We start from the raw sequence: 53,602 nt of genomic DNA on the forward strand, positions 1-53,602 counted from the left end.
TGGGAAGTTCTCTGAAATGACCAGAGGTCCTTGCTTTGGCTGGACCCCAGACCCAGGACCCCCCAGATCCAGAAATCCCTCCCCGACCCCCTGATCCAGAACCCGCCCCCCTGGATCCAGGCCCCAAGGTCCAGAGCCTCCAGCCCCCTGGATCCAGCCTTCTCCCCTGCACACAACCCGCCCCAGCCGCAAGAGTCATTCATGAGCGGATCCCAGCTGCCTTGCCACAGCCCCGTCACGCTGAGGGGCGGAGCTATGACAGACACTTTTCCAGCCAGCCGCCAATTGAAACACCGCCCGGCCGTTCTATGCAAATAGCCTGCCGGAGCTTCTCCAATGAGCGCGGCGGGAGGGGGCGTGGCTATGCAAAGGACGGTCTGTGCCGCCCGGGAGCCAGAGCCTGCTGCGAGCCGGGCAGCCGGAGCCGCCGTGACTTTTCAAGCGACTTTTGCAGTTCGGCTGCCCCCAGCCAGGGACAGCGCCGGGCCGGGCCGAGCCGAGCCGAGCCGAGCCGGGGCGTGGCTGCGCTTAGCCTCCTCGCCACCCAGCCGGGGCGGCCGCCGCCCTACGGGAGCGGAGCAGCTGGGAAGTTTCGGGGCAAAGCCACTGACCAGGTGTGTGGGTGAATGGGAGGCTCCTTGGTCTGGGGGCACCCTGCGCCCCTGCAAGGTGCCCAGGGAGGGACGCATGGAGGCGGGGAGGTGATAGCTGATACCCGGGACAGCGGCGCTTCCTCGCCTACTACATCCAGTCCCCGCGGACGTTAGGCCGGGCGTACCTGTCTCTGCGGGGGTCAGCTGCAGACCACCTGCCCCTCCGGGAGCCTTTAACCGCCTCCCCCCCTCTGCAGGACGCAGCATCTTCCCGGGTCTCTTCTGCCCGTCCCCGAGGTGCGCGGCTATCTCTGGGTGATGGCTGGGGAGGGTCCGATCCGGGCATCCCAGGAGGCGCACACACGAGTTAGGACCTTTGGCGATACCTAGCCAGGCGCTGAGCCAGGAGGGCATTCACACCCGTTTCCTTTTGCCACGCAGATGCGGGTGGGGGTGGGGTTGATGCTGATTCTCCTTTGCAGAGCTCGCTTCCCCGTGCCCAAGGTATATGATGTGATTTATGCCTCAGGGTTCAGAGTGATCGGAGGGCAGAGGGACTAGTGGGGGTGGGGAGGTTGCTAAAGCCCAATCTATGTTCCCTGTGGGTAAACTACAGAAATGCCATGGCACAGAAAGTTTGAGCGCTTGGTGGCCAGGCGCTGTCACTGAAACTATCTGAGGGACAGGTTTCAGAGTAGTAGCCGTGTTAGTCCGCATTCGCAAAAAGAAAAGGAGTACTTGTGGCACCTTAGAGACTAACAAATTTATTAGAGCATAAGCTTTCGTGAGCTACAGCTCACTTCATCGGATGCATTTGGTGGAAAAAAACAGAGTCTGTTTTTTCCACCAAATGCATCCGATGAAGTGAGCTGTAGCTCACGAAAGCTTATGCTCTAATAAATTTGTTAGTCTCTAAGGCGCCACAAGTACTCCTTTTCTTTTATCTGAGGGACAGTGATGGCACAGGGCAGCCTGCCCACGCCAGCATCACCGAGTTACCCCAGGGGGCTGGGGTGATCCTTTTAAAATGCTATGCTTGGTCCCATTTCCTGAGCCTCCCTGCAGGAGAAGGTTTTAACCGTTAATCGCACATTTCCTCGCTGTCATCCCTACAGCTGTGGCTGGGCTTTGGAGACCTACAGCCAACATTTCCACTATTTTCCAATCCTCCCTTTTTGGGGAGCCCTGTAATGAGACACCCAGGCCAAGATTTTCACTAAGTGGGTCCCATGGTTAGCCTCCTACATTGTATGCAGGCACCTAAGGGAGCAGCCAGATTGTCAGAAGTGCGGAACACCAAGTATCACCAGTGGGACTGCCTGGGAGCTGCTGGTTGCCTCTGGAAATCAGGCTATTTAGATAGGCGGCTCTCATCGACTTTGGCTGGTGTTTGGATGCTCAGCTGTTCTGGAAATCCAGAACAAGAGTCTCTAGTTGGGCATCCAAAGCCAGTGCTATGAAAGAGGCTCCAGTATTTAAACTATGTGAAGGCTGGACTGAGCAGGAAGTGGTCCAATAGAAAGGGGCCTGACTGGACACTCCTGAGACCCGGGTTCTGCCACTCTCCTGCTGTGTGACCTTAGTCAAGTCACTCCCCCTCTCTATTCCTCCTCCTGGCCTCTACCCATCATGTCTATTTAGACTGTAAACTCTTTGGGGCAGGGGCTATCTCTTACTTAGGATGAAATCCTGGCTATTAAAATTAGTGGGAGTTTTGTCATTGATTGTAATAGGGCTGGGGTTTCACCTGTTTACACAGTGCCTAGTGCAATGGGGCTCCAGTCTCAATCGGGACCTCTAGGTGCTACTGTTTCAGAAAGCTGGAGGCATTTCTGAGGCTACCAGATTTGCTGCTAAGTGCTGGGAGTCAAAGGGACAGAGAGCTATTGTAGCCACGCCAAGGCCTTGTAGCTGTGTGTTTGGGCACTACTTAAAGTTTTGCTGAAATGGCCTGTTGTTTTATGGATTGTGTTCTAAAAAAAGTCTGTGGTTAGTTTTGCGCTTGACAGTTATTTTTACTTTTGTGTCTGCTCAGAGAGGAACGTCTGAGTTTAACCCAAAAGTGCAGCTCGTCGTAAAAACACAGTGCCCCTCTGTTAGTGCCATTTGCTGTGGGTCTCAAAGTACCTTAGAGAACATAACTAATCAGCTAGGCCTCTCGACCCCCCCGGTCAGCTCTGCCACACCCATTGTACAGCAGGGTAAACTGAGGTACAAAAGGTTGACGGTATTTGCTCAAAATCACAGATATGCTAAGGCAGCAGCAGATCTGGCTCCCAGACTCCTGCTCCGACCACTAAACAAGACTGCCTGTCTCCCACTGTACACTACGCATCACTGCTACTGTGGAACTCAGATCACAGAGCACTTGCTTTCCAAAAAATAACCTTCTTGTCCCTTGACTTCCTCGGCGTTATCTAAAAGCACAGCATGTAGCGTGTTGTAGCAGTAGGGGCTGAGTTGCCCTTGCTTCCTCCAGGTGTAGGTCTGGCCCCAGATGACTTACAGGTATCACAGGAAAACATTGAGGTCAAAGGTTCTTTATACTGATTCACTGATTTCTTTTTTTTTTTACTTTTCAAATGCCATCTGCTGCACTGGGCACTTCCAGTGGTAATTAAAATGCACGCTAGAAAACCATGCTCCACACCTCACCTCCATAGCAATACTGATTCCCTAATCCAAGCGTCCTGCCACGCAGCCCTGATTGAACTCCAAGGAAAAAGGGTGGCTTTGCAGGCAGTCTGGCCTCTGGCAGGCTAAAGGGAGGGAAGTGTGGATAAGGTCGGATACTAAGGCCCTGATCCTGTCTCACGCTCACCTAGAGCTACCCCTGGAGCCTGTGCCGAGTCCCATTGACTTCAGAGGGACGCAGGATCAAGGTTTCATTCTGCTTTAATTTATCATCGTGGGTTGTGCTGCCCAAAGAATATTGCACTTGCCCAAGAATCCACTTACAGGATGTATTAAGTTGCTGGTGGGACCAGCTTTGCTCCCCTGAGCAAGTGTTTACCCAGGGTCTGTGTTAGGTGGGCCCAGAATCTGGTCCACGGTCCTCTGTTTATTATAAGTATATGAAGTTTCCAGCAGAAGCCCCCGCTTGTCTGGTACAAGTGCATCTTATTACCTTAAACTTTCTCCCTGGGGACAGGTCCAGCAAATCTTCTGCTGTATTCTGCTGCCCACCTGCAATTGATTTCCGGCAAGACCCTGTCCCTGAGAGCTTTACTCTTATAGTGATGGAAAGTTTCCTAGGGCTGCTAACTTCAGAGAGGGGTTTTCACGGGTAAGAAATTAATTTTGCAGCTTGCTGATGAGATCTGTGCAGTGTTTGGAAGGCAAGAACCTCCTGCTTCAGAGCTTAAACCAAACCCTAGCTGTTAGACACCAGGATGACACCTCGTAGGTCCCATTATCCCTCATCTGCTACTGCAGGGTTCCTATACCTATCCCTAAAGCATCCGATGCTGGCCACTGTCAGAAACAGGATTGACAACTAGATGGGCCAGTGGGCTGACCCAGTCCAGCAATCCCTGTGTTCCTGCCAGTGAATCAAACCGGTTACAAATCGCATGCAGTTCAGCTGCACTCTGTGTATCGGGGAGACTTGCATTTAATCTTGTGCCTGCAGGATCAGAGCAGCTGACTTGGGGACTGAATTGGTGTGGGAGAGAGTGGATGACTCTGGGACTGTCCTGGGAAATTCTAGGCACCCTGGGGCAAAGGGAGGCAGTCAAGGCTGGCAGGCCTCAAATTTGACTTAAACTTAAAATAGTGTTTGGGGAAAATAATCTTTCCTCCCCCTCCCACACCTTGAAAAATCTCTTGGTTCCTCAGCTGAGTGCCCCCCTTTTCGCCTCTCCCAGGACACCGGCCCAGCCAGTATCTGTGACAGCTCACCCTGTGACACACAGCACCTGGCTATTTCAGTGCTGGAGCCTTGCCCAGCATGACGCCCTGGAGTTAGCAGGGAGCAGCTTCTGCTGGAGACCAGGCTGGAACAAGGAGCTGTCCCTATATCCCTATAGGGACCATGAGACTCAGGTTCTGTGTCTTGAGGAGGCCCGCGAAGTGAAGTGGAGAAACATGCAGCCTTCAACAGGGGTCTGCATGTAAAGACATGGGGTGAAATCCTGGCCCCATTAAAGTCCAGGGCCAAACTTCCATTGGTGTCAAAGTGGCCCAGGATTTCACCTGTGGAGCTGAGCAGAGGAGCCCCAAGCTCAAGGCGAGTTTGCAGTGATCAGGACAACCCAGGAGGATTCACGCTGGGGGGCTCCTGAGGAAGGCGGGAAGTCTAATCAGCCAGTGCTGGTCGGGGGGGGAGGCAGAGAATGAGGCTGGGCACCAAGGTGATGGGTGCATTAGAAACAGGCAGCTAGGGGGTGCTGGGAGCAGGGAGCTAGGCAGAGATCTCTGCTGTAAGCTGGCTGGCAGATGGTCTGTATGGCTGAAGCCACAGGAGAGAGAGGGAAGTGAAGGAGGTGTCAGGGCTGTGCAGAGGAAGGGAGAGTGAGGATGGGAGGTGGGAAAGGCGGGAGGAGAGGTCCAGAGTTTGGGGGCTGGATAAGCTTCATCACCAAACTTCTAAGGGTTCCCCCCCCGCACACCCCGTGACTGGTGACCTAGCTAGTAACAAACTAGCGCATGGCCCAGTGCCCGTAACCCTACAATAACAAACTGCCATGCACGGCCCAGCACCTGTAACCCTACAACAAAAAACCCACATGCGTGGCCCAGCGCCCATAACCCTACAATAGCAAACCGGTGCACATGGCCCAGCGCCCATAACCCTACAATAACAAACTGGCGTGCACGGTCCAGTACCCATAACCCTATAATAACAAACCCACATGTATGGCCCCGCACCCATAACTCTACGATAACAAACCAGCGCATGGCCCAGCACCCGTAACCCTACAATAACAAACCAGCATGCACAGCCCAGCGCCCGTAACCCTACCATAACAAACCAGTATGATGACCCATACACCTATAACACATTGATGTGCTCAGCCCCTGGCCAGAACTCTACAACAACAAATCCGTAGACTTTCCAATTTAACAAACAAAACAAAACTCCCAGCTGAAACATAGAAGCTCCCTGGTGCGCTATGTGCTGTACAAACACAGAACAAAAAGACAGTCCCTGTCCCAAAGATCTAATATTCTGAGGTTGTGTCTACACTACGCTCTAGGGGTGTGATTCTTCTGCTCATGTACATATGCTCACGCTAGTGTGAGTATGAATAGCGGTGTAGCTGTGCTCGCAGGGGAGCAGTAGAGGAGGTGTGGCTGAGCTGTGCCGAGTACACACCCGCCTGAAATCAGTGGGTATGTACTTGGCATGGCTCAGCCATGCCTCTGCTGCCACTACTCATGCGACCACGGCTATTCTTATTCACGCTAGCTCAAGTATGCGTTCTCAAGCAGGGAAATCACACCCCTAGCTCATTGTATGAAGGCAGCCGAAGTGTGTGTATGTGTTTATTTGGGTGCGTGTGTTTCATCCATTTCTAAAAAGACCAAGCCTTCTCCTTCTGGTACAATAGAATCCTCTTCTCCTTCCTGCTTTGAGCAGGGAGTTGGACTAGATGACCTCCTCAGGTCTCTTCCAACCCTAATCTTCTATGATTCCATTGCAGTTATTTTTGTCACAGAAAATACTCCACCCTCTGCAGAAGTTTCACTGTAAGTGGATTTGCAATGAGGCAACCGTGATGCATCGAAACAATGTGGGACTTTCATTCTGCATCACTGTCAGCATAGCTGGGCTCCTCTGTGCAGGCACCCCGGTGTGGCCAGTGCAACACTTCACTGCACTTCTAAATGTGTGTAGCCATCGAGCAGCGCCTGCTGAGGAGGAAGTGGTGGTGGTGGGAGACGGGATTCCGTTTTGCTGGCTGTTGATCCATAAGATGGATCAGGATTTTAAGAAAGAGACTGTGGTGAGGGAAGAGCCAAGATTGCTCAGTCTATAGAGGTCTCCTGTGTCAGGGATGATGGATTTTGAAAAGGCTTTTTGGACCTGATTTTTAAAGGATTCTGCAAAAAAAAGTAATTGTGAATGCAAATCGCATGTGCCCTATTAGCCAGTCTGGCTCACAAACTGGGCTGTGGGTAGAAGCAGGTGTCTCATGCAATACCCTGTCCTCCTCTGATATTTTACTCTTTTATTATTAAGTGTTCCCACTTTGTATCGTCAGACTGAAATATTTGGGGGTTCTGTCAAGCGCAAAATAGGCTCCAGTTTCTTTAAAAGAAAGGGAATAAAAGGATTGATGTGTATCTAGGGCCTATCACCCAAAGATCCTACAAACTATAGAAGGTGATTGCTTTGCCCATTGCTGAAATGCAGCCACTTCAGGGTTGTTACCCAGCTTCTCTGTAACAGTGCACAACAGCGCTACACAGCAGCCTCAGGGAGGCAGTGAAGGGTGTGCCCTGTATCCAGACTGAAGTGGGTGGGATTCTTAGGGAGGCAGAATGTAATTAGCCTGTTGGAATTTGGCCAGGACCCCATGATTAATGCCCTGGCTCTTGTGAAAATTTCTGGTGCTGCTTTGAAGCTGTGTGTATGAGAGCGAGAGAGAGTCCTTGCTGGAAGACAGAATATGTGCGGTCAGTGCATTTAACACTAGTCAAACTCCCAAGATCTGATCTGTGCAGTTTAAGCCCCATCTTTGCAGTAAATCTATTTGATTCAAATGTTTTAGCATCTGCAGAAGTCGGTTTAATTTTTTTTTCGTAGGCTGGAATCTCAGCAGCGCTGGTTTCCCCCCTCTCTCTATCTGCACAGTTCTGAGCTACATTTCAGACTCTCTGGTTGATTCTGGTTTGTTGTTTAAACAAGCTATAAAAAGCAGGAAACCCTGTCAAACTCTAGCAAAAATGCTGGTAAACTTTGACTTTTCCTGAGCTGGACTTGGGATGCTGTTTGCATTATGAGGCCTCAGAAACTGAGAGCAACCGTCCCTTTGGGACTGTCAAGAGAAAGGAGCTCTGCTGGGTTGCAACATCTCTGGGATATGAAGGGACAGTTCAGCAGAGTCATTGTGCGGGGGATAGGAACTAGGCAGGGATAAAGTGCTGCTTTAAGCCGAATTCGGTGTGAAACTCACATTAAGAGATGAAGCCCCAGGTGCAAAGAAGCCAATCAAGAGCAGAACTTTCCCGGGTGTACAAGGGGTTCAGATCTGGGTTTGATGCAGGCCCAACTCAACTAGTCAGCACCCAAATGAAGCCAAAGATCCGTTTGACATGATCGCCAGGATTTACCGGTTTTGGCTGGGAGTCGTCTCCCTCTATCCGGGCTGGTGAAGGACACTAGAGCTGCTTGGGAAATCACTTGTTTTTCCCAGCAAAATATTTTGATGAAAATGATTTTTTTTCTCATTTTTGTCAACATTTTTCTTTGCCATTTTGAGGGGTTCTTTTGTAAAAACAAAACAAAACAAAAACAACAACCAAAACTCCAGGCCCTCCTCCATCCAGAATTAGTTTAAAACCAAAAAATCTTCAGGTTTGGGGTTTTTGACAAAAACCTGAACATTTGTGGCAAAAAATTAAATTTTTACTGAAAATTTCTTGTTTTTTCATAAATGCTGTTTTCCATTGAAGTAATATTTTGATGGAAGAATGTTGACCCAGCTGTAAAAGAGACACTGGTTTGACTTTGCCAAAAAAGTTGCTTTTTGCAGATGTCACAGAAATGCCCGTTTTGGGCATTTCAGCATCGGGTGTGTTAGGGAATATCCTGAGTGTGTGTCTCTTCTTGTTGTACCTTTCCCCCTGCCCAGCCCTCAGTGTCAGAGCTGTAATCCTGGAATCTTAACAACAGGGAGAAACATGCAATTTCATCTCTTTCCACTCATAAGGGAGAGAAATGAGCTAAGAGAAAACTCCCCTGTCTGAATCCCACTTGGTGCTCTCCCTGGCTTTGCTGGAGAAATGCAGGCACAATGCAGGGTTTATTGGGCAAGTGGTTTGAAAACCAGAACTGCTGATCGTGACAGTTGGTCACCAGGTGACACACTTGCAAAAGTAAAGCCACTCTTGGCTAGACACCAGACTCATGTCTGTCACGTCCTGGTCTCTTCAGTAGGTGGGGAGCATTTCAATGGACAACCAAATAGCTTTCAGAGTAGCAGCCTAGTCTCTAAGGTGCCACAAGTACTTCTTTTCTTTTTGCAAATAGCTTTGTTAGTCTCTAAGGTGCCACAAGTACTCCTTTTCTTTTTGCGAATACAGACTAACACGGCTGCTACTCTGAAACCAAATAGCTGAGAGTTTTCTGCCGAGGAGGGTGCGTGTTATTTTGATAGGAGCTGTGGGATTCCGCAGGCCTTGAATTACCCTCTTGGCTGTTTTTGCTGCAGTTAGTTGGTTACCGCAGTGGATGGAGAGGGGCTTGGTGTCTCGCATCCATTCCTAGAGACAGGACTCCCTTCCTTTCTATTCTTGTGGTTTGCTCATTTTTTCTCTAGTGGTTTCCTGCAGAGGAGCTGCTGATTTTCTCTTTGTTGTTTTGTTTGTTTTCATGCCAGAGGTGGCTTTTGTTTCAATATCCTGCTTTTCCTGGGTGATCTGCTAAAGCTCCATGATCAGCAGAGGAAAAAACCTGCAACCCACTAAAGGAATTGGGATTAAAGATAAATAAAAACCTCCCCTGGCTCTCCCAGACAGGGACCCCAGCTCCTGTGGGGATGTACAGTCCAATTCATTGTTGCCTTCACCTTGCACAATCATTCACATCAGTGCAAAATGCTTCCGGTCTGATCTGGAAGCCAGTTACCCCCCACTTTGCGCTGGTGTAAATCATGGGTAAATCAAGAATGAATTGGGGCCCCCAAATCCCCTGAAAATATAGGATCTGACTTTTGATTTTAAAGGTGACTGGGGATTTTGGCTGCCTATGTTTTTGGACACCCCGGATGGGACAGCTGAAAGGGATCCGGTGTTCAGTGCTGAGCACCTGCCCCTCAAAACTCAGGTGCTTCGAGCTTGGCGTCCAAACATGGAGGTGCCCCAAAATTGATAAGTCATTTGTAAATGTTTTAGCTATGTTTTCTGTCACCAAACTATGCAGCAGTATGCGGGAGCTGCCCATGGCCTGATCTCTTTGCTAAACTCTTCACAGGACCCTACCTGCGTTGGGGAGGCTGAGATCTGGGGGAGATTGGATAGGAGTTCTGGATCTGAGTGAAAGCTGTTGAACTGGGCAGCTTGGATTACCTTGCTGGGTCCACTCAAACTCGATACAGAGGGTGGCAATGCCCCAAGGACCAGAGCTGGCACCACAGTGCCCACAAATTCCGGTGGATCAAACCTGTGGAGCTTTTCCCATTATGGTCACCAAAATGTGAGCAGGGTTTACATCCACAGGGAGTCCCTGGCTTCACTCCTTGCTACCTGTGCATTTGGACTTTGCTGCAACCCATGGAAAAACATTACTCTCCTCAGGGGGCTCAGGTGCATCTCACAGCGCTAATTAGGGCTTCAGATAGGAAGTTTACACACTCTGCTGCAATGCAAATGACCCATCAATGTGCACTAGATCTTCAGAGTTAATATTAATCCTTGTGGCAGCAGCAAGGCCATGGAATGATGGGTTGCGAGTTTCGGGACTCCTATGATGTTTCCCCTGCCCTGTAGAGCAAAGTTCAGAGCGAGGGGAAGAAGGCCTTGGAGCTGGGGCATGACTGTGTGTGAAGAGCTGCAAAAAATACAGCGCACATGAGAGTCAGCTTTGGTCAATGGACCTGTCAGCACATGGGGGGTTGTGGGGGGCATGTTGATCAGAATCACGCCAGCATTTGACATCAGCCGGTTCGAACTGAGGTTGGAGATGGGTTCCAGTGGGGGCTCAGGTGGAGTAGCAGAGGGACAATGGGGGCTGGGCTGGCATTCAGTCCCAGATCCCCATAACCCAAGAGGTTATAGAGAGAGCCATGCCCAGCCTTTTCAAGCTTCATGGACTTGCACCGAGCTGTGTGAGGCAGCGGGGTGGAGCGAATGGTCCCTGGGGCTCCTGCTGGATGGGACACTGAGGAAAATTCAATCAGCTCTTTGCAGTTTGCTGAGTCAACATCCTGCCTTCAGGTTGTGTTCCACCAGTTAGAGGAAGTTCTCATGAGGTAATGCTTCCATCTTCCGCTCTGTTGGCTGAGTGTGATGTCATTCAATGAGAACTGGGTGGGAGGAGCTCCTCTGGAGCCAATCTGGAAAGGGTTTAGCTCTAGCACAGACCAGGCACCAGTTTGTGTAGTTGAATGGAGCTGTTAGGATCCGCCTCCCCCTGCCCCCAACTTTTTACCCCAACTCGCTCAGAATTTCTGCTCCTCCAAATGCACCACGGATGAGCCTTTCTGGAGGGAATTAAATGATGGGAGAGGCCACAGGATAGCACGAAAGCCGCCCTCACCCATGCCCTCTGTGAGACGCCCCCTGTGAGACACCCCCAGCCCTCCGCACACACGTCTCCTGGCGCTGAATTGCACATTGAATGGAGACGTGCATTGTCTGCCAGACCCAGCCCACCCATCTGCTCACACCCCGCTTTGTCCTTTTACCCCTGGCTGTGTTTCAAGGCCACGGCCACCATCATCGACAGACTTCACGCTCAGAGCCGGGGAGGCTGGGGTGAGCGAGCATGTGTGATTGCCGAGTGCTATGGTTATTCTTGGATGGAGCTGGTCCCAGGCTCCTCGGAGGAGTAGCCCTGCAGCCAACATCCTGGGGGACTGTATGTGGCTGTGAAATGGCACGGCCGCAGAGCCCAGACAATGCCTTTTGAAAATAGGGTTCCGAAGGGCTGCTCCAATCAGATCCTGCGGGACGGCTCTGTCCGGGGAAGGGGGAAGTGGACAGAGCAGCTAAAAGGAGACGCTCTAGCATACTCTGAGTCTCCAGAGCAGAAGCGATTCAGCTTGCGTCCGGGCTCCATTTTGGCCAAACCCACCAAGGGATTTATGGCCTCTGAGTTCGACCGGAATCGTAGCTGGACAAAATCAAGTCAGCAGCAGGCCTTGCAGCTGTTTGTCTGATAAAGTGGAAAACCGCGTTCTGCTCCGGACACAGGAGCTGGGGTTAGCTGCCCCCGTGTAAGCCCCTAGTGTTGACACGATTTATATGGGTGAAATTCGATAAGCTGCACAGGTGCAAGTGGCACTGCCTTGGTGGGAATCATGTCTGCACGAGGGGCTTGCATTAGAGTTTTGTATCAGCAGCTTAAGTTCCAGGGCCCAATGCTCAACTGGTGTAAATCAGTTTACACCAGTTGGTGCCTGCTGCCCTCGGTGCAGACCAGGTCTATGTCTGCTGCACAGGGCTGGGCTGGGAGCTCTGGAGTGTGGTGTCTCCTGGGACTGGCTCAAGAGGTTGGCCTGAGCCATGGTAGCTGGGAGCTCTCTTCCCAACTCCTGCACAAACTCCTCGGTGCACAAGGGCAAGGTGCTTCTCCCTCTGTGGGCCTCGGGGACCCCAAGTGCACAAGGGGGAAGGTATTTGTCTAATGCACAAGGGTGCCGTGAAGGGTCTATGACCTTTGTAAAGTGCTGCTAACAAGGAGAGCTGAGGCCAGCTTTGGCGTAACCCCATCACACCCCTAAGAGTCACAGGAGGGAGGGGAAGGATTAGGGCTCAGGAGTAATATTGGCCCCAGAACAGCTACATAAGGGGGAACAGGCTTCCCCACTCCATGTACCTCTGAGCCACAGCCACCTCCTCTCAGTGCGGAGAGGTGAGCTGGTCCTCAGGACCCTGTTCCAATTAACACTCGCCCGGAAGGTGGCTGCTGTGATGGGCATGGGCTGAGACCCCCCGAGCTTATTCCAGGTAGGGGCCTCCCTTCAGCAGGGAATGATGCTGGGTCTCTAAGACTCAGAGTCTGGAGGTAATAAAAGTGACTAATTCTCATTGAAAGTCAGTGGGACTTAGGGCCGGCCTGTGTTGCAGCAGGAGGTGTGGCGGCAACTCGGGCGGGCAGGCCCAGGCCAGCTTTAAGCTAGCTAGCTTGGCTACCAAGAGCAGGAAAGACATGGCCGGTGTGGGCCAGACACTGAGGATGTACCCACGGTTCCAGCCTGCGCACATCTATGCTCTTAGGGAGTTGCTGCCGATTTTCACAGAATCATAGAATCTCAGGGTTGGAAGGGACCTCAGGAGGTATCTAGTCCAACCCCCTGCTCAAAGGAGGGCCAATCCCCAACTAAATCATCCCAGCCAGGGCTTTGTCAAGCCTGACCTTTAGCCCTGCTTGTGCAGGTGTGCTAACCCGAGCCATGCCCACACCTCTGATTGCAGAGTGGAGATACCGGCAGGCGTCTCAGTTGCTTTGGGCATTCGCCATCGCCTTCACTTATGCCTTGCCACCCTGAGCAGAGCAGTTCTCAGTGCCTTTAGCCTGTCTGGGCCCACCTGAGCTGGGCTGGCTGGATTAGAACCAGTGACCAGCCCCGTCCCTTCTGTCCCCGCTCCTTGATACGGTACATTTCATGGGGAGTCTACCTCCCTGCTCCTCCCCCTCATTCACACTCAGCCTGTCCCTTTCGCACCATCTCTCTGGCTCCCCGCTGCCTGCCCTGGCCCGGTTTGAATGGCAGTGGCTCAGGGGGCATAACTTCCAAAGCCGGGGTGCACTGGGGTGATGCTCTTCTGCACCTCAGAGCAGGGAGCTCCCCTCCAACGTGAGTCGCTCTTTGATTGGCAGCCGGGTGGCCCCCTCCCCCCAAGTCCTCAGTGGCAGCCTCTCTAATGAGGAAGCTGTTTGCCTGGCAGCAGGGGAGAAGAATGCAATTAGAAGCAGTAGGGTTTCCCCTGCTATCCCCCACCCGCTCCCCTCAGTCCATGTGGCTGCCAAGGGGTTTTACGGAGCTGGGGTCCCCGAGGCTGGGGGACATTCCAGGCACACCTGGGGCTTGGGGCAGAACATTGCACCCTGCTGCTTTTTCCACACCCCTCTGCGTTCGTCTTCAATCCCCGCCCTGCCCCATCCCGGCCACTGCACCCCTTCTTTGCCCCGGCTCCCAAACAATTCATGCCCTGTGTAGTTGGACCTCCTTCAACTGGGCATCAGTGAGCAAGTGTTGGGAGTGGGGGGCTGCTGAGAGGCTCCCAGCATGTACTGGGATAAGCAAAAGTCTAGGGGGAGAGGCAGTGGGGCTCCCAGGATGCACTGGGGCGAACTCATTCAGGGAGGTTCTTAGCATTCACTTGGGAGGACTTGTGGTCCATTCAATCCATGACCTCTCTGCTGAAACTGCTCGGTTCATACCAATTGCAGTCTAGGTGATGCAGTGAGGGTCCTAGCTAGCCCCTTGTCCAGTGGGATCCACCAGCCCACAGAACAGCAATGGAACGGCACGAGTTATTCCTGAGCTGGGGCTGGACTGGAAGTGGCAGCCTGGAGGTGAAATGCTCTAAGCCCAGCCATGCATTGAACGCCTGCTGCAAGTATCTGCCAGCTCTCAGAGCTATGGGCTGCCCAGCAGGAGCAAGCTGGAATCCTTGGCACATCTACACATCGGTTGACGCTCGGAGGACCCTGCAGCCTGAAAGCCACAGAGCTGCAAGGTGAGGCTCAGAGAGCATCTACTCCCAATAATCCGCCGCACCCCGCTGCCTGGAGATGGGAAAGGCAGCCTGGGCCTCTGCCCTTCGCGCGCACAATGGGATAATTGCCTGAGCACTAATGCTGCTTATCTGCTTATCAGCCAGGCAGGCGGGTGAAGCAATTAAAATCTGGAGTGAAAACATCTCCCTCTTTAATACCTGATGGAGTGAAGCCAACAGGAATCCAACCTCCTCCCTGGGGCCCATTGGGAAACTGAACCAGAAACATCACTGCAACTGAGCTCGCCGCAACATTAAAACAAGAGTAAAACCTCAGGCCTGCTCCAGACCACAAGAGGAAGTGGACAATGGAACAAGGAATGATCTTCAGGGGATACCCACTCTCTCCCACACTTATAAATGGCCACTCTGGTCTGGTACCCTTCCGCCCAGTTCCAGGGTACCAGCGCAGACCCGCCAACAGCTTGGTATGGCAGGAAGGTAGGAAATGGGTGGAAAGGCCAGAGGTTTGATTCCAGGGAGGTGGGACCTGAGGGATGAGCCACAGATTGTGTGCAGGGTCCTGGCTCTTCTGTCACTGATTTGCCTAAGCTGCGCCAGTGAACCAGCGGGTCCCAGCGCAGTTACAAGGCTGCTGCATGGCCCGACTGTGTGAGTGGCTAGGGCTTTGCACTGGGGGCTACGGTGAATGGAAGAAGGAGGAGGTACGCTCACTGCACCAGGCAGACTCAAGAAGGAAGGGAAAGCAGAGGGGGATGCTGCTCACCAGGAGAGGACGAGAAGCTCCCTCTGCTTTTAGCACAGTGTAGGAGCTTCAGTCTGCCCCCTTCCTCCCCCAGCCGCCTCTTGCACCCTGCCGGGGGAAGGGATGTAAAGGGCAGGGCAAGCTGCCGGGTGTTGTCATGGCACAAGAAGATACATGCAGCTCTGCTGACTGGTGCTTCCCGAGCGTCCAGAGCAACCCCCTACCTCTCCCACCAGCTAACACAGGGGTTTGCAGCAAATATCCTGCACTAGCTCCGCAGCTGGTCCTTGGCGCCAGGGTGCTGGGGCTGCTCATGCTCATGAATAGATTTTTCTCTTCCCGACCCCAGGGAAGGGCAACCAGGGTGCTGGCCTGGAGCTGAGAGAGCCACATTCAGTCCCCAGCTCTGCCCCAGGCTCCTTCTGGGACTCCTCCCTGTGTGGTGGGGGTGAGAGCAGGCTGCGGGCCTGGCAGAGGCCCTACGTTCTGCACTGGGAGGTGCTCAAATCCTGTGACAGGAGTGGCCAGGTCTGCACAGCATTTTGGAGCGAGCCTCCCAGCCTGGGCTGACAGCCACGGGGAGCTGCCAGCACCTGGAAGTTGCAGCTGGTGCTGGACTGCGAGCTGTGAAGCTGAGGGATGTTGTAGCTCTGGAGCCCACCCCCTTCCAAGCGCTTTCTCCACGGCTATTTTCAGAGCGCTAGCACGAGCCCTGCTAGCCCGAGTCTGTTGGCCCCGCGGCTCATTCCACTTGCTCCCGAATGCCATGTGGACAAACCCTGGAACACAAACTCCTGCTCTGAGACTAGGGTGCTCATGGTCACACAGAACATTTCTGTGAGAGGCAGGCATTGAAACTAGCTCTCCTGTCTCCCAGTCCAGTGCCCTCTCTGTCAGGCCACCCTTCCCTGCCCCACTCCCTTGCTTCCGGACCGACTAGCGCCCCTCATCCTCCTCTGCTTCACCCCCCTTCTGGGAGCCAAGTGGTGACTTTGCTTCTGGTGGGAATTGGTCTTTTCCTAGGCTGCCGTGTGTTTTCCTGGTGCACATGAAGGACCCAGCTGATTTCACAAACCTCGGCCCCATCTGGCCTGTTGGTCTAGATCAGAGACACCCCACAGGCGGCCAGGCCCCACCCCTGCTGCCCCTTGCTGCCCAAGCACCAGCGAAGCTGCAGCAAAGCGGCTCCCTCTGCCCTGTAATGAGCTGCTCGGGGAGGCGGCTGATGAAACCAGCCTGCTTGTTGCATGAGCTTTCCCCATCTGCATTATTCAGTGAATACCCTGTAGGTGATGGGAGCTGTGGGGTGGGGAGAGAGATGCAATGCCCAGGGATTGAGGCAGGACTGGGATTAAGATCCACCCTCTCCGCTCTTTTTCCTCATGCCACCTCTAGCTGCCCTGGGTTGGTGCTCAGTTGCTCTTGGCTTTAATTTGCCTTGTTGCTAAATACCCTAGGCCAGGTCCGTGTGGCTCTGCTGAAGTCCAGGGCACACTGCACTGGAGATCCTGGCCTGGCTGGCATCGCCCCAGGGCTGCACCACTCCCGCTCTCCAGCGACATCCCATCCGTGCATGGTGGCTGCTGTAACTTCCCCTTTTCTCACTTTAGACTCCACGTCTCCTCCCCCCTCTTCTATTCTCAGCCTCGTGCGAGTGACCGCAGCACTCTTGTTGTGATGCCAGCAGGCCCTGCAGTTGCTGGTGGTTGGGGGGCCAGGAGACATGACCTGTCACTCGCAGGCCATGGGGTCATTCAAATCCCTTCCTTCACTGGGTTCTCCTGCTCTGCGGGAGAGGAAAGCCTGGCCCCAGAACAGGGTGGGCACAGGAAAACCTCTGGGATTTCCATGCCTTCGTGACCTTTAACTCGCTCCTTCCTAAACCTATTGACAAACAGCCACTATTTGTGTGATTGAATAGTAATATGATACATTTATCCAGGGCCTTTATCTCAAAGGATGCCAAGGTGCTTTGCAAGAGTAGCAGAGAGATGCAGCCACCTCTGAAGAACAGCCGAGAGGCGAAGGGAAATGTTTGGCCAAGGACAGAGAGGCAAAGGCCTAATTTGCAGGCCCAGCACCTGGGGGGTTGGGATGTCTGGGCAGGGCAGTGCTGTGCCAGGGAGGTCAGTTACCTGCACTGGAGTCCATGGGCCTTCCTCTGAGCTGGCCCTACTAGGAATAGAACACTGGGTCCAGGGAGGCTGGGCAGCTCAAGCCTGGGACCTGATTTCTGGTGGTCGTCTTGTCCCTTTATACCAGCTAGGCTCGGGGCTTGAGGCAAGCAGCCCAGGGCGCAGTGGGCACGCTGGGGTGGAGAGTTTGCATGTAGAGGAGAAGCTGGAGGAGGCAGGAGTGGGGTGGACCTTCATTCTGGGGCTGGGGCTGTCTTGCAAAGCTTCTCAGGGAGCCATTGCAGCAGGGGGGCAACTTAGGGCAGCCTCAGGGCTGCTTTAGTCTGCGCTGCCAGCTGCTGACTCTGGCATCACAAACTGCATCCCCTCTACCCTGTACTGGCTCAGCAATGGCTCTGCCCCCTGATGCTTAGATAGCCCACTCCTCCCAAGCCGTCCCCTGTGTCCTTATAGCTTCTGGCCTGTGTGAGCCTGTGTTAAAGTGACCCACTGGCTTGGAGGGGCAGATGCAATCTGATAGGGGAGGAGGGAGGGACCAGCACACACAGGGTTAAGTGAGGGGAGAGAGGAGGCCCTTGGGAGGGGAGTGGGGGGAATTAATTAGCTGCTGTTACTTTAGATCTCCAGGCCAGATGCTCTCTGATGTCAGAGGGGCCCTTTGCCACCTCTCCGCAGATGCCACCAGAGTGATCCCTCCTGAGTGTGTGTAGGTGCTGGCGAGAACGAGGCTTGGAACTGGACCCACTCACTGTGGAGGGTTTTACACCCTGTGTCTTTGGCCCAAAAGCATATTTAGACCCTGATGGTGATAGGAACGGAGAGCCAGGAGCATGCCGAGCGTATAAACTCATCCAGGTGTCCGGGGGTGACCAGCTCTGCAGGAGAGGAGGGTTGTTTGGCTGGGGATGGGGCTTACAGATTTTACAAGCACCTGGCTTGTGGAGCTTATAACCTGGTGGCTTTGCCTCCTCTTTTGTCCTTCCCCTACTGGTTCTCCGGCTGAGGGGTGGGCTCTTCTGTGGGCTCTTCTGTTTATAACTCGGCAGGTTCCCTTTGAAAATGAATGTGATGAGGTGACCCCAAGCAATGGCACGAGAATAAACATGCCAGACTCAGTAGCTTTGTGCAGGACCTGAGTTCCTCGTTTATCGTGGGATTGATTGCCATGGTGCGGCTATGCCAACGCCATTCTCCTGGTGCAAATGCACTGCAGTAGTGCAAGCAAGGACACCATGAGTCATGCTGGTGCAAGCCCCACTGGGAACAAATATAATGTGTCTATGTAATGGCCACCAGTTTGGCCAATCAGCCTTAAGCTTAGCCACAGGAGGCTGCAACAGACCTGCACCTCAATGACTTGGCTCAGAAAGGGACACGTAGCATTGGAGTGAGCTGCATCTGCACTAAGTGTTTGCACCGCAGTGCAATGTCACTAGCCTAGACCCGCTCTGAGGGCCTGACTCCCCACGGCCTTGCATCCTGTGCAGCCTGGGTGCAAAAGGCCACCACTCCCGGCCCTGCACCCTTGCTTTGCACCAATGCAAGCAATTGCACCCAGGCAGGGCTACTGAGAGCCAGGCCCCTTCGCCCTTTGCAAGCAGGAGAAGTAAGTTGGGAAACCTCCTGAAGTTTTCACCAGGGAATATCTGACTTTTTCCAGTAAGTCCCTTCCCACCGGAGCTGGAGGTCCCTAGCGCTGGGGTATTCTCGTCACCCTGGGCATACCTTCATGTCATGCGTGGGCTGAGGACATAGAATGGCAGTCGGGTCGTGGGAACTCCAGCATAATTTCCTTCCATAAATTAAAATTAGTTTTGATCAGCTAAATATAGCAGCCGAGGAAGAGGGTAAATGGCCAGGGATTGTGAGAAGGAAGCAGGATGAGAAATGGCATTCGAGTGAATGAAGGGCAGTGTGGGATGAGCCAGCCCCAGCATTTCCACCCCACCCAGAGCTTTGGGAAAAGTCCCAGTCACTGCATTCAGGGGAAGGGGGCACGGGTGGATTTTCTGCACAGTGCCTCTGGGGGCTGGGAGCAGAGCTAGGGATGCTTCAACAAAGGACCATTCCCCTGAGAGTTCTGGCCTGGGAGGAACCTGCAGAGGTCCCCAGATCAAGGGTCAGACTGAGGAGGTTTGGGGAGCTTCTGTACATGGCTCTCAAGACCAAATTGACCCAGGTCTAAATCCAAAATAGGAAGGAAGGTTTGGAGATGCTTGGAAGAACTGAATACAAGAATCCCTGCCTCCAAGTATCTTCCTGCCAGCTGCACCCTGGTCCTTTCTCTGTCGGTTTCCCTCCACCCTATCCCCTGGGGTTAGCAGCAGGTCAGCATGCACAAACTCCTTCCCCCACTTGGGGAGAGCTGGTCCACTCTGGCTGGTTTGCTTGCCCCATGGTGGTATAGCAGGTCCCAGCACTGAGGGATTTTTTGGGTCTGTCCCCGGACTGTGGTATAGCCGTATAGTATTCTGGGACTCCTGCAGCTCCTCTCCCGTAGTGCCCAGGGACTCGTGGGAGGTACAATATTGTGGGATGGAAGAAACAGCTGAACTAGGGCAGTTGGAAAGCTCGTGGCTTCCTGGCCATGCTGAAAACCCCCACAAGTAGCATCGATTCAGCTGGACCTAGAATCATAGAAATATCTGGCTGGAGGGGACCTCGAGAAGTCACTGAACCCAGCCCCCTGCGCTGAGGCAGGACCAAGTAACACTAGACCAGCCCTGACAGGGATTTGTCCAACCTGTTCTAAAAAACCTCCAGTGACGGGATTCCACCACCTCCCTGGGGAGCCTGGTCCAGAGTTTAATGACTCAGAGGGTTAGAACATTTCCCTAATGTCTAACCTAAATCTCCCCTGCTGCAGATTAGCCCATTGCTCCTTGTCCTGCCTTCAGTGGGCGTAGATCGCTGTCCCCTGTATAGCAGCCCTTCACAGATTTGATGACTGTTCTCTGCTCCCCCAATCAGGTTTCTTTTCTCGAGACTAAACATGCCCAGGGTTTTTAGCCTTTCCTCAGAGGGCAGGTTTCTTACCCTGTTATCAGTTTTGTTGCTCTCCTCTAAACTCTCTCCAGTTTATCCCCATCTTTCCTAAAGCGCAGAGCCCAGAACTGGACACAGGACTCCAGCAGTGCCGAGCAGACCTCCCGTGTCTTACATCTGACACATCTGTTAATACACCCCAGAATATCAGCCGTTCTCCTAGCTGCATTGCATTGCTGACTCATATTCAATCTGTGATCCACTGTAACCCCCAGCTCCCTTTCAGCAGTGTGACAACCCAGCCATTCTGTAGTTGTGCGTTTGATTTTTCCTTCCTAAGTGAAGTGAATTTCATCTTGTTGATTTCAGACATTTCTCTAATTTGCCAAGATCATTTTGAATTCTAATCCTGTTCTCCAAACTGCTTGCACCCCTCCCAGTTTGGTGTCAGCCACAGATTTCATAAGTATAATCTCCACTTTGTTATGCAAGTAATTAATGGAAGTATTGAGTAATACCAGAACCAGGCCCGACCCCTGCATCACCCCACCAGATACACCTCTCCGTTTGACAGTGAACCATGGATAACTACTCTTTGAGTACTTGTGGCACCTTAGAGACTAACAAATTTATTTGAGCATAAGCTTTCGTGAGCTACATGAAGTGAGCTGTAGGTCACGAAAGCTTATCCTCAAATAAATTTGTTAGTCTCTAAGGTGCCACAAGTACTCTTTTTCTTTTTGCGGATACAGACTAACACGGCTGCTACTCTGAAACCTACTTTGAGTGTCTTTCAACCATTTCCACTCGCACCTTATAGTAATTTCATCTAGACCAGTGGTTCTCAACCAGGGGCACACGTACCCCTGGGGGTACACAGAGGTCTTCCATGGGGTACATCAACGCAACTAGATACTTGCCTAATTTTACAACATCTCTACAAAACAAGCACTAGAGAAGTCCTTACAAACTAAAATTTCCAACAGACATTGACTTGTTTATACTTTCTATATACTGTACACTGAAATGTAAGTACAATGTTTATATTCCAATTGATTTATTTTATAATTATATGGTCAAAATGAAAAAGGAAGCAATTTGTCAGTACTAGTGTGGCTGTGACACTTTTGTATTTTTATGTCCGATTTTTTTAAGCAAGTAGTTTTTAAGTGAAGTGAAACTTGGGGGTACGCAAGACAAATCAGACTCCTGAAAGGGGTACAGTCGTCTGGAAAGGTTGAGAGCTACTGATCTACACCTCATTTCCCTAGTTTGCATATGAGACTGTCATGACCTGCACTATCGCCCTTCCCTCCGGGGTCATGACCAGCTGCTACAACCAACGCTCCTGGCAGCTGCTGCATGTGGATGCTAGGGGCTTGTTAGGGATACTTTCAACACCTCTTTTACTTCAGCTCAAGCCAACTGGCTGCCATTGGGCCCATGGAGCAAGAGCTGAAACTGGTTTGGTCCTGTGTACACTAGCACTTTGGCCACTTTCAGCACAACTTCGTGGGGATTCATCATTGCAACAAGTCGATTTCTTAGTGTGGGCCAGGACCTTCACTGGAATCAACTCACACCAGGGTCAATACCAGGGACCTACTTAGTGGGATTGACAAGATTTCAGGACCCAGGAGTCCTGCAGGAGTTAGTCAAATCCTAGGTGGGATATGAAAGAAGAAAAGGGTCCCTGTTCTTTGGGGCAGCAAGGAGATTTTGGGTCTTTCTCTCATCTGCCCTTCCTGCTCTCCCCCTCCACCCCCATGTCTAACAAACACACATTATGAAAGAAGTGGATGGTTTGCATTTTACAACTTCTCATGCAACCACTTCCTGACCTGAACATGTCTGAGGTCAAATTTAGTCTGTATGTGAAAAAAAAAAAAAAGTTGCTTAAAAAAAATTGCAAGCCCCCCAACCCACCCCCCCACCACAACCTAAAAACATCCCCTTTGTCCTATGGAGAAACCCCCCCAGCCAGGTCAGGATTCCTCTGTAACTACTCTCCAAATAACCTAGACCCGGGAATCAGTAATAAAAATCTGCAGGAGATTATCTGGTGCAGCTCAAGAGGAAGCACGCTGCTATTTTAGACTGGAGCTGGAGTTTTGAAATGCAAAGATTCCCGCTTCTGTCTGAACAGGGGACTCTGGGTTAACAAGGCAGAAGCATTTTCAACTGCCTAGGGAGGTTTGGTGTCCAAGTCCCATTGAATGTCAACAGGCATTGGGTGGAGTTCAGCGAGACCCCCTTGGAGACCCTCACCTTATGGGCTAGAGGGATTGATGCTGCTGGTTGTCATTGCCAATGATTTTTATGGGAATTTTGAAAAATTAAATAGGTTTTTGTCAAAATTCCCCAAGAAAAGTTTTCAAGTTTTTGATTAACTGAAAATCATTTTTGGTTTGGATTCTGTTTTTTCATTGAAAAATTTAATCAAAAGTGATTTCCGCCCCTGAAAATGTCCTCTTTCGTGAACTCCATTGCCAGCTCGTTCTGGTGCTTAGCAGAGCATTCTAGGCCTCCAACACAGAGCTGGATGGATCCAAAGCATCTCAGCCTAGGAACATGTTCTCTTGGAGAGCTGTGTTAACCCCAGAATCACCTTCTCCACCCAGGTCAGGTTTGGATTCAGATCCGAGCCCACACTTCATTGCCTAGTGATGGTGGCTCAGATGGTGGATCCTGTGGTTCTTAGCCCTATTTGCAAAGCCTTGTCTAACGCTCAGTGGGCTGCTATCAATGCAGATGCATCAGTAACCGTTTCTTTCTCTATTCCAGCTTCCCCTCAAAACAAGCAGTGAAAAATGGGCCGGAAAAAAATACAGATCAGTCGAATTTTGGACCAGCGCAACCGTCAGGTAAGCCCCAGCCCCAGGGCCCAACCAGAAACTGGTCTGGGAAACACCGGAGAGTCAACATCAAGGTTGGGCAAAGGGGTTTGGATTCAACGGTGGGGAAAGGTGCAGGATTATTGGGTCTGGAAATGTAGCGCACACAGAGGCTGAGCAAACTGCTCCTGCACCCCGTCCCTTAGACACTGAGCCTCCAGCCCTGCCCGGCAGGAACCCCCAATGAGACACTCAGACTCTGTCACTCCAAGGCCTGGGCTGCCCTGAGTGCACTACCATGGACTCAGCACGCTCATTTGGCAACTAGACCGAAGACCATCAGACAGGGGCAATGTCCAATCCCTACCAGCCGTGAGCAGGATTGGAGTCACGGGGAGATGTGCTGTGTAGCCCACCACAGTGCCCTGAGCCAGCCAGTTCCTCAACCTGGGGCAGGGCTTGACCCAGCGACCCAGTGGTAGCAGCCTCCATAGGCTATTCCCAATGCATTGCAGCCTCTTGCCCGGCGCGTGTTACGGGGGGTTGGCCCAGGATGTGCCCCGGGCCATTATGACAGCCACTGGTGTGGTGCATCTCCTCGAGCGCTGTGAGGAGCATGCAGCGTGCATGGCCACAGCTTATGCCGGGCCACCCTTGCTCGCATGACCTGAGGTCCATAAAAGCTGCAGGCAGCGTGACAGCCAGTGATGCCACGGGGCAGAGGTTTGCCTGGCAGTTCAAAGGCAGTGGGCACCGTGCCACCAATGCTATTCCAGAGCGGCGTCTGGAGAACGCCTCCCAGAGAGCTCAGTTATGTACCTAATGAGAGACGATATTTATAATGGCGCTGAGAAGCCACCAGCAGCAGCTGGCTAGCAGGAGAGGCAGTAATTTAGTCCTTTCATTGGGCACGGCTGCTCCAGGTTCTGCCGGGCTGCATTCTCCCAGAGGACATTGTCCGTTCTGGATGAGGGCTGGTGCAGATAGGCACCCAGAAGTTCATCTGCTTAACTGAAATAGCTGCACTTCAGCGGCCCCAGTCCTCCACGGTCATTTACCCCAGCACCAGGTGGGTGCGAAAGGCTCCTCCTGTCGCGGGTATAAATGGCTGCACAAGGAGCAGAGCGGTGGACAGCCGCACCCAAAAATTGGGAATTTTTCAGTGAAATGAGGTTTTCTTGGAAAATGCTGATTTGCAGACTCCGATTTGCAACACCCATGCTCCCTAGAGCTCTGATCCACTGAGAGCATGTCAGCTCTTAGAATGGGCTGCGGAAACACTGCCCCCTTCGGTGCATCCGTGCACAGGGGGAAGTGTTGTAGCCAGACCGGGATCATACGGGGACTTGGCTGCACTAGGACAAAGGGTGTGTTCTGGCCGTGTGACAGCCGATCTGTGGTCACTAACCCCTGGGACCAACCTAGTGTGGAGAAGTCTGCAGGTCCCACACCCGTTGCTGCGTGGGGTAAAGCCACCCTTCCCCCTAGGGCTTGCCTCACCCTGCTAGCGCTGCAAACTGCCTCGTCTACACTAGGATCTTACCACCGTTTTGCTAAGACATGGTAAAAATACATCCTTTGTCCTAGTGTGGCAGTGCTGTGTGTACGTGCATGTGTGGGTGGTCACAGCAGTTGTGCAAACTGGACACTCTGGGGATGTGTGTGAAGCACTTACCAAGGGGAGGCTCAGGCTAAGCGCCGAGCGCCGAATTTAGTTCTCAGTGCTCTGAGGTCGGTGCTAATTATACTCCCAGCTGACGGCGGGTCCTGTGTTGTCGGCCACACATGCACAGGGCCAGATTTTCAGACGCGCTTCCCACGCTGGGCGTCAGGCCACTGAGCGCCTGCGTCCCAGTAGGAGCAGCTGGGGGCCGAGATGCCTACGTAGCAGTGGAGGTCTGTAGAAGGGGTGCCCAGCACCTGCGAATCTGGCCCTGAGCACTCAGGGAAATACGTCCTGCCACTGCATCCCAGCAGGGGGGCATTGGTGTGACCCCACTCATGTCAGGGGAGTTACGCGGGTGTCAATCTGGAGGCCAGTCCGGTGCAGCAGTCTGCAGGGCCAGCGCTGCGGCGCCTTGCGCTTGCCCTGAGCCCTGTGCCTGCCCCTCAGGTGACCTTCACCAAGCGCAAGTTTGGGCTGATGAAGAAGGCCTATGAGCTGAGCGTGCTGTGTGACTGCGAGATCGCCCTCATCATCTTCAACAGCACCAACCGCCTCTTCCAGTACGCCAGCACCGACATGGACAAGGTGCTGCTCAAGTACACGGAGTACAGCGAGCCGCACGAGAGCCGCACCAACTCCGACATTCTGGAGGTAACATCACCCGGGCTCGCGGGGGGCTGCAGGGCAGAATTGACGCTGGTTCCAGGGCAATTAGAAAGGCAAAGCTGCTGAGCAGCCTCTGTGTGAAATGAGTTTTGCAAGGTCTCAGCCTAGATCCTAGCAGACAGATGACCACTGGCAGTAACTGACCCACCCCTTGCTGGCAGCTCCAGTCAAGAGGCCGAGTGGGGAGAGGGCCTTGGAGACCCAACTGCAAGGGGGCAGGCAGGGAAGGACACAGTTGTGCCCCACATACCCCTTTTGCCCCAAGGCAAAGCCTGAGTGTGCAGGGAGCAGGTGGGGGGGGCAGCTGTTGTATCTGTGCCAGGGTCTGGGGGGAAGGAAGCTGTGAGGGGAGTGCAAAGTGAGGGGTGGGGCAGGGCGAGAGGGCAGTAGTGGGAGTGGGGAGGGGCAGGACGAGGAGACCCTGGGCACTTTCCCCCAGCTCTGCCTGCCAAGGGAACCCCTGCTGGGCCTCCTCACTCACAGGCTCCCTCCCTGCCAGACGCTGAAGCGGAAGGGCCTGGGGCTGGAAAGCCAGGAGCTGGAGCTGGACGAAGGGCTGGACCCCATGGAGAAGGTCCGGAAGCTGAACGAGGGGGTGGACCTGACGGTGGCGCGGCCCAGGCTCTACGTGAGTGGCCGGATCCCTGACCCCGCATGGGATCGAGACCATGGCGATGCCTTGGCATGGCAAAGATCCACTCAGTGCCCTTCCCCCACCAGGGCTGCCTGGCAAGGTGATCCCCTCCCCCATGGGCCCCACTGTGACCCCCACGTCCCTGCTCTCCCTTTCCAGTCGTCAGTCCCTCTGCCCAGCCACGAAGCAGCCTACGCGGGCACACCGCCCTCTGGGAGCGACGGAGGGCTCAACAGTGCCAACGGGTCCCCGCAGCACCAGAGCCGCCTGCCTGCGTTCAAGTCAGCGATTCCCAGGCACGGCCAGCCTTCGGGGCGCTCCCCGGGGCCACTGCCACCAGGTGTGTTCTCCCCAGGTGGCCGAGCATGGGCAAGAGGAAGTGGGCTCAGCCACAGAATCCGAGGGTTGTGGGGGGGAGGGGGGTGCTCAGCCACAGAATCTGGGGGTTGTGGGGGGGGGCTCAGCCATGGAATCTGGGGGCATGGCAGGGGGCTTGGCCACGGAATCCGGGGGACGTGGTTTGGCTTCTAGAGGTGGCACTTGAGTGTTGGGTTGCTCAACATTGCCGCCTTCAGGTTGACGAAGGAGCCAACACCCAGTGAGTGTTATCCAATCTTTGCCCTTCTGCGGTGGCCTGTGGAAACGGCCGAGTACTCAGGGCCTGGATCTCCCCTGGTTAAAGTAGCTGGTCAAACCCAAGGGTGTCATGGTCTAGTGGTTAGAGGAGCCAGGGCCCTGTAGTCAGGACTCTTAGGTTCTATTCCCAGTTCTGCCACTGACTTACTATGCGATCGTATGCGAATCTCGTCTCCCTCTGCACCTCGGTTTCCCCGTCTGTACCTTGAGGAATCACGACCCTGCCTCAGGTGGAGAGCAGTCATTCCGCTGCGTGGGGGATTTCAATATCTTGGAATCTGGTTTCATTCGATTTTGGAACAAAAGCCAAAAATGTTGGAATTCTCTGTGAAAAGGAGTGGAGCCCTGGCTGCGGGCAGTCTGCCTGGCTGGCTACCTGGGAGTCACCGCCCCGGATGGCCTGGGAGCCCAGACTGCTGAGAAGCCACGAGCATTAGAATCAGGCTTCCACGCCTTCCAGTGTCCGCTCGCTGTCAGCCTGCCAGGTGCGCTGCTGAGGAGCCAGGGAGGTGAGCTCGCAGGAGCCCAGCCGGTTTCCATTAGAACTTTGCTGAAATTGAACCAGCTCCATTAAACGGTTTGATTCTGACAAACCGGCAGGTTCCGAGGACAAAGTGTTTTGTTGGAACTTTTCCAACTGGCTGTAATCCTGGTCTCTGCAGGGCGCTGGGGGATCCTGAGCTGGAAGGCACTAGGGACATGCGGAGTGTTTATTACTGTAGCTTCTCCTGGGTAATCAACAAGCTCAAAGAGTGGACAGCAGGGATGGGCTAAGGTGCAGTCAGAGTCTGCAGAGCGACTGTAAAAATGGCCCCGTCTCACTCCATACAGCTGCTTCCTGTGTTTTACTGAGTCATAAGTGCTGATTTTTATGCACACTCACAGGTATGCACCTGCACACTCACACTCACAGGGATGCACATGAACAAGCACCCACCTGCACACTCACACGCATGTACCTGCACACTCACACTCACCTGCATGCATACTCACACGCATGCACACGTGCCCACATGCCCACTCACACACGCGCATGCGCGCACACACACACGCGCATTTCTGCTGGTGATGGGCATTTCCCAGCTCCCCTGCATTTTGGGTGGGATTTGAAATCTGCCCTGCAATCAGGATCTTCGGTTCCCCTTGGCCCCTCTCCCCAGCTCAGAGGGGTAAGCAGGGCGGGGTGGGGGACAGATGGAAACCTCAGCTGCTCTCAGTACAGTTGGGCTCAGAAGTGACTGTCGGCTGGAAAAAGTGACTGAGGCTGACCAGTGGAAACTCCCCGGGCGTGGGGGTGAGGGGAAATGGGGGGTGGGTAACAAAGGTGTTGGTGGGTAACGTGTGGCTTTGCTGCAGCCACATAATGCTGGAGCCCGAACTCCGTGGGCGGGCTTGTGTGATCTGTGCAGGGCTCTCGCTGCGTGTGGGGAGGTCTGATGTAATGTGCGCCGAGGAGGAGGTTTCCAACCACCCGGCCTGTGGCGGGGGAGCTGATTGGGCTGGATCGCGCTGCACTTTCCCCATGCCACCTTGCCAGCCCTCGGCCCAGGTCTGGAGGGGCCCAGCCAGCCCTTGGCCTCTGCGCTGGGGCTGCCAGCCAAGAGGACATTCATGAGGGGGGCGTATGTGATGTGGATTCTTGTCCCTGGGTGCTGGACTGAGACCCTCAGAGCCTGTCAATCAGCCGTGAGAACAGGGCCCTGCTGCACCCCAGACCCTCTCCTCTGCCTTGGTTGTGGGGGCAGCTGATGGGGGGTTCACCCTGGCTCCTGTTGCCCTCTATTCCCGAAAGCAGCTCTCTCCATCTTCCCATGTTTTTGTCTGCCCTGGGGCCAGAGGGGAATCAGGGTGCTTGTGGGAGATGCACAGGGAGTGACGCCCTCTGCCACTGCAGGGCTCCATCGCTCCTCGGTGGGTGAGATGACGGGTGCAGAGGGGGTAGCAGCTCTCAAAGCAGGCCTGGGTGCGGGGCTCACGGGGGATAAGGAGGAACGGGTGGCAGAGAGCAGGCACGGTTGCCCATTCTACGTCTGTGTGTGTTGGGCGGAGGGGTTGCCATCCTTGGAAAGCAAAGACCCTGGGAATTCCTGCCATGGGGATGTAGTGCCAGCCTGGCTTGAGTGCTGCCCGCTGAGCAGGGCTGCGAGTCCCAGGCTCAGAGCCCAGCAGCCGGTCCCATATTAGCAAATCGTTTCCGTTCCTTGCTGGCGGTGTCATGTCCCCCACACCTGACCCTGGTGTCCCGGCCACAGCCCAGGTGCAGTGCTGCTCGGAGGAGCCCCGAGGCCTGGCCTCTCTCAGGAAGTGGGTTTGCAGTCACAGAAGCAGAGGAGGTTTCCGCCAAGCTCCCACCTCCCTCTCCTCACACACACTTCTTAGATGAGTGGCCCTGCTTTCAGGCGCCGCTCCAGGAACTCAGGGCTTTCCGACCTGGCTCGGCCAAGAGACGGCATCCGCTTCCTCCCAAAGGGCCTGGGCGTCACTTCTGCTATCTGGACTGGAACTCCCAGAATCCTTTGCTTTCCAAGGATGACGCTCACCTCTGTGCACTATTGAAGTCCTGCCTACGCTCCTTTTGCCAGCCCCAGTATCACTAACCCCAAGCATTTGACAATGATGAATCATGAGATTGGCTTAAAAATCATGAGACTTTTCAACCAGTGATTCATGGGTTTAGGGAGTGTTCTCCCTCTCAGCTCTTGGGCTGTGCTTGGGTCACAATTCCCAGCTTCTCTCCACAGACAGCAGGGCTAGACATTTTATATATTTTAAGGAAAGCTGAGAACCTCACCTAATCCCCTGACTCCCAGAGCTGGGGCTTTAAGAAAACCATCACGTCTTGCGAGACTCCAGAGTTGGCAGCTCTGCCGCCTTCCTAGGTTGTTTTGTAACCAATCCTCCCGCTCAAGTGGCATCTCTTCTCTGTTGGAGGCTGGATGTGACGACAGCTGGGGACACAGAAACGTAGCTATGAATTAAACATGACCCTGCTCCAAAGGAGATCTCTCTGGCCATGCCCCACGTACAAGGTCGTCGCCTCCAGTGCACTGGAGCCCACTTCTGAAGGGTGGATTTGCCTCAAGGCGTGTTATCGTTATGATTATGCATAGGAAAGAAAGTGCACTGTGCCAGGCACTGTACATATCCAGAGGGGGGCACGCAGCTATGCTGTGCCTTATCTCAGACTCCAGTGCATTCACCTGCCATTCCCTGAGCTGGGCTTTCACCCCAGTGCTTCCCAGATGCACTAACCTTTGCCTGCTTCTCCCTGCCTAGGCCTTGCCTACCCTCTCTTCTCCCATGGCAACCTGAACCGAGCCCTGGCTACCAAGACCCCTCCCCCACTCTATCTAGGGGCAGAAGGCCGCAGGATGGATGTCCACAGCAGTTTGTCCAGTGCCAGGAGTAATCTGACATCAGCGGTAAGTGCCACACTCAGTGCGTCTCGTGACGAGGGTCTAGGAAGGGTCCTTCCGAAATACAGATGCCAGTGAGAGCCTGTATTTAATAAATGAAATCCCTTGAGAACTGCCCACTGTGCTACAGCTCCCCCCACCATCCATGCAGCAGGGCCCCCGGCTGGCACTGCAGAAGGCTCCCAGGGTTTGGTTTAGGAGGAGCAGCACCAGGTTGTCATGGGGTAGTGGAGAGGGAAGGGTTAATAGGAGGAGGCCACTGTTCTGAGATCTCAGGATGCTCCAGCCAGGCTGCGGCTCTGCGAGGGGGTAGATCAGGAGTCGCTCCATGGGCATGGGTGGATTGCACCAGCACTGGGCGGATGAGTGAGAAGAGAACCTGCCCCACTGGGTGCAGAGGAGTCAGAGCATAGGGTGTGCATTGGGGGTGGGGGACTACTTTTGCAGGTAGTTTAGGGATCCCCAGTTTCTTGGTTTGTACTGGGGGGAGTGGGAGGGGGAAGGAGCAAGGCTCCCTTGGGAAAAAAAACTTTTCCTGGCAGCCCCTTCTATGGAGAGCTTGGAGCTCTGGGGGTGAAGAGGGTCAGTGATGAAACCGTGGCTTTGAAAGAGCCCAGAGTTTGGGGACGTAGTTCACACTCACTCATTTACACTCACAATGTGCAGGCACACACACAGTCTGGCACACACATGCAAGTTGCACACTTACCCAGCCACATGCATGCAGACAGGCCTGTCTGCACAGCCAGATACAAGTGTCCAGTCATGCTCACACAAACTCACATGCACATGGTCACGCACATGCCCAGTTGCCCATGCACTCTCACATGGCCTTGCACACCCATGCACACTGGACATTTCCGGGGGGTGAGATGGGAGGGGGTGGAGGAAAACGCTCGGCCATTCGGGAGGGAAGCGATTGCGGGCCAGGGGTCAGAATGGCGTGGAGGGGAGCTGGGGAAGGACCCGAGTGGGGTGTTTATTGGAAGCCTGAACAGAGGATGCTTGTTTGTCTCCCCAGCGATCGCTCTACCCTGGCCTGCAGACGGTGAGCCCAGTGCTGCCCGCCGGCAACGGCAGCATGCCAGCCCACGGGCTAGGGGGCTTCCCCTTCCTCTCCTCAAGCCAAGCAGGTAAGCCCTGGTGGATAGCTCCTAGCCTGACGCCCCCGCTTACCCAGTACCTAGATGTCTCCCCACACCTAGCCAGGGCCTGCAGTTCGGATCTGGGCCGCCCGTGACCCTGCAGGGAATCCCCGTCCCAGAGCTGAGCTGGGTTGTGCTCCTCATTCACTGCATGACCTCAACCTGCAGTGGCTGCTGGACACCCTGTGGAAGGGAGCCAGGCACCCCCAAATGGCCAGATGGGAGCCCGTGCCCCTGGAATCTCTCCCATGGGCTCAGCCCTGGCGTAAACGACACAGCAGGTGTAAACTGGTGGTGGACACGGAGGTCCCTCTGCTTTCACCCGTTAGCCCTTCTCCTCCTGATGTTTGTTTGCTTTCTCACTGGCAGAGTACGGGCCCGGCGAGGCCTCCTCGCACCCTGGCTACCTCCAGGCCAATGCCATTGCCTCCTGGCAGCACCACAGAGACATGGCAGCCTCCACGCACCTGCCACTAGGGTAAGAACCACGCCCAGCTCCCAGCCTCGGCCAGGGGGCTGAGTGGGACTTCTCTCTGGCAGGCAGGAGCCTGGGCTCCCATCCCTTCCCCAGCCTCTCTCCCCACAGGCCAGCAGGGCTGGGTGCGGGGGTTAGATCTTCACGAGTGCATCCCCCCTCTCCCTTTCCCCATTTCTCTTCCTACATCTCCTTTCCCCCGCTCCCAACACTGGGTCCCACGTCCCCAGAAGGCTGGCCAGGGAAGCCCTAGCCCCACTCTGAGGGTAAAACCCAGACACAGGCTGGGCCGGTGCCTTCTCCTCGTAGGTTCTGGTGCCACCTGGTGGCAGGAGCTCAGCACGGGTTGGCGACGAGATTGGTGCCTTCTGCCGGCTCCCCACCGGGAGTTTGTTACTAGCCGTGTTCCGGACACTGGCAGCCGAACGGAGGGAGCTGGCAGGGGGCTGCCCTGCCAGTGGCCGGCTGCAGCTTCCAATGGCTCTGGCTGCTGTGCTGTGAACGCTTGGACTGGCAGATACAAGCGCCCTCTCCCTGAACGCAGAGGACAGCACAGCTCCCCCAGCCTGGGCAGCCGCTCCCTGCTCCTCAGCTAGGATGTCCCCAGGGGGAAATTGGACCCACCTCTGCCCCAGGCCTCGGGAGCAGCAACTCTGTGGCATGGGCCCAACAAACCGCAGCTGGGCATGGATGGCCCTGTTCAGGGGTGGGAGAAAAATGCCCAGGGATTGGTTCGCTTCCGGAGCCCCCAGCTTCCGGGCGAGCCCTGCTCCTGGGAACACCCCCTGCCGCCTTATCCCAGCAGATCTGGGATGTTTGCAAAGCCTATTTAAAACTGGCTGTGCCCAGGGGACGGTGCCCCCCACCTCCCCGAGCCCAGGCTCCCAGCTGCTCTCCCAGGCACGTGGGTGGGGGAAGCGCTTGGGAACCTGGTGCCCCAGTGGGTTGCACCTCATGGGCCGCCAGTTCTAATCTAGCTCCGGCCAGGAGTGAGGAAGTCGTTAGTGTCAGGCAGCTGCTGGGGGAGATGTGTTTGATGGAGCTCAGTGTCTCCCTGGCACCAACACTGCCGAGAGAACGGGCACAAATAGGCCACCCCTATCCGCAAAGGCTGCCGTGGGCAGCAACTTCCTGCTAGAAGCTGGGGAGCACTTGCAGGGGGCAGCGTGTGGGAACCTCGGCCCAGGGGGAATAGCGGGCACTGCCAGCACGCTGGCCACATGAGACATTTCAAAGTGGGCGGGGACGAAAGGGGATCTCCCACTAACCTGGCTTGGGGGGTCACCCTGCTGGTGGCTCTTGTAGGGAGGGAACTGGATCCCCCCACACACACAGCTGGTTAGAAGAGGAGCCACTCCCCAGTGCAAAGCCCAAGTGGGAGCATGTCAGCAGCCCCCATTCCTGAGCCAGGGGATTAAATGGGCAAAATGCCCCCTCCCCCCACAAGCAGATGGGCTGTTGCAGGACTGGCTATTTGCAGTCCAACTTCCTGCCTGGGATGGGGTGGGGGTGGGAAATGCAGCCAGGAATAAGGGGATATTTTTTTAAAGATCGGCAAACTTTCCCCCCGCCCCCCAACCCCAGCCAATGAGGGAATGCTCCGAATCCTGGTTGGTGGAGCGGGTCAGTTCCAGTTGCCTTGGGATGGAGGCAGGAGTCCGAGAGCAGCCACAACCCAGCTGCTTGGGGCCGAGAGTTCCCCTGGTGGCTTCCTCTTTTGGAGCCTCCCTCTGGCTCCCAGCCTGGCTCACGCCCTCCTCTTTCCTTCCCCAGGGCAGCCGGCAGAGGGCTCCCCACCGAAGAGGCAGCCCCGGCCCCCAGCAGCTCTCCCCAGCACCAGGCCATCAGCATCAAGTCCGAACGGGTCTCCCCAGTGGTCAGCTGCAGCTCAGCCACCCCCCAGCACTCCCTGAGCAGCCTGTCCTCCCTCAGCGACGTCCCCAGAGGGCCCGGGAACCAGCCCCAGCGAGACGAGTATGCCAAGGCCTATCACTACCCGCTGGTCCTGTCCCGGCCGCTGGCAGAGGAGCAGCAGGGGGGCGTCTCGGTGCGGCGCCTGCAAGTGACGGACATTTGGCAGAGATAGTGGGACCGGCTGTCCGGGGTGGGGGGACGCCCGCGCTGTTTGCATGTACGTACCGGCAGTGGCAGGCCCAGTCTGTCCCATGCCTCCTCTTCTCCTCAGAAGCACTTGTACCTTTCTCCTGGGGTTCCCTGCAGCCACAACCACCCACAGGGCAGGAGGTGGCACCACAGAGCATGGCTGAGTGCTGCGGGGGGATCCCAGAACCCCATGGGTAGTGAGTGCCTGGGGGGAGACCCCCTCGCTGCCTAGCCCCAGAGCCCTATGGGCTATGAGTGCTTGGGGGGAGCCTCCTTTTTGCCCTGCCCCAGAACCCCATGGGCTGTGAGTGCCTGCAGGGTGCCCCCCTCAGTGCTCTGCCCCAAAACCCCTTGGGCTGTGAGTGCCCTGCCCCAGAACCACATAGGCTGTGAGTGCCTGCAGGGAGCCCCCTCAGTGCCCAGCCCCAGAACCCCATAGGCTGTGAGTGCCTGTGGGGAGTCCCCCTCGGTGCCCAGCCCCAGAACCCCATAGGCTGTGAGTGCCTGTGGGGAGACCCCCTTGGTGCCCTGCCCTAGAATCCCCTGGGCTCAGAGTGCCCACGGGGAGCCCCCTCTCTCGGTTTGAAATACATCCCTACTGTCTTTCCCTCCAACTCTCTGATTTCATGTTAAATGCCTGTTTGGGTGGAAGGTCTGTTCCTCTGAGCTGGGCTGGGGCTCCCTGGGGCCCCCCTGCCCTCGTCTGCCCCCCACCTCTACTCCTAATGCCCCAGACCAGCTGCAGGTGCCTCAGAAGCTCATGTCTGTCTTGTTAACCATGCCCACATCAACACCTCCCAGCCTTCTGTGAGCGCCAGTGCAGCACCACTGGGGCATAGTCGTGGCGTGCCAGCGTGGACGGGGCACTGGCCTTTTAACCCTGTGCAGAGCAGGCTGGGAAGGTCTGCGTTAGAGCTGCCCCCCCATGGGATTCGCAGTGTTCAGGTGCCACTCTGGATTATTTTCTATTTATTATGTTATATCCAGTCGCAGGTTCAACCAATAAAGATTTGGGTTTGTCCAGCCCCCCAGTGTGATCTTAATCGCCCGAGCAGCTGGAATAACGGCATGTGAGGTGCATGGGGGGTGGGGTGGGTTTCCTCTCTCCTCTCCCCCTCTCCCTCCCCGCCTCCCACATAATCAGGTTAACAGCACCTGAATGTGGGGGCTGGGGGAGGAGAGGAGACCAGCAGAGTGCTGACAGCCCTGGGGAGTGTTTGACTGTCACACAGAGCCCTGGGCAGCCCCAGGGATGTAATCTGGCGTCTCTGCATCTCCCAGGCACCGCACCCCACTTCTCACAAATACTTCCTGCGGTTACACAGCGGGGAGCATCCAGCTATTAGCTGAGGGCTCGGAGGGGTGGGGCAGGATGGAAGCAAGACCCTCGTGGGCTGGGCTTGCCGTAGCCTAGCACCCCTGTTTGCTTCTCTTTCTAGTGCTGGACAGACGGGTGCTGTGAAGAGCTGGGGGCCTGCTCCGGAAGCCAGGAGTCCCAAGGGATGGGCGAGTTCTGTGTTACAGCACCCTGCTGGTGAAGCTGGTGTCACGGCCAGCATGCGTGATGCAGGGGCCTGCCCAAGGGGACAGCAGCTCTGCCGTGTCCAGAGCAGTGAGAGCCCAGTACAAGCCAAGGGACAGGCATTCATGGCCCTGGGTCACTGAAACCTGGAACCCCATGCGCCAGGTCGCCACGCCACTCACACAAATTTGGCGTGACCAAACCTGAGTGACACTGAGATCCCAGAGGTTGCAACAGAGCGGGGAGCCGAGCCCCACGAGCCCCACAGCACAGGAGCTGCCACTGTGGTGTTTAGTACCTATTACAGTGACGTGGCTACGATCGATCCTGGGTCAGAACAAGTTACTAAGCCAGGTGTTTTTTACACTAAATCTATTTACTGGGTGGCAACAGGCCATCAAGGTTTGCAAATGGGTCCTGAGCCTCAAACAGCTGCAGAATGTCCCAGCGCACTCAGGCCCGGCACAGACCCTGCCCCAGGGCAGAGACCAAGGCCTGTCACTCGGGACGTTCAGCAGCAGCCGAGAGGGCTGAGCATGGGGGCAGAGGGGCTGAGTGAGTCGGGGCCTGGCACCTGAGCAGTTCACTGATGTGGTGGCAGAATGGCCAGCCTGGGTGGGGAGCGGGCCCATCACTCGGTGTGTAAGGCACCCCGGCCCGGGTCTGGCATGGATGAAAACGAGTCCAGCTGGGCGTCTGGACCTGAATGGGGCATCCAAAGTGGTGACCTCAAGGGCTCAATGGGGCTTGTTCTGAGCTGGCTGCAGTTCTTCACTCTGCTCACCAGATGTCGCTGTCTGCTGAGCTTTGGTGCCCTGACACCCCAATTCCTTCATCGCCCCTCTGGCTCAGGCAGCCCCGGGCGACTCTTGGAGGCAGGGAAGCCTTGCGGGACCGGAGCTCCTCAGGGCGGGCTTTCTCCAGGCCACTTTCAGTGTCCGGCCTCAGGCATGACCTCAGGGAGGCCTGGTCCCAGCCGCACCTGGGAAAGGATGGAGCCGGGCGCCCATTTCACAGGCTCTCCAGGGTCACCCTCTATTGTCCTTGGGGAGCCAAGGCTGGGGGCGGGGAGAGCTGCTGCACAAGCCGCTTGCCCTCCATCCCTGATCTGTAGTGAGGCTGAGCTGCACACACGATCCCGCTGCTGCCCGTCAGTGCTGACACACCATCCCCCTGCTGGTCCAGGCCCAGGCTCCCCTCAGCCCCCCCATGCCCCCAGTCCTGCCCTGCAGCCCCCTACTAGTCCAGCCCTGGGCTCCCTCCACTGCAGCTGTGCCAGGGCCTCTCAATCCTGCCCTGCATCTCCCTACTATACCAGCCCTGGGGTCCTTCCTCACCTGCAGCCATGCTTCTATTCCAGTTCTGGGTTCTACCCAAGCTCTGCTGGTTCCCCTCAAGCCTGACCCACACAGCTCTGTGATGCCCCACCAGGCTGACCAGCTATGCAGCTCCCACCCCCTACCTCTGTCAATGCACTGCAGTCTTGACCTGCAGCACCCCCTGTGAGGCATGAGCCCCCTCCCCCCCTCAGATCTAGCAATGCCCTGCAGGCCTGAACTCCACCCCCGTGACAGGCCAGACCTGGATCCTTCTCCATTTGTCCTTTTTTTTTCTTTTCTTTTTTTAACATGAAATCAACATCATAAAACAAGCGTTTGAACTTTGGCCACCAAAAATTTGGCATTTTCTCTGTGAAAATGGTGCATGTCTACCTTGGTCAAACTCAACCCTGCCATATTCACTCATATGCACCACCCGGGTACTCTGTGGCTTGTTTCAATCAGCATTTAGAAGTTTGGCTACTTCTCCAAACTTCACAGATCTGTAAAACAAAGCTGGAAATACTACCCTGCCTCCATGGGACATCAGCTGGCCCCCTGAGCTTCCCATCATGACCTGGAACACAAAGAAACAATGGAAGAAACAAAGTTTGAACCAAACTTTGCCAAAACGCAGTAAATATTTGGCTCGGGTTCGGTAACGTGTTGGGTGAAGGTTTAGGAGAGAGTTTATCCTCATAGCCTGGTGCCCTATTTCCTGCGTCCATAAAAGAAGGAGGGTCAGCAGATTGTCGGGTTAATTCATAGGCTCCATGCTCTGCCCACAAGTCAGAGGTTTGGAAAAGGGGGTTGGTTTGGCAGAATTCCTTGTCAGTGCTCTGCTGGAGGGGGCCGCGCAGAGCAGCCAGAACAGCCGCCTCTGCCTGCAAAACTAGATTCTTCCCCCCTCCCCCCCATATCCTTTGAAGCGATGCTGCTGTGCAGGCAGCCCGGGTTGGGGTGGTTATTGGGCAGGACAGCAGGAGCCTGGCTGCTGGAGGTGCGGGAGAGTTAAATTGATCCCACTGCGGCCCTTCCACCACCCATCCAGCCAAAAGGTTCTGGGTTCAGTTTGGGCACAAGCAATTCAGCTGACATGATTCGGAGTTGCAGATCCTGGCTTCCCTCCAAGGATCGTTGGTGTACAGAACAGGTTAAAAAACCACGGAGGAAGAATTGCTTCGTATGAATATCTTCATAGCTCTACCACTGCAGGATGCTCGTGTGGTCAGAGCACAGGTCAAGGAATCACAGCTGGATTTTCTTCCTGGATCTGTTGAGACGTCCCCTTTGACTTTGGGCAAGTCACCTCACTGCTCGGTGCCCAGGTTTCCCCATCTGTGGCTGAGGGCTAATAATACAGACACCTGGAAGACTGCCATGATGTTAGTGTTTGGAAAGTGCCATAGGAGCCTCAGACAGAAGATGCTACAAGAACAGAAAGAGTTAATATTATTTAGTGGATCATCGAAATTATAACTGGAACAGGCCTCTGAGCTCATTTTATTTATTCCTTTGCACCTGCTGAATCTGGTCTCATCAGGCAGAAGACACGTCCCCTGATACATTGATATGACACATAGCCACTTCACCAGCCACCAAACTGCAACCAACTCTGGGGGAGTGCAGCGTAGTTGCTATTTAAACCGCATACAGCAACCCCGTGCAACAGTTTGGGCACCAGTGATTTTTGATGGCACCCATGTTCCAAATGCAACGCTGGGATTCCACCAGCCCTGCTAGCCAATGACAGCAAAGTTTGACAGATTTCAGAGTAGCTGCTGTGTTAGTCTGTATGTGCAAAAAGAAAAGGAGTACTTGTGGTACCTTAGAGACTAACACATTTATTTGAGCACAAGCTTTCGTGAGCTGTAGCTGTAGCTCACGAAAGCTTGTGCTCAAATAAATGTGTTAGTCTCTAAGGTGCCACAAGCAAAGTTTGAGAGGCCCAGGTTTTACTTGTATTATGGTAGAGAGCTTAGGTTCTAAACAGACACGAAGCTAGGACAGCAAAGTGTTCTGTCCAAGGCCTCTCAGCCGGTCAGGGGCACAGCTGAGATTAAAATGAAAGTATCCTGACTCCCAGCCCAGTACCTTATCTACTAGCCCACGCTGCCACTCGTTCATTGGCAGCCTTTATGTGCTGAGCCCCTGGAAGGGTTCTCTCTGGAAGGCGCATCTCTCTTCACGCACACTGGGCCTCTCCCTGCACTGATTAAATTTTAAAGATGACAACCCATCCCGTGTGGCAGCAGCTTACACTAGGGGTGACTGGGCTGTCAGATCAGGGCCAGCTACTTTAAAATGTGAATTCGGCCATTTCTCTCCTGCAATCTGCCGAGTGACTCATGAATAGATTATTAGTAACGGTACCTTGAGATTAAAACACAGAAGGAGGATTAATCCTGGGAAGAATTTGTGGAGTTTAATACAAACCCAGAGATTGACATAAATCCTTAGACCAGATTTGGCAGAAGCTGAGAGCTCTGCTGACATCTTGGATGGTCGGGAACCCAGGACAATCCAAACATAGCAAGCTAGGGCCAGATCCTCAGCTTGTGTCAATCAGCATTATACTGAGCTATACTCATTTACACCAACCATATAATTTACATCCCGTGGCTAGAGAGGACCCAAAGCTGAGCCCAGTGCATCACCTCACTCATTACCCAGGGCATCCAAAACCAGCAGAATGACAATATTCATATTCAATATTCATATTATTTCCAGACCAACTAGTCTGACCCGTTGCATAACACAGGCCAGAGAACTCTAGCCAGTGACCCTTGAGCCTAATAATGATATTGTGGTAGAACCTAGACACCAAAGCCCCGCAGCACTAGGTGCAGTACAAACATAGAGCAGATACAGTCCCTACCCCAAAATATATATAGATATAAATCTGCAGACAACAGGCGGATGCAACAGACAGGCAGGGGAGCGCACAGTAGCCAAGAGCTTATCCTGAGCAGCGGGCGGTGTTAAAACCGCAGAATTGCAAAACAATCTTGAAATCAGAAGATGAAATTTCCCAGGAGACTCAGATTTTATTGATTATCTTAATTTTGGTGTCTGGGAGAAAGAGCCCCAAGATGTCCAGCAGATTCCTATCAAGATGACTTGGTGTATGGTGACTGTAGGAAATGTATTTTGTTTTCTGGGGGGAAAAATTAATTAAAATTGAAAATGCAAAAAAAATTACTTATTTTTTTGCAGAATGTGGATTTTCATTGAAAAACACCCTCCCCCTGCAGACTTAGTGTGTGACAACTGCATGGCTGGGGGTGGGATATTGGACTGGGGGGGGGGGGTTTAAGAGGGAAAAAAATCATTTTGTTCAAAAGTTATCAGCTTTCATTATAAAAAGTCAATGCTGTGTTTTGATGGGCTCTAATCAGTGGCTCTGGTGTAACTAACTAGCACAGGATATAGCAAACGGCTGACACATCAGGAATGGATGCTGCTGGTACATGGGTGATGGGTACCAAACCCCAAACATGGTGCAAAGCCCTGAGCTGGGTGGATTGTCCCTTCCCCCGCGTACATTTGTTTGGGTAGCTCTTCACTGCAGAGTTTACCTGGCTTTGGGCACTGAGGATGGAGGCACAGGTCAACCAGGCTGGCTATGAGCAGCCACATGGCAGAGCTGCATGCAGGTTATACCCATGTAGACATGTCCACACAGGTCCTGCAATAACCTTCATAGATTCCAAGGCCATTGTGATGGTCTAGTCTGACCTCCCTGATCATGTGCTAGGATTTCTGGGAGCATATCCCATGGTTCTTAGTGTGATGCCAAGGCACCACCTGCGGGAGCTTTGACTGGAGGATCACACGGCTCCGCTGATTGGTCCAACTACGCTATTTAAGTCAGGAGGTGGAACAGGAAGTTTGTCCAAGTAACAAGGTGGTTTCCCTTCTGGCTGCATTGGACCCTGCTTGCATCTGCTGACAACCTGGTTCCTGCTCTGCTCCTGATCTGGGCTCAATTCTTGCCTCACCTCCAATCCTCTGTGACCAGTCCTGGCTCTGACCCTGACTCCAGCTTGACCCTTGGCTCTGACGTTTGGTATCTGACCTCGGTGCTGACCCTCGGCTTTGATTCCTGATTCTGACTCTGGCTCGACCCCTGGCTCTGGTAACTGGCTGTTGACTCTGGTGCTGACCCTTAGCCTTCATTCCCCAACCTGGACACCTGCTCTGCCCAGTAGGCCAGACTGCCTATGTCCTGCTTCATAACACTTAGGGCCTCACTAAGTCAAGCCACTCTAGGAGTTGTTTTTCAGTGTATTGTGGGAGGACTTGTCGGTTCTAACTGAGCTCTGGTGCAGAAGGATTCTTAGCCTGCCAACACAGCAAACTCCAGTCTGTCTGACTCTATGTGCCTCACTCTTGTCCCTTCTGGACGGGGCCAAGGCAGGGATCCAGGTGAGGACAATGATGGGTTCCTGCTTTTGGCTGCACCACAAATGCAGCAGGCTGCAGACAGAAGGTACAGACAGGGTGGAAGGCACAGGGGGACTTCAAATGCTGTGTGTCTGGGACACTGCTTTAATGTTAGCACCAGGATAGCAGTGTTACAAACAGTGCAGTGTAGACAGAGAGAGAGCAAGAGATGCTGGCTAAACCTGTAATGCCGCTTTGAATCCATTCATTAGCGGTAACCAGTGACTGCCTACCTAGAATGAATCACTTGTTGGATTTTTTCAATTTTGTTCCTTGCTTGGAATACATCTTGGCTCACATGTTTGGGCGATGGGGTCCCAGGAAGTTGGCATGGCTTCTGTTACACTCGGGCAAGGCTGTGCACACCTGTCACAGTGCTAACCTTTCTCTGAATGTGAATTGGCCTAGTGTGTGTGTGTGTGTGTGTGTGTGTGTGTGTCCCATCAGCCAACTCCCCTGTTCCCTTCTCCACCGGATCCCAGCCAGCAAAGGGAGATCAGGGCAAAGTCTACTCAGCCAATGACACATAAGGCAAAGTTCTTAATGCAGAATCTTTATTCCCAGTGAGGCCGGAAGTGACCCAGCAAAACTGGCTGGATTTTCACACTCAGCTGCTGGCAGGGGAGATGGGTTCAGTTGATTTGCAAAGGGCACTCAGACATTAGTTGTGTATTAACGGTCAGTGGCATGCCAGGCCCAGAGATACAGCCCCTGCCCTACGGATGCATTGGGAGGGTAGAATGCAGATACACCAGGCAGGGAAGAGAGAGCCCCAAACTCTAGTTCATTTCAAGTCCCTTCGCTCAGGGCTGGCTCTATCAACACAAAGTCACTCCAAACCCTTGGTACCAAACAGTAGAGGCCTTCCAGAGAGCTGGGTGGGGAAAAGGTGCACCCATCTCACACAGGAGCCACTGATACAGCATCTTCCTCTTTGCTTTTTCAACCCTGCATCAGTCAGCCATGGGCTAAGCATGTGGGGATGGAAGTAGCCCCGTTTATGCCTTGTCCCAGATGCCCAGCTGACAAGGATAACTTGGAGTGTGGGCCAGGGAGCGCTGAGCGGCTGGGGGCCTGTAAATGAAGGAAAGGCAATGGCCTGGTGCACTGGGCTGGGAAGATCACGGGGTGACCTGCAAGAGACGATGGAGGGCTGGGGATTAGGCCGAGGAGCAGAGCTGGAGATGGAATAGGAGAGCTGGGAAGGCTTTCACACCCATTGCCGGGGGATGTGGCATCTGGGTCACATGGGTGAGGCATGCTCATTTCAGAGGGGCTGGGGGGCGTGAGATGAGGAAACGGGGATCTGGAGCAGTAGCCATGGCAGGCCCCAGCTTTGGGAGAGAATAAACATGGCTAAAGTGCAGCTGGCAACCAAGCCACCATCTCCATGGCAACTCATTCGGATGTCTCCAGACAGGAGTCCCAGCCAGTGCTCCTCAGCCCGAGTGGGAGTGAGGGCACTGAGCTTGGGGAGAGGGCACATGTAACAAGAGCCCCAGGCCCCCTGGGAGAAAAGACAGGATCTTGATTCATTACAATCCTACCCGCTTCCCCAGCTCAGCACCCCTTGGAGGAGACAGTCCTTCTTTCCAGTGCGGCCCTGCCCTCCCCCCCAGGGGTTTGCCAGGTCAAAAGCAAGAAAGCTGGTGAGGGGCTCTGATGTTATGGTGATGGGGGTCCAGATAAGCACCTGAGAGATTGGACACCAGAGACTTCCTGTGCATTCCTCCCAACCAGGCACTGGCACTGTTGCGGTGTAACGCACTGAACGCTGGATTAGCATGATCCAGTGCTCTCAGGGCTGCAAAATGTGCCTGCGTGAAGGGGCCTTCATGGCTTGAGATGAGACAGATTCTGCTTTTTACATCTTGTAGGCAAAGGCAGTAGTCTGGGGGGAGGGGAAGGGCTGGGGCTGAGGGGGGGAGGGTCTTAGCCCATTGCTAATGTAGTTCTAATCACAGAGTTGTTGTGTGGTGGGTTTTTTTAAATAAGGAGCAGCAACGGCTCGGCTCGTGTAGCAGGAGCCCCGCCAACCCGTCAGGGCTGCCCCTGGGAAAGCTACTCTGCAGCCAGCAAGGGACATATGAATGCTAACAGGCAAGCTGAAAAACCCAGGGAATGGGGGGAAGAATAAGGCGGGGGACGGGGTGAATTGTGAGACACTGATTGAATAGCAATGACTGCATGATTTATGGTTTGCATTATTGCATGGTTCATTTGAATATATGCTAATCAGGCTTTTCTCCTCGTTTTGTTTGTAAGATTTAAATTTGCTATGGCAACCTACTGGCATGGAATGAATGCCAGGAAATGTCAGAATGAGGTTAAGGCAGAGATGGCGCGCTGGAGCGGTCGCAGCGAGTATGTGTGTGTGGCGGGGGATATCCTTCCAACCCAGCCAAGGGGGCAGGAATCATGGCTTGAAAATATAAAACACAACAGCATATGAAGTATTGGTGGTGCCTGCCAGCAGCAGGGTCTACCCAGAGAGCAATGCAACAGGCCTGGATCCGCCTGGATTTCTCTAGGTAAATTAACATCCAGCTGTGTGAAACAGACCCTCATTCTAAAATGATGTGTAACTGGGGGAGGGCTGTGCTGTTAAACACAAGAAAACTTCCCAGTCCGGGTCCATGTGATGATGGTTGGAGGCGTCTGGCTCCTGCAATTTCCACATTTCCCCAGGCAGTTCATTGGCTGCTGGTTCCCTCCATGTTTGAACTGAATTTCAGGCCACCTTCCCTTCCAGGCTGGGTTTGCCCAGACACTGGGAAACCGAAGGCGGTTGCTTTCTCGGTGGCAGGGGCTTGTCTCCATGCAGGCTCAGGAAGGGCCCCAGTCCTGTTTCTGTTTGACAGCTGCCATCAGGGGCACTGGAACTGGGCACTGCAGGGGGTGCTGGGAGCCTGTAAACCTTGCATATGATGGAAACCACTGCTAGCCAGGGGGTGCGGCAGCACCCCTAATTCCAGCCTCTATGCTACCATTGTCCCTTATGGGCTCAGGCTGTGGGCCCACTAGGAATTCTGTGGGCCTGCGCCTGTTGAAGTCAATGGAGTGATGTGGGTTTAAAGAGGGGCACGAGGGGAATCAAGCCCAGTGGCCAGGTTGCCCTAGAAAGAGGTTACTCACTTTGTCCTCTCACTTCCCGCTGAAACGTGCTACCGGCTGGGACAGGTTCCAGGGTTTGTGTCCCTCAGCAAAGCCCTGTTCATCTGCTGTACCAAAGGGGGCAAAGGGGTCTCACACCTCATGGAGGACACGGTGCTATCTGTGTAGCCAACTTGTGCACAAACCCCTCTCCAGGACCCCAGCCTTGCCTGCCTCCCATGACTGGTCCTCCCATTAACCTCCTTGTACTGATGCCCAGATACTGGGGCTGCAGCGAGGCTGTCTGTATGCACCAAGCTTGTTCTCATTGGGCTTTTGTGATAGGATGGATGGATACCTCCACCCACACCCCAGGGATGGACACACACAACAGACACGCACCCTCATACTTCCCTCTGCCAAAGTCACACAATGGTGTATAAATCCTGTCTCAATAGCTTCTTCCTGCACAGTGGGTGTGGAGGGGGGAACCATCAGTTCTCAGAACAGGCAGTAGCTTTGGGGGTGAATGATACATTCAAGGTGTCACTAATGGACTTTTCTCAGAGGAAAGCCATGGGAAAGTGACTGTCCAAACTTGACACTCCAGAGCAGGTATTTTCTGGAGAAGAAAAAAATAAAATACAGCCCAGCCACAGATACAAACTCCCCCCTCCTTTAAAAAATATCCATGAGCTGATGGGATTGTGCAAAATGATTAACAATCCCTTCTTCTTCCCGAACGCCCCTGGCAGACCTATTGTCGTGTTATTGGGGTTTGCCCTTGCCAAGTCTTGTGGGTATAGATTTGGACCTGCTGGCACCTGTTCCAAAGAGAAGTACACCTGTGGGAGGAGGGAGAGGACAGATTCAGCTGGTGTGAATTGTCCTGGCTCCATTGCAAGCCCTGATTCTACTGAATGTGTGGTAGCTGGATCTGCCTGGGAATCAACTCTGCTTGTCTTTATGCAAGTAAATTTGGTGTTTGTTTGGGAAGAAATAGAAAGGCCAAGTGATTCCTGCAGAGCCTTCCAGGTTAATGTAATTCCCTAGGAAAATGCTAAGTGCAGGTGAGGATACTGGGACAGTTTAAAAAAAATAAAAGGAGATGTAGGGATTTAAAGGAATGGTCTCATTTTCTGTGTCTCTTGTTAATTTCAGAATTAATTTGGACAGCAGACTAATCTGATCGTCAGAGCTGTCTCCCTCGAGCTGTCCTGGCCCTGGTCTTTCTAAATGCAGCTTTAGAAATTAATTAGAACTGATATTTCCCATGAAAATATTTTAAAAGAATAAATAAAGACCCCCTCCCTTCAAAAGTTTCATTCCAAAACCACGTTCTAGCTGCCCAGTAAAACCATTTTCCAAAATCTTTCCCCCTTTTTTTGTTTTATTTTCTGAAGTAAATCAGTCCATTTCCCCTAGATACAATCCGTATAAGAACAGGGCTTCAAATAACAACTTGCTTAAGGAAAATCCCTTTCCTAAGGACTATTCCACATTAGCCATTTACTAGGAACTTTGACTTGTATCTGAATATACAGCACCACTCCTCCACATTGTATGGTAGCGACAACGGGGCTGCAGTGGTTTAATTTAAAAAAACAAACCGGTTTTGCTCAGACACCTGCACTCGGAGATAAAGACAAATCTTCTGCAAAACAATGTTCAGGTGCGGTTTTATCGAGCATCCGCGGAGATGAAATTTACAAACTGGTTGGTTGGTTTTTCTCTCCCAATAAATAAATACAAACGGTAACAACCAGGCGTTGGGTGTATATACAGAGATGTGATCATGTTAAAGCTGAGGCTGGTTGAACTCGGAGCGGTATCTTGCGGCTCCCTGGACTTGAGGCGCTGCTCCTGGGTGTGGGTGTGAACCTGGGGAAGCCCCAGGCCTGACTCGGGTCCATCAGGGTTGTGAATTTATTTCCGCTACAAACTTAACGGTACAAAAGGATCCTGCCTCGGACCCCGCATGTGGAGAGGATTTAAAAATCCAGCCAAGCCGAGCGGGGACCCCGGAATGAACCGGTGCCTGCCCTTACATTTCCCACGGGCAGAGTTCACGCCTCTGTTGGGCCGATCTCTCCCTCCTCCAGGGCAGCCCTTCTCCGCCGGGGGCCTGGCTGCGGTCTAAGCTTTTTACTGTCCGTCCCTGGGAGTTGGTGTCCCCGTTCCCCCGCCCCAGCATAAACCTCAGTGTGTCTGTAACTAGGACACAGAGCAAGGGCCACTAAAGCCAGGCACAACTGCCGGTGTAAGTGCACTTCTGCAGCCTTTGCGTCTCGCGGGGTAAGGAAATAACAATAACAGTGCGGGGAAATTGCGTGTGATTTTTCAAAAAGGGACGTGCACGGCCAAGATTTACTCAAGACAAAATCAGCATCTTCTCCGCCTGTGTGTTCAGAAGAGCTCGGACGGTTCTAGGCTCAGGGAACAAAGCGCGGAACCACCCAGGGTTCACGATTCTTTTCTTTTCAAAAGGATCTTGTGAGTTGCTGCTTCAGAGTGGGACGGAGCAACAAAGTTAAACTTAATAATGCCATTAGCATCGCATCTTCTCTACAGCCATTTTCAGTGGATATTTGCTACCCATCGAACTTGGCATTACTTTGCTTACTGCATGTTCTTTTATACTATCTATCTATCCATCCATCCGTTCCCAGGTACCCCATCTAGTCATCTGTCTAATCAAAGTGATGACATTTGTAAAAATGACCTTTATATTAACTTGAAATTAACCCCAACATATGATGGGGGAAATACAAATGTTTCCCACTATTACTCTTGTTAGTCCACCTTCAGAACATGAATGGAACCAGGTTGTGCTTTTTCATAGATGCAATTTTGCTTGGTGGTTTTTATCATCTGTCGTGTGGCTTTAGCTGGCTGTACAATGTAACATCCATCCCCGCATAGCAGGGCAGGTGCAAAGCGCATGTTTTGCATTGGGCCTGCGGGTCGCTGGGAGACAGCAAGATCTTTTAGCAAATTCCCGTCAATTTGACTTATTTGCCAGTCAAATAGCACCCACTGTTTGTGCTCCTCCCAGGAAAGACATCGGTCTGCAAGATTAGATATAACGCTAAAATCTGATCTTTGCCAAGTGCCATCTGTTTTTTTCTCTGTCTCCTTTCTTCTCTTTCGTTTCTGGGTGTATTTCCAGATGAGCCTCCTGCATTGGAAGAAGCTGTAGCTCACGAAAGCTTATGCTCAAATAAATTTGTTAGTCTCTAAGGTGCCACAAGTCCTGCTTTTCTTTTTGTTTGAACTGTATAATTTTAATCTTTGCATGACGATAAAAGGGACCTGGAGTAGATCTAACATCTGGTACTTTGTCTTGCTCTCTAAACAGTTACATAGCTGCAAGGCGTGTGGATTTTAACAATGAGCATCTCCCTGGAATATGATCGGTCCTGAAACCAGGTTGACCCATTGTTGTGAGGATATTGGGGAAACAATACATCTGCCCTCTTTGATCTGTACAGACAAGGTTTCTTATATTCTCGAGCGTGTCCGGGATCTGCAGGCTGTATTGCCACGCAGTTTAACGCTATTTTTCTGTAGATCTACACTTCTCAACCTTATTCCAGATCACTTATGAGGAAAGTCAGGGAATGCTGATTTTTAAGGCAGCATGTATAGACCAGGCTACATTGAGGTATCCGAGTAGGTAATTTGATGAAAAAATACACTCGTAAGCAATTCAGAAACAGCTATGATTTGGCCAGCTCTGACCCTCATCTATTTATCGCTGAGAGGATAAGTCGCTCAGTTCCCCCCCCCCCAATAGAATAGGTGTCGGACTGTCTTTATTAGTTGAAAATAAATAAAGGTCTTATTTCTTATATGTACAAAAGCCTCCACTGGGATAGCTCGTGTACACGAGGGGCGGAGACCATGTGGGGAAGGCTTAGGGCTGGATCCTTGCAATGTGATCTGGGGAAAGAGGGATACACAAGAACAGCGAGAGAGAAATGACCCAGTGTTGAGCCTCGCCCTATAAACATTCAGCACTCCCGCAACAGGAGGCCAGTTTTCGGAGGGGGGTTCAGTGGAAAGGCAATGGAGGGTAACATCCTCCTTCAGGGAGGATCTTGGGAGGGATTGGTTGGTTGGTTGTTTTTTGGACGCCATGTATATATGGCAGGTATCAGCCCCAAGCCCGCTGGAGCCCCATTGGCTCCTGACCAATCTGGGAAGTGGGTTGAGCTGCGCTCCGGTCTAGTCCTTATGTCAGGCCAGGTGGGTAGTGAAGGCTCCTGGACGGGTAAAACGGCACCAGGTTGAGTAGTGCGAGACCACAGATGTTCCATCGATCGCTCGTGGGATGAGGGCCGGGGAGGCAAAGTCGCTAAAAGTGACTTGCAGCGGGACTGCCTGTAACATTCTCCCTACTCCGGAATTCTCTCGCTTGACACCTGAGCCCCTTCTCCTGTGTATAGATTGTGTCCAGGTTACGCTCTCCAGCTGCTTTTGCCGGGGGATCTGATGTCACACGTGCGTTGGTTTATTTTATATTACAACAGAACTTGGAGAGACCCGTGGATCTATCTGGTTCCTGGGGGTGGATCGGACCTACCAGCCGCCCCTGTCCTGGGCAGGGTGGCTTTTCCTTCTCTAGTCGCCTTTGTGAGAACAAAATATTCGGTGTCCTAACTTACGTGGATGCCCACAGTTGGTTTTCAAATCTCGGCATCCAGGCATGGGCCCCACCCTCCCCCAGAGACCTTCAGGGGCAGAGTTTTTACCCCAAAGATCAATGTGTTTTGCGTGACGCATTAGACGCAATGGCAGAGCCTAGGTCTTGGGGGGAGGGGGGATTGATAATGATTTTATTTCCGTTTGGTTCCTTCTTCGAAACTCAGGACCCATGTAAAGATCACCGTTAAAACCCGAAGGCAGCGGGTTTAGTTGATATCAAGACCTATTTTAAACAAAGTGTATTTACATCATGAGGAAGTTTGTGGACATGAGGCAGCTGACTTCCTAAGGGTCTGTCTGCTGTCCATTGATACTCCGAATTTACTCCCAAATCCAGTCTGATAAGAAGGGAAGCGGTGTTGAGAATTGATGTGTAGAGCCCCGGGACATTTAGGCATATTAAATAGGTCTTAAAATACGAAAACAGCCCAATGTACAAAGTCCTTTTTTCCTAGCTCTATGCTGGGGTCGTAGGCAGGTCTCGTGCGCTGGGTCTAGGCCCGGAACGGTCATAAAAGGCAGCTATGTCCGCTAATGACCCGCTTAGTTGTAAAGCGAGTGTGTAATTGGGCACGTGACTTCACATCAATCTGCACAGAAGAGGCAGGTTGGGGGGGGCCTGAAATGCGGCTCAGCCGCTCTTGGCGGCAACCAGGTCAGGGCCACGTGTTAACAACGTGCTTGGAGCTGGAAGAAGGGGGTGCAAAAGGTGGGGTCTCTAGGCAGGAGGAGCGAGCTGGGTACTGACCGTGCATCAAGAGGCTGTCTCGGGTTGCAGAATATAAAGGGTGTTCCTCCAAAACCATTTACCCTAGCTCTGGGGTGGACACGGGGGTCAAGGCCCAGCAGGGTCTGGGGGAAGCGAGCCTGGTTCTGCGGCCGAGACCTGGAGGTCGGGTGACGAGTCTTCTCCGCCTATTCGTTGCGGGCCCATGGGCCACGCTGCGCAGGGAGAGTGGAGTAGGCGGTGGTCGGTCCCAGCTGGGAGGGGGCGTATTCACTGGTTTCAATAGAATAACACCCCCCCCCCATGCTTGTAAGTGCGCGAATCTTTCTTGAAGGAGCAAAGCCACTAGCCAAGCCCCCTGGGCGCGCCAAGGGCCCAGCTGCTGCCACCCTCGCTCCCACGGCTCGAGTCCGCTAGAAGGGACCTGCGGAGATGTCCGGGTTCAAGCGATACCCGCAGACTAACTGTCGTCGGATGTGTGGGGGCGCCCTGGTTAATGTGGAGACGGGGGAGAGCGGTTCCCAAAGGCGGGACTGGCTAAGGCGAGGGGAGTTGGGGCTACCCGCATTTGTGGCTTTGCACGAGGGAACGGCTGGTGCCCCTTCGCTGCTAGGCAGGGCAGTAAATACAATCCCGGAATCCCACGCGACACTGGGTTTTTTGCAGACGTGAGGATGATTTTTTTGTGTGAGCAGCAGCTGAGTGTATTAAGCTCTAAAGTCCTGCAGAGCCCCCCCAGCTCCGATCTCTGCCACGTCACAGTCCTGCTCCACCAAAGGTGTCACTTGAAATAAACCTTTGTCCCAAGATCACTCCTAAAATTCATAAAACTAGAAATAAGGACAGGGCCCCTCTCTTATTACTAAATACGTTTATTTCCAAGTCCTAGTGTTAACTTGTATAAGTCCGGAGAGAACCGATCCATTGTTTCGATGACAATAGGCTAAAGATTTTGTGGGTTTCGTTAGTTCTGGCTTTTCTGCAAGTTTCCGGGTGTCGCTCTGTGGTCACTTTCAGGGAGGGGAGATTTGCGATTGTTTCTCCAAGGAAATTTGGTCCCTTTTTGATTTGCTGTTGGGGGTAGAAGTTGGTTTGGATGAAAAGGTGAGTGTGGAACCGAACCCTGTTTTGCTCCTTGGTTTGGCTGTGGGGAGGTGATGGGTGACTCCTTTCTGGGTGTGTCCTGGAATGGGGAGCAGACATGAGGCATTTTCCTCTGCCAAAAGCAGCAGACACCAGCTGGGAACGATTTCGATCTGGTTTCCTTTAGGGACGCATTTCTGCTCACGCAGATTTGGATCACGCGTCAAGGAACTTCCCCAGTAGATCTGGATCTTCCTGAAACTGGTTAATTTCGGGTTATTTGGATCCTACGTTTCACCTGCCAATTCCGGGGGAGGAAAACGATCACAAAGGGACATCTCGAGGAACCGGGGAAGAATCAAATGAAAAATGACGCTGTTTCCCTGAGTGAAATGCAATGATCTGTTCTTTCCACTCCTGTCCTGTCCTGCCCTGCCCTGCCCTCCGATCTCAAGTCTTTAAGCTGGATAATGACCGTCTGCAAGGTGGTTTAAATATTTTTGGGGAAGGGCGGGGGATAACACTGGGCTCGTTTACAAAACAAACCAGCTGATTCCGCCAGATGTGACTGGGGCTCGCCCTAACTCCCCAGGTGTTTCGCTTCAGCCCGGCGACAGCAGGGAGCGGGGGTGGGAGTGGGGCAGGTTCTCAGCCTCAAGGGGACTCGGTTCTCGGCCTGCCCGAGGTGCTGTCTGCGGAAGGAGAGGGCCGTGAGTGCTGGAGCAGGGGATTACGGGGAGAGGGGGTCAGACTTTAAAGGCGAGGGCGGAGGGTTTAAAATAGACGCACGAGACACAGGGAGACACTGGGGCAGGTGCGGGCGGGGGGGCTCTATAAACAGATCAGATCTGGCTCCAAACTCGCCAGCTCTTCACTGGAATAATAAACGGAGCTGGCCCGCAACAGCCCAGCCCCCCTCCTCTGGGTCCTGCCCCAAGCAGCTGGTTAATTGCCCTGCTCTGTAACCCTGCCTTAGCGCCACAGCCTGCGCCTGTAAAAGCACCGTCCCCATGGACTCAGAGCGCGGGGTAAAAGCGCTCAGGGGAAGGCCTGGGTTTCCTGCCTGCCCTGGGGGGTTCTGATCTGCAAGCCGCTGCGACCTTGTAAGAAAGTTGGGTGGGTCAGCAGCCTGGGGATCAGAGCGAGGTGGGGAGCAGCACAGACTCCCAGGGTGGCCACCCACCCAAGCCACCCCTGAAACGGGGGTTCACTTCCCACGCCCGTCCACACGGCCAGTTGTTTTCTGCAAGAAACTGACAGGCCGGACGTGAGTCACACCCAACTCCCCCCCGCTTGAATCGCCGGGTTTCTGACCCTTGTGTCGCATATGGCCCGGACCCTAAACCCTTCCCCTCACCAGCCCGATTCCTTCCCATGGCTGGAGCGATCTCAGAGCTTTTCATTCCATCTGGGGGGCGGAGGGGCCTTCCCAGGTTAAAAAAAATAGCCCCTGACTCCTCAAGGCCTTTGTCTGTGCTCCCTGGGGCGGGGGGGCTGGGGACAGGGGCCACCTTTGCAGGGGGCTGGAACGCTGTATACAGTGGGGATGCTGGGAGCCATTGAACCAAACTGTAACCCCGGGGTATGATGGGATCCCCTTCAAGCCAGGGGGTGCAAGCAGCGCCCCCAGCACCCCTAGTTCCAGCACTTTGCATTCTGTACCACTGGGCGTCAACTGAACCTTTTGTATGGTGCGTCAGGAGCCTTGTTCTCCCGGAGATGGGGACGCTTAGGGAGGAAGGCTTCCCTGCTCGCCTTGGTCTCTAATCAATTAACGCCTGGGGTGGTGTATCAGTGAGAAGGCTGTCAGCTAGCCGTGACACACACACACACACACACACACACACACACTGAAATCCGGGCCCCACTGAAGTCACTGGCCACCTCCCGTTGAGTTCTGTGGGGTCAGGATTCCACGTGGTGTTGGTTTGTGTTTCCCCCAAGAATTAGCAACTCGGAGAGTGACTCCAGGAAGTCAACCCCCAATACAAAAATACAACAGTCAAGGCATTAGTGCAGTGATGGAGTGAAGGGGATTCCGCTTCCTCTCCGGGGTCCTCCCCCCAACGCCTGTCAATATCTGGAGGTCACTACAGCACGGGGCGGAAGTCAGGGCCCACGCAGGTAGCTGGCAGTGCACAGCGGGGTCTTTTCCACCTGTAGCTTTGCTGGACATTGGGAACCTCCTCCACTGTCAATGCAGCCGGTATGCTGGGCGTGCTCTCTCTCTCTCTCTCTCTCTCTCTCACACACACACACACACACACACCGCCTCCTCTTTATTCAGGTTTATGCCTCGGCTCCCCTCCCCTTCCCTCCTCTCTTTGTTGTTTTGCAAAAGCACTAAAATATTCATAACTAGCTGCAATGGAGATTTCTTTTTAATGAATTTTTGATCAAAACATTAACAGGGAGTCAAAATACACAAGCAATTTCCACCCACCCCCGCCCCTACCTAGCAGGGAATTCAATGAAAGAGGTGGGTTTTAAAGAGGTGGGGGGAGGTGACAAATATCTCCCCCCCATCCTCCATAAGTGGAGGGAAAGAAGGAATTTCGTGTCGGGAGATGCTTACTGGTTTCAGTTGCTCTCAAAGACAGATGTCAGAACTCACTTTGCTTGTCTCCTGCCTAATTCATGAACATTTAAAACCCTTAATAGTGGATCGGGTATGAGGGCGAGGGAGAGAGTCCGTGATGGGTAGAAAGCAGAGCCGAAGAGGTGGGGAAGTGGTTTTTCTTTGGGAAGGAAGCTCGGATCAATGACTCACTCACCCACCTTCCCCTGGCCATGCCTAGGTGGGAGGCAACAGGACAGAACAGAAGCTTTTCGGAAATTGGGGCGGTGGGATCTAGTATCCTTGGTCCCGATCCCTGCATTGTCTGTGTTTACAAGATGCCCAGACCTTACCCTGGAGTTTGTCCTTAAACAAGATCAAAAAGGTTTTGATCGCCTGATGAATTCCTCCCCCTGCCAAAGACTAGCCAGAGAGTCGGTGCTGGGTTTATCGGCTGCAGGCAGAGAGAGTCCCGGGCCCCAAATCTCCTCCAATACAGCTCCCCAGTGGAGTAAGTCGCTCCCGGGACTCAATCCTTTCTGG

The 53,602-nt window shown here is 53.6% G+C and overlaps 1 protein-coding gene across 2 annotated transcripts; it reads left to right on the top strand.

Moving 5' to 3' along the window:
* Positions 1-388: 388 nt before the first annotated feature.
* Positions 389-34,648, top strand: MEF2B (myocyte enhancer factor 2B). Of its 2 annotated transcripts, none has more exons than XM_043502435.1 (9): positions 389-614; positions 22,815-22,894; positions 24,978-25,181; positions 25,696-25,824; positions 25,990-26,170; positions 29,743-29,888; positions 30,901-31,015; positions 31,397-31,505; positions 33,276-34,648. In XM_043502435.1, exons 2-9 carry the CDS (start codon positions 22,841-22,843, stop codon positions 33,586-33,588), a joined length of 1,251 nt encoding a protein of 416 aa, XP_043358370.1. In that variant the 5' UTR covers positions 389-614; positions 22,815-22,840; the 3' UTR covers positions 33,589-34,648. The 2 variants fall into 2 exon arrangements, with proteins under 2 accessions (XP_043358370.1, XP_043358371.1); XM_043502436.1 differs by having other exon boundaries at positions 392-614; positions 30,904-31,015.
* The last annotated feature ends 18,954 nt before the right edge of the window (positions 34,649-53,602 follow it).

The sequence above is a fragment of the Dermochelys coriacea genome, chromosome 25 (genome assembly GCF_009764565.3).
Source record: "Dermochelys coriacea isolate rDerCor1 chromosome 25, rDerCor1.pri.v4, whole genome shotgun sequence".
NCBI lineage: Eukaryota > Metazoa > Chordata > Testudines > Dermochelyidae > Dermochelys > Dermochelys coriacea.

Excerpts from the sequence above, each read along its gene's own strand:
- MEF2B (XM_043502435.1), top strand. The coding sequence starts at position 22,841 with ATGGGCCGGAAAAAAATACAGATCAGTCGAATTTTGGACCAGCGCAAC. Across the intron at positions 25,825-25,989 it reads TGGCGCGGCCCAGGCTCTAC|TCGTCAGTCCCTCTGCCCAG; the intron begins GTGAGTGGCCGG and ends CTCCCTTTCCAG. Across the intron at positions 31,506-33,275 it reads TCCACGCACCTGCCACTAGG|GGCAGCCGGCAGAGGGCTCC; the intron begins GTAAGAACCACG and ends TTCCTTCCCCAG.